We start from the raw sequence: 72,089 nt of genomic DNA on the forward strand, positions 1-72,089 counted from the left end.
CTAATAGTTACATGTGCCTCAAGTAAGGTTATTTTATGGTTGTTTAGGATTCTAGCAGAAGTTCATTTAAATGTGATGAAAGAATTAACAATGAGAATGTATGAGGAAATAGAAAGACTGTCTAGAGTACAAGCAGGGGTGGGGTGGGGAGGAGGGAGATTCGGGACACTGGTGATGGGAATATTGCACTGATGATGGGTGGTGTTCTTTACATGACTGAAACCCAAACACAATCATGTTTGTAATCAAGGTGTTTAAATAAAATATTTTTTAAAAAAGAAAGAATTAATATGGATTTTTATGATTTTCCCTTTTCTTGAGTTGCTTGATGAATGGTAACACTTTGAATTTGACATCAGAACTTTTCTTTTTGTAATTATACATAAACATTAAAAGAACAATTATTTTCTGATTGAAATTTTTTTTCAAATATTGTTTTCAGAGAAATGCTAGGAGAGAACCCTGATAATAAATTACAGATTTAGGAGTAATTTCTGAGTCCCACCTGGTATAGTTTCCTCACACAAATAGAAGGCAATTTGAGAAAATATATAAAGATAAGAATCAGGATGCATAGAACTTAATATCATCTTTCCTGGCGATATGCATTCCTTGGCTCAAATATTGATTCTACCATAAATAAATCTAAGCTTGATTAATTTGTTAAAAATATTTTCCTTTGTATTATTAATTGAAATTTATAGATAATAGTATTAATACCTTATGAAATGCTATAAATTGAGTACATGACATATCATTCAGTACATATTATTACTGTTCTTTATTATAATTTTAAAAATTATTACTTTTGGAGGCCGAAGTGATAGCACAGTGGTAAGGCATTTGCCTTGCATGTGGCCAACACAGGACAGACCTCTGTTTGAATCTTGGCATCCTATATGGTTCCCTGAGCCTGCCAGGAGTGACTTCTTAGTGCAGAGTTAGGAGTAATTCCTGAGCATGTGACCCAAAAAAAACAAAACAAACAAACAAACAAAAATATTACATTATTATTTACTATTTGTTTTTATGCACTAAGAATAGCTTAAGAAAATGACTTTAAAATAGTAGAAGTTATAGATAATAGGGAGAAATAGAAAACATTTTTGAAAGTGTATCAGATAAAAAAGTAATTATTGGTTTCTTTCTTTTCCATAGGACTATTTCATATAGAAGATTTCCTTGGAAAAACATTTCTTTTTTTTTTTTTTTTTTTTTTTAGGTTTTTGGGCCACACCCTGTGACGCTCAGGGGTTACTCTTGGCTATGCACTCAGAAGTTGCTCCTGGCTTCTTGGGGGACCATATGGGATGCCGGGGGATCGAACCGAGGTCCGTCCTAGGCTAGCGCAGGCAAGGCAGGCACCTTACCTCCAGCGCCACCGCCCGGCCCCGGAAAAACATTTCTTAAGAGTGTTGGTTGGGAGGCTATAGGGAGCTCATGGATATTACAGCTTGTCTGTGGAATTGTTTTTTAACTAAAGAGTTCCTGGGGCATTTATAATATATTTTTTCTTGTGTCCTGTATATAGATTATTTTTCATTTCATTGGTAGTGGTGATTAGAATCCCCAGAAAAATAAATACTTAACCTAGGCATACTAAGGGGCTATTTTGGAACTCTTTACTTTGAAAAAACAAATTTAAAAGAATGTTATAGGATTGCTCTAAGGACATAAAAGTGACTCACAAGATCTGCCGAGATTGTCTTCCATACGATCCAGCTATACCACTCCTAGGAATATACCCAAGGAACACAAAAATACAATACAAAAATCCCTTCCTTACTCCTATATTCATTGCAGCGCTATTTACAATAGCCAGACTCTGGAAACAACCAAGATGCCCTTCAACAGATGAGTGGCTGAAGAAACTGTGGTACATATACACAATGGAATACTATGCAGCCATCAGGAGAGATGAAGTCATGAAATTTTCCTATACATGGATATACATGGAATCTATTATGCTGAGTGAAGTAAGTCAGAGGGAGAGAGAAAGACGCAGAATGGTTTCACTCATCTATGGGCTTTAAGAAAAATGAAGGACATTTTTAACAGTATCTCAGAGACAAGAGAGATGAGGGCTGGTAGGTGCAGCTCAGGACATGCAGCTCATCACATAGAGTGATGAGTGCAGTTGGAGAGATGACTACACTGAAAAGTATCATCACAATGTGAATGAATGAGGGAAGTAGAAAGCCTGTCTCGAGTACAGGTGTGGGGGGGTGGGGAGTTGGGAGATCTGGGAAATTGATGGTGGGAATGTTGCACTGGTGAATGGGGGTGTTCTTTACATGACTGTAATCATACAACTATAATCATGTTTGTAATCACGGTGTTTAAATAAAGATAAAAAAAAGAAAAGTGAAAAACTGAGGACAAGATGAGGAAGGGAAGTAAATATTATATGCCTTTTTTAAATTCTGTTTGGGAGGTCACATTGGGTTTACTCATGCTTCTGTGCTCAGAAGTTATTACTGCAGATTTGGAGGAATATGTGGGATGCCAGGGATTGAGCCAAGGTCGCTTTGCTTTTGCTCCAGGCCCAATGTGATATTTTTTGGGCTGGAAATCTTTTTTCTTAGAGATCTTCAAAGTCTGGGTGCCTTATTTTTAAAAATTGAAATAAACATAGTTTTTTTTTTATCACTTTTAGATTTACAAACAATATATTTGTAAAGGCACTCCTATTATGATTCAATGGTCTTATCTTTATGCCAATCATAAAACATTTTTCTTGCTCTTACTATTTTATGTGACTGTTATGGTGTAACATTTGTCACAGTTTAGAAACAAGTGCTTGTTTATTATTAGTAACTATAGTTTCAGATATCCCTAGTTCTTTTCAAGGAAAGATTTCTTTCATTCCAGAATTTAAAATAGGATATCACATTGTAATTAATTGTCATGTCTCAACCTTTTCTAAATGAGTTTCTTAGAACTATTTGTTTTTCATTACCTTCATATTTTTGTTTTGTTGTTGTTTGAAGAGGCTACATTTGGTAATGCTCAGGGGTTACTCCTGGATCTGCATTCAGGAATTACTCCTGATAGTGCTCAGGAACCATATAGAATTCCAGGGATGAAAACTAGGTTGGCCTTATGCAAGTCAAGCATCCTACCTGCTATACGTAGGACCTATCATTACCTATACATTTGAGGAGGAATATTGGTCAGATTCTTTGTAGAAAGCTCCTTCAATAGAATCTATCTGAACATTTTCTCATCATTAAATGAGTTATAGGCTTTTGGGAAGACAATTAAATGTGCCTTTCCTATCACATCATCTGTAGGGGACATACAGTCTATCCTATTTACTATGACTGATAATGATGTTTACTTTACCAAGGACCCTTTAATTTCAAACTCACTTAAAATGGTGGGAGCTTATATAAATTACTTAATATAGTTTGTCATATCAGATTTATCTATCATTTATTTAATCATTTAATCAATGAGGTCTTCTGGGTATTTATTATGTGCTTTAGATTTCTATTCAATTTTTGTCATTTTTGTTTTATGCCCCAAATTTTCCAGCTTTGCCTTTCATAGCTTTTCATTTAGATCTTTTAATATCCTTCCATTTTTCTGTTGGCAGTCTCGGGGGACCATAGGGGATGCTGGGATTCGAACCATCATCCTTCTGCATGCAAAGCAAATGCCCTACTTCCATGCTATCTCTTTGGCCCCCTGTTTGTTTGGTTTTGAGTGTTTTCTTTTATCACAAACAGATGCTTCAGGCTTATCATTTATATTTTATGCTCAGTAGTAGAATCAGTCATTTCTCCAAAGAATCTTAACTTCAATTTTTATGAGTAATTGTTTAAGAAAGCACTGATGTACTCATGATTATGGTGTTATTGCTTCTAGGCTCTAAGCAAACAGTTAGATCTTATATGTGTTGATATTAAAAACATTACTTATGTATATATTTCTATATTTCTCTTCTATGTCTCTATTACTTAGTATTACTATGTAAACATATCACTTGTATCTATATTAAACTTAATTGAAGTCTTACTGATTCCTTCAACTCTAATCTATCCCTACTTAATTCAGTCTGAATTTTCTTTTTTCCTCATGTGTGCTATCTCACTCTACTAAGAATTTCTCCAAGTCTTCCGCTCTCTGCAATATTTTTGGCACAGAGATGGGTTAGGCCACACAATGCTATGTTCAGGGCTTACTCCTAGCTCTGTGCTCAAGGATAATTCCTGACAATACTGGGGATTATATATCATGCTGGGGATCTAAACAGAGTTGGCCACATGCAGGGCAATTTTTTATACCCTTGTATTATCTCTCGAGCCCTATGTACTATAATTTTACTTATTTACTTAATGAATTGGGAGATAATATAAGTTGGGAGAATGGAACTGAAAATGGACTCTGAGACAGGTATTTTTGAGCAAGAAGCAGCCTCCAGCAGATGTCTATTAGAGATAAAAGCTATACCAGTCAGAAAGACACAGTAGAATGCAACAATGCAGTTAAAAACAAAAGTCTCGTGCATTTCCACAAGGGAGCTCCAAAATTGGGTTGGTTCTTCAGCATTTCTCTGATTTTAAGTAAAGATAGCAGGCCTTTTTTTTTTTTTTATCAAGAATCTGTGTGTGTGGGGCCGGGTAGGTGGCGCTGGAGGTAAGGTGTCTGCCTTGCAAGCGCTAGCCAAGGAAGGACTGCGGTTCGATCCCCCGGCGTCCCATATTGTCCCCCCAAGCCAGGGGCGATTTCTGAGCACATAGCCAGGAGTAACCCCTGAGCGTCAAAGGGGTGGGGCCCAAAAACCAAAAAAAAAAAAAAAAAAAAAAAAGAATCTGTGTACAAGTTGAATTCCAGGAAGAAGTTCTTAACTTAAGTGAATTGGTAACTTTTAGGAGCCAGAGCAATAGCACAGAGGTAGGGTGTTTGCCTTGCATGCTGCTGAACTGGGATGGACCCAGGTTTGATCCCTGGTATCCCATATGGTCCTCTGAATGTGCCAGGAGTGATTTATGAGTGCAGAGCCTGGAGAAATCCCTGAGCACCACTGGGTGTGGCCCAAACCCCCCAAAACTGGTAGCTTTTAACTGAGGGCAGTTTCTAGAGATGACAATGTAATACTTTTTCTAAAATCTTTTATCAATTATGAAGATAAATTCTGCTAAAGGAGACATGATGTCAACTTTTATCTAGAAATTAGATAAGGAAATTTAAAATAAAGACTAGAAAATAAACAGAAATGCTATGTTTTGGCATAGGAGAAGAGTTACTAGTTCATTGATGTGCTGTAATATCATTGGTTGAGCTATAATGAGGTCCACTGTAAAATTAAAAATGTTATTACTAAATACTGATAATGTTAGATCTTACTATAAAAAGTTAACCATAATTACCATATTAGTAAAAAGTGATTTAACATTCCTGTAACTGGATTGTTAATTTCTACATGTTCAGTTGCTACTAGTTTATGTATGCACCCTACCAGAAAAGACATGAACAAGATGAGTAGTAGACTTCATCCTTCATCAACTCCATATCATGTTTGGAGGAGACAATTATATATTTCTATTAGTGTTATCAAATACCACAAAATATGTTTTGAGCTTTTGCTTTAACTCCCCAATACACTGTCAATCTACAGTCTTGTTTTAACTTTCCTAGAAATGGCAATTTTTAATTGAAGCAAGGGGAAAGATAAAAAAACAGTAGGAAAGTTGCCACTGTTCAAATATGGCCATAAAAAGAAATAAAACTGGACAGGATAATTAATTGGCAGTTTGTAGTCTAACTGCCAGAGTAATTGGGTTGGGAAAAGGGGGCTCTGAATTGAAATCAAATTGTTTTTTTAATCCACTAGGAAAGACTTTGAAAGAAGATAAAAATCTGCTTCTCCCATGGTCTAAATTTTGATAATCTGTGGGCTTCTTCATTCTCAAAACTGAAGAGATCAAATTTTCTTTTAAGTCTGACATCCTGCAACTTTCGTTCTTATAAGTGGTACCAAAGTGTTTATCATGTTATTACTAGATTAACCACTAAGTCAGAAATAATGTTTTTCTTTTATTTTCTTTTTTTCCTTTTTTTTTTTGTATTTGGGCCACACCTGGTGATGCTCAGGAGTTACTCCTGATTATGCACTCAGAAATCGCTCCTGGCTTGGGGGACCATATGGGACATCGGGGGATCTAACTGCGGTCTGTCCTAGGCCAGCACATGCAAAGCAAATACCCTACTGCTTTCGCCACTGCTCCCCAAGAAATTATGCTTTTTCTGATGTTGAAGAATCTGCTGCTTTGGGTTCCCCTACCACAGATTCCACATTTGATCTTCAATTTGTGCCAGTAGATTTGGTATGAGATCTACATACTACAGGAGTTTAAATGTCAAGAATATATACTTAATATATTAAAATAACTTCACCCCAAATTGCTTTCCATCAAGTCTTCTTGTTTAGTCAACTTATATCTAATTGAATAAAATATCTCTCAAAATAATGTTCATGCTTGATACATTAGCAGTATATGGCTTGTTTTATAAAAAGAGAAAGATCAGCGATTTCCACAATGCCCTCACTGATTTTATCTAGATTGTCTCAGTCATGCTCCTATTTGAATTCAAGTGGCAAGGGTTTGCTTTGGTGTTTTCATTGTCTGATCTATATCACTGCTACAACCTTTATCCCCGGAGTTGTAGTTTTTATGTCACAAAAGCTTTTATACAATGTTGGTATTTGTTTGAGATTGTTTTCTCTGTAGTAATCAACTAACAGTCCTTAGAAGTTTTCCATTTGATTTCTTTTCTGAAAAGGTTCGGTATGTTTCCACCTTAAAAATGCCAGTTGGGACTCAAAAGACATTTCTTTGAACATAAAGATACCTTTGCTCCAAAGTCTTTTCCAGAAAAAATATTGCCAATAGCTCTAAAACATTAATACGTGCATCCTGCTTCACCATATCCTTGCACTACAGTTTTAGTGATATGTTCATAAATATTTGTAGGATTATGTTTTGCAAAAGGGAAATTACAAATAACTTTGATATAAAAGCCTTTGACATGACATATTGAGCCACTAAAAAAGACTTTGTCAAATTATCCTAATGAAAATTGGGAGGAATAAAAAAAAAACAGCAAAGTCTGTTTACTATGGGGTATATGTTGATTCTAAGTTTATGCCTGATGGCTAATATATAACATTTACATAATTAAACATTTTAAGTTTTAAAAATTGAGGTAATGTTAGTTTTAAAGATTTAATACATTTTAGGCACACAGTTACATATATCTTCAATATATGTCACAACCACAGTTCACTGGGAAATAAAGTTAAAAGTTAATGTATTTTATAGTCTCAGTAACCTAAATCCATAGGATTTTGTCAATTCTAATTTTGAGCGTAGTTCTGAATTCTATAGGGCAAGTTATAGCTTCATTAACTCCATATCCAGACACATTATAGTTCATTATGTGTGTGTATTTATTGTATAGGAGAGTGCCCTCCTTTATAAGTAACTGCAGTGTTTTGCATATAAAATTAAAAATTAAATTTTTCTGATTCTAATTTTAAATGAAGAAACAATCATATTTTTCTAAGCAGTAGTGTGCAGTTTGAAATATTTGAGGGTTTTTTTGGATACCATTAGATTTCTCATAATTATTCTTGTTCATGTATGTCTTAATGCTAAATAATACTGTGTTTAAGTTTTGTGCTGAAAGAACAAATAGAATAAACTTCAATTGTGCTATAAAAGTTATGTATATATAGAGGCCAGAGAGATAGCATGGAGGTAGGGCATTTGCCTTGGATGCAAAAGGACGGTGGTTCGAATCCTGGCATCCCATATGATCCCCCAAGCCTGCCAGGAGCGATTTCTGAGCATAGAGTCAGTAGTAACCCCTGAGCGCTGTTGGGTGTGACCCTCCCAAAAGTTATATATATAATAATATTTAAAAGATATATATTTTTAAATTAATACTATATGTTCTTTGGGTTGATACTTATGAGTGGAACTGGGAGCACCTTGTAATTTTATTTTTGATTTCTTGAGTAATCTTCACATTGTTGTGCTGATTTTTGTTTTGACCAACAATTTATGAAGTTTCCTATTCTCGTATTTTTTATGAACATTTCTTGTTTTTGAACTTTTTTTTTAAACTTTATTTAAACACCTTGATTACATACATGATTGTGTTTGGGTTTCAGTCATGTAAAGAACACCACCCATCACCAGTGCAGCATTCCCATCACCAATGGGTTTAAGGCAGTTTGGATTTGCATTACTCTATTGATAAATAATAATGTGAAGTATTTCATTTATTGGCCATCTGTATGCCTTTTTGATCATGCCAATTCAGCATTCTTGTTCATTTTTTTCTATTTATTTTTACTATACTTTTATAATTGTACTTATTTTTACTCTTTATCCTTAAGTACATCACAGAAATAAATATTATGAAGTATCTTGACTTTTTTCATCATTGTTTCAAATATAACTCTAAAGCAGGAGTCTCAAACTCAATTTACCGGGGGCTGCAGGAGGCAAAGTCAGGGTGAGACAGGGCTGCATAAGGGATTTCACAAAAAAAAAAGGTCCTCAAACATCATTATTAACAGTTTTAATTATTTCTTCTGAAGATGAATAGAACATTGAGTGAAGATCATGAACAGTTCTTCTGAACATGGCATATTTTGCCTATTCTTTGCTGCCAGAGACTTAACAATGCTTGTTCTCACAAATCTGAACCACATTTGGCTTTAGAGAGGAAGCAGTTGAGACCCTCAGTATGGCTTGAAGATGACCATCATTAAGTCTAGACCTGTACTTTGACTTATTGAAGTTCAATGTAGAGAATAACTTTTCACACAAATATGTGCTCCCAAAAAGGCACATGAACATTCGGGAAAGCTCAAGGAAGCTGGGAAACAATTCTCTCAAAAATTACCCATGCATGTCTGCTTTTCCACTAATCTCCCTGAACTTTGCTTTGAAATCAGAGTTGCATTGCAGGTCAAAGAGCTCCATTTGAAGCACAGGTGGGGCATCTTGCACATCAAAGGAAAAGGGGTCCACAAAAATTTGGAAAGTGGCTTTATGCTTTTTGGAAGTCTGCAAATCTGTGATCAAATTCCTTCTCTAGCTTAAAAATAGCATCAAGATATTTCTCACCACTGAATGGTATGCCTGCATCCATAAGTTCCTTGCATTCTGGGAAATGGCAAAGGTTTGTCTGAGAGAGCTGGGATTTCCATAACACAAGTTTTGTGGAGAATGCTCTCACGTTGTCATAAGCAGCACTGATAAGCTGCCCCAGGCCTTGTAACATCTTGTTTAGTACATTCAGCTTATGTGTGATGTCAACAAGAAAAGCTAAGTCCATGAGCCATTTGTGATCACTCAACTCAGAAACAGCATTCCCATCCTTCTCCATGAAGGCTTTCACTTCTTCTCTCAACTCAAAAAATCTTTTCAGGACATTTCCCCCGCTGAGCCAATGTACCTTGGTGAAATAGAGCATGTCTCCATATTCTGACTCCATTTCCTCTAAAAAAAAAAAAAAAAAAAAAAGGCATGGAAACTCCTGTGCTTTAAGCCCCTGGATCTGATTTGGTTGATGCATTTCACAACAACAGACATCACATTGTCACAAGGCAGGCATTTACTGCAAAGGGCCTGCTGATGGATAATGCAGTGAAGAGCAATGGCCTTTTCTACACCCTCCTCTTCAAGTTTTTTTGAACAAGTACCACCTGTCCATTTTTCCTCCCTGTCTTCGATAGCGCTCCATTGGTTATTATTCCAACAAACCTCTTCCATGGCAAACCTGCATTCTCAATGGCATCATACAGATGCCGAAATATCTCATTAGCGGTGGTCTGGCCATGCATTGGTATTATTGTGAGCAGCTCCTCTGTCAATTTAAAATTGCAATCAACACCACGGACATAAGTTGTGAGCTGCACAGTGTCTGTTATAGCTGTGCCCTCGTCAAGAGCATCAAAACATTTGGCTTTCTCACACAGTTGATGATAAATGTCACTTGACATTTCAGAAATGTGCTCTGCTACAGTGTTGGCAGAAAGGCTGATTTTGCTAAACTGACCTTACTTTTCCAGACAGATAATACTTGCAGCCTGTAATATGCATTTTTAAACAAACTCTCTTTCTGTGAATGGTTTCCCTGCCTTAGCAGTCATCTCACTAACCATGTAACTAGCTTCGACTGATGCAGCATTCTCTTTGGTTGCTTTCTTGAAGAAATCTTGTTGCCTCATTAGACATGCTTTAAGACTGGCAACCCGCTTGGCTCTCTCATTTTCTTGATATTTGCACAATCCTCTGCATGTTTAGTTGAGTTATGGTGTTTCAAGTTGTATTCCTTGTGCACTGCAACTTTCTCTGAGCAAATAAGACATGTGGGGATGCCCCTGTGCTCAACAAAAAAATACTGCGTCTCCCACTTTTCCTGAAATTGTCTGTTCTCATCATCAATCTTTCTCTTCACTGCAGGCTTTGATGAAGTCATGATGAAGGTATGACAAAATCTAATTATGTAATAAATGTCTCTCCCTTCTCTCCCTTAGGCCGCCGATAATGCAAGGGACAACAGTCAGGAGCAGCAGAAATGACGTCTGTGCTAGGCACAACGTATTCGCGATTATTTGCTTACTGAATATTACCTGAACGGAACTGCTTGGGGTATGCGAATGTTTAATGTGATTTTTATTGTGATTATTCGGTAAGTGAATAATCGTAAATACTGCTATATTTGAAAGCTGGCCGCAGGCCACAAAATGTTGTACAGAGGGCCGCAAACAGCCTGTGGGGCCGCGACTTGAGAACCCTGCTCTAAAGTCTTCAATCAATTATTTTAAATTTATATTTATAAATAAAATAATACATTTTGAGGGCCAGAGCAATGGCACAGTGGTAGGACTACTTGCACGTGGCTGATCAAGGACAAGGACCTTGGTTAGATCCCAGGTGTCCAGGAGTGATTTCTGAGCACATAGCCAGGAGTACCATTGAGCGTCACTGGGTGTGACCCAAAAACCAAAAAAAAAAAAAGAATAAAAATAAATTATTATTTATAAAATAACATTTTTGTTAAAATGTTGTTCATATTTGAGTTTCAGTCAGATATTGTACAGCAACCTCTACCAGTGCACATTTCTCACCACCGATGTTTCCCTTCCACCCTCAGTTTTCCTTCACCCTCCCCCTGCCTTCTCAGCTTGCCTCTGTGGGAGACATTTTTCTACTCTCTCTCTCTCTCTCTCTCTCTCTCTCTCTCTCTACTCTCTACTCTCTCACTCTGTTTTCCCTATTTTTCTTTTAAAGCTTATTGTTACTGAATAGGTATCATGCATATACTTTGTCTCCTTTCAGAACCTAGTTTTTGTCTAGAGTAATCATTTCCAGCTATCATTGTCATAGTGGTCCCCTCTCTGTCCTAACTGCACTCCCCTGCTCTTTGTGACAAGCTTCCTACCGTGGATTGATACTCCTGACCCATGTCTCTATTGTCTTTACATGGAATTACAATGCTATTTTCTTTTTATAAACCACAATTGAGTGTGATCCCTGTAGGTCTATCTCTTCCCTTTGACTCATTTTATTCAATATAATATTCTCCATATCCATCCAGGTATAAGCAAATTTTGTGACTTCATTTTTCCAAAATAGCTGCATTTTTGTCTGATGTGTAGATACACCAATGTTTTGTTATTTACTCATCTGTTCTCAGGCACTTGGGTTATTTCCAGATTCTGACTATTGTGAATAGTGCCACAATGAACATAGCAGCTGTAGAGAGTTTTTCTGCATTGTTTTTGGACCTCTAGGTTATATTCCTAGGAGTGGTAATGCTGGGTTATATGAAAGCTCAATTTCTAGTTTTTTGAGAAATATCCATATTGTTTTCCTAAAAGGCTGAACTCTCTCCATGACATTGAAGCTTATATCATCTTCAAGGATAAAACACCTCTGACCAAGCAAGAGTAAGCATAAGATAAAAAATAAAATAAATATTTTATGTATTAATATTAATAATATTACATTAATAATTAATAAAATATTTATTTATTAAAATAAATGGGACTATATTAAGTTAAGAAATTTCTGCACCTCAAAGTAAATGGAGACTAGGAAAGACTTTCCCAAAGAATAGAAGAAACTATTTACCTAATTTATATAAGGCACTATGGAGCTTAACAAGAAAAAAAAGATCTAACCCTGTCTGAAAATGTAAAGAAGAGATGAACAGACACTTCCTTTTTTTTGGGGGGGGGTGGAAGTTTACAAACATTTCCTTTTTGGTGAGGGATGTTGGTTTTGTTCACACACAGCAGCACTCAGGGGTTACTCCTGGCTCTCTGGTTACTGTGGCAGGCTCAGGGGACCATATGCGATGCCGGAATTTGAATCCGGCATTGTATTGTAATCTCACTCAACTGTCACATTTCCATAAATGAGTTTTTCTACATTTGTGAGAAAAAGCCTTACAAACTTTGACCCAACATCTGATGAGTGTATGTTGTTTCCCAGAAGCTTGGGAAAGAAGACAGTAGCACACTTAAGGGCTCTGGGATCCCAAGTTGGTAGGCTAGAACATTCAGTTTCCAGTTTTATTCATTTTCATCTGTTTATCTAGTTTTCCTAAGATAATTTCTTGAAAAGACTTTCCTTTCTTCTTTTAAATGTAAATGTGCAGTGTGGGTAGTTCTTTTGTTAGCCAATTGACATTGAAATCTGAGTGAAGGACAGTTGTTTTTAGGGCTTACCCCTTGCTCTGTATTCCAGTCATCATTCCTGGCTTTATTTGGAGGATCATATAGAACATCAGCTATTGCACTATGTGCAAGGTAAACATTTTATCTAATGTACTATTTCTCCAGGCCGTGGAATTTTTTGAAAGTTGATTTAAATAATGTTAGGTGTTTCTTGGGTTAAAAAATAAAATTAGATGACCCCACATACCAAATTTTCACTTCTACAGTACAGTTTTTATACTAAACTACAAATTATTATTAAAATTACATTTTTTAAAATCAGTTTTTCATAATGGCCTTGAATTTGATCCATTTCAAAATTCATTCCATGTTTAGGTAAATGTATGTTTAGCTAAATGTATATTGAGTGCACAAATTAGCTTTTTAGTGCCATGAATATATATAAATTAGCATTTCATTAGTAGATATAAATAATTAAACTTTCCCCTGATGTTCAAAATGAGCTGATATGACAGTTAAACAAAAGTAATTTGATCCCTATGTCTGCTACATTAGAAAGCCTCATTGGAAAATGCTATTATAGGCTCATTGATTACTACTGACTCTGAAACACTGGCAATTATTAAAATTGGAACATAAGAATTATGCTTAGTCTGTCAGTTAATTTGGGACATGTATGTACTTTATTTTTAGCACGTGTCACTTTAGTATAAAATATTTATGATAATTCTTTATACCTCACTAGGAGGCATGTTCTATACGTTTTAAGGACAGTTCAGTAGTGAGAAAGCCCTGTTAGATGGTTATATATGTTTACTGATAACTGGAAGGAGACTGCTTTTAGCATAATTGTTAGGCTTTAGATTAACTCACTAGCAGTTGATGTAAATAATGCAGTACATGATTTAAATGGAAGTTGTCAGGTTGCTCTTAAAATATTTTTATAAGTAAAGTTTTAGTATTGTAGGTAATTGCAAAATAACTTAAAATATTGTGGCATAATGAAAGAAATGTTCATTTTGAAAAGTATGTGTGACTGATAGGAAACTATGTATAATACTTTTATAAGTTATCCATCACTAGTGTATACACCTATTTTTGTAATAATTACCATTGTAGGGTATAGCATTTTGACTAGTTTATTTATGTTTTTATTTATTTATTGGCCATATTGGTGGCACTAGGAGTTACTCCTGATTCTGCACTCAGAAATCACTTCTGTCAGGTCAACAGATTTATACGGGGTGAACAAACTTGAGTCAAGCCATGTGCAAGAGAAATGCCCTACCTGCTGTGCTAACACTCTGACCCTAATTTGGCTAATTTTGTTTGTTTGTTTTTTGGGTCACACCCGGCAGCGCTCAGGGGTTACTCCTGGCAGGCTCAGGGGACCATATGGAATGCAGAGATTCGAACCACCGTCCTCCTTACCGCTGTGCTATCACTCTAGCCTCAAGCTGCCTTAGATGTTTTCCATCTGGGTCTCTCTCTTTTTTTCTTTTTTTCTGATTTGCCACGCCTATGTATGCCTTCAGGTACTTATGAGTTTAGCATGTACCATGAACAATACCAGATATGGAAAGAATATACAGGGCAGAAACTTCATGAATAAAAAAATCAGGAAAAGGACTTCAATTGGGTTCAGTTCCTGGCATCCTAAAACTTTAATAGAGGCACTGCATCCCAGTATCTTCAATACACGAAAACAACTCACTAGTCACTTTACAAAGTAACCAGTATAAGGCTTCCTTCTCCACATCTACTATAATAATATACCAAAACACTCCTCCCAATGCATTCTGAACTCATTTTGGTGAATAAGTGTATAATGAATGTAGATTTTTTATTTTATTCCATTCTTATTTATTTATTTTTATTTTTAACATAATTTTTATTTTAATTGTAGTGGCTTACATATCGTTTACAGTAATATTCCAGGTACATATTTACATTGAATCAGGGGAATTCCCACCACCAAATTGTCCTCCCACAACCGCTCCCATCCTGCCTCCCATATCCTCCACTCTTCCCCCCAGGGACTGCTAGAATGTGTGGTCCCCTCTGTGTCTGGTTAATTACTTAGTGGGCTTATAACTGTTTGGTCTTGGTGCCTCCATTATTGCCCCCTCTAGTTGGGAGGCGAGACTAGAAAGATCAAGTTATGTAGATTTGTTTGAGGAAGAGAAAGGTAATATAATGGGGTAAAAATCGACTACGCCGACTATGAGCGGAGTCATTCTAGAGACTCTCGTCCTTGGTTTGAGAGACGATGGGGAAAAGAAGAAGGTGAAACACCACAGCAGTTCAAAAAGAGGAATCAAATAAGATATTCAGTGAGCACTGCAGCCATAAAAATATGCACCACATAGTTGCCATGGTCTTGAGCTAGGAAATAGACAAGGCGCAAGGAGGAAGAAGAGAAAAGAAGAAAGAAAAAGTATATATATATAAAATTAAAAAATGGACAACTACTTCAATATTTACCCCAAAATAAAGAATTCGATCAAAACTAGATAAAAAATTAAAAATTAAAAAATAAGGATTATTTAGTGTTTTTTGTCTCTCCCCCCGGCCCCGCATAGGCACAGTAAATGTTGGGGTCATCCGAAATGGGAATCCCCTTGTCCTAAGAGATACAGGGTTTCCCTACCCTTGGAATATATTGTCATGGGATTATCTATAGACTCCTTTCACATTCATTTACTCTACCTTTGGTGTTTTTGTGCCATATGGAAGACTTCTGCTCAGATCTGGATAATAAAGACAGACCTCTAAATCTAGGGGTCTCAGTCAGTGCACAGGTCAAGGAGTGAAACTTATGGTGATGACTTTCTTTGTGATTTTAGAAGTTCTGTTTCCTCGATGTCATTTTAATCTGTCTTCTGTGGTTAGTGGTCTTGGCCCTTGCGCTGAAGCTCAGATGGAGTCTGGGATATCGTCTTTCATTATGATTTCGGAAGACCCATTCAGTTGCAATTGCCTCAGTCAGGACTCTGGCGTTGTAGGTCATGTTTGTTATGTAGGACGTAGACCAGACCCTAGACTAGGGCTTTCTTGTTGGTCCCAGAATACATACTGCCTGGTCATGGTTCTATCAGCCAGTCATCTGTAGATCACGTTCTTGGCTTTTGCACAGCCCATAGTGTAGTAAGTCTTCCAATTTGGTTTATCATTAGTGGTAAGGTAGGATAACCTGTTCTTATGTCCGTTTGTTCCCAAGTTCCTCGTTGTCAGGATCTCATATTAGAACTGGCACATGTTGGAGATTGAGTAGTATTCAGGATGTCCCAGGTGGGCTTTGGTTCCTGTGACTGTTGTGAAGAACTGTGTCGATTCTATGTCTAAGGTTCAGGATTGAAGTCTGGATGGTCGGTGTATAATCTTCTGGCGTCTAAAATGGATCCACATAACATATTTTCAAGGTGGGAGATTCCCCTGTATTGTAAATAAGTATGAGTTCTTATCTCTAGTAGATAAGAGCTTGTTTATATACGTGGGGTTTCCCCTTTTTTAGTGTGCCTTTGCAGGAAGAAATGGTGCTTCATTATATTGCCAGTGCATTTGGGGGTGAAAAGAACAGAGAAACAAGTCACACACCCAAAAATCATAAAAATAGAAATAAAAAAAATATATTTGCTCACATATGTATAGTGAAAAATGATTTTAAGTCAAATGAAATAAAAAATAAAGAGCTAGTGTTATACAGGTCTTATACTTATGATGGAAGTAAATGTTTCACCATTGCCTTTTGAGATTTTCTTGGAGGTGTGGGTTCCCAGGCACCTTTTCATCGCACACCCTGCCCTTCCTGAGATTGGTAAAAGATTTGAGGTGGGGGTTCTTGTGTAAAGTTCTTGCAATGGGAGTCCTTTTAGGGCTAAGTCTGGTATCCAGCAAGAGTCCATGATAGGATAAGTTGGTAGGGAGAGTCACACAGCATGAGTCAGTTAGAGGTGTTGGTTGTCTTTTCCTGCTGGGGACGAGGTGTGGGTTTGAGCGGATGTCCCTTCGCTCGGGTGCTGGGTACCGGTTCGTTGGGGTAGGAGGTCAGTCTTGATGCCTAATAGATTAAGAACTGAGGGTGAAGAGTTTTAATAAATTGGAAAATCTGGATGGGATTTGAGGGGTGAAGGGGAAGTCGGATTCCTGGAGGGGGTATAGGGGAGAGTATCTGGCAGGGGTAGAAAGGAAGAAAGAGAAAAATAAGATTAGATTGGGAATTAAAAAAAAGGAAGAGGGAGTAGTGAGAAGAGAGGTGAAAAGAGTGGGGGCATGTCATTTTGCTTTAATATGTACGATGAGTGGGCCCCTTAGTATAAGTCTGCAGATCACTGTTGCTGCTTCGGTGGTCTGGCTGGTCACATGCTTCAGGTCCTAAAAGATGGTATGCCCTAGAGATAAAGGGTGTGTTAAAAAGTTTTGTCCGGACAATTTTGTAACGCAACCTGGGTATGGTATCTCGTGTGGCTTAGCTCTGAGATGCCATCTTAGGTTGTCCATCCTTTGTATCCAGGAACACCTGAGACAGACAGGAAAAACCCGGCGGGGAGAAGCTAGGGCCATTCGTGCAGTCGGCGTGGTTGGGCCGAATGTAGTTTTTTTTTTAAAGAGCAGTTCATTGGTCATATTTTGTATTTGAGGAGATTTTCCTACTTTAACAATCAGTAAAGATTGGTTATTAAAAATGCTTTTATTTTAAAGTTTTTATTTTCTTTTTTCATTTTTACCTTACAGGTAAGAGCATTTGAAGAATTATAGAACATAAAGTAGCTAGATATTTGATTTCAATTTGCTCTGGTCGACTGGTGTTTAGTGGGGCTGAAAATTTGGACTTTCATACATCATTAATTGACCAAAAAGCTCTATATCTCTCAAAAAGATATTACATGATAAGGCTTCTCAGAATCACCTTCATTGAAATGTTTTATTATTATGACTTTAAGTTTATTGAAAAGTAGCTAGACAATTAAAGTAATGGCTAGAATTTATGGAGGCTTTATGTTTTAAGTACATTATTATGTTTGTTAAATTGAATTCTAGCAAGTCTCGTTGCATAAATTGCTCTCAATATACTTATTACCACAGGGATGTTATAAGAATTAAAGAAGCTGATGCATAGTAATTACATAGCACAGTTAACGCTAAGAAAGAAATCAAAGTATGGCAGTGGTGGTAGTTATGTCATTTATTATTTTTCATAATAAATACCTGTAGATATAACCGCTTAAAAATCATAGTTAGAAACCCAAAATCTCTAAGTTCAAGGATATGGACTATTTTTAATAAATAGAAATAAGATTTATCCAAATAATTTATCCAAAGGCAAGATATTTTGGGGGGATAAAGGTAGAAGTGTACTTGACTAAAGATACTTGAATTTGTTTTTCTAAGTAGATAAGATTTTTTAAGAGGAAAAACATTTTTCTGATTTGTTTCTTTACTATGATCGGTCATTTTTAAGGTGGCAATAAGTTTAAATGTTTTATTATATTTGCTTTCATATTTATGAATTGGCTATAATAAGAAGAGAAGGAGAAAATAGCAATGACAATTACTTTCTGGCTATTTACATTGTTAAACATTAATATCTAATTTAGAGGTAAAGGAAGTAAAGGAAAATAACTAAATGTTTCTTATCAAAATATTTTCTTCCCTTTAAATAAGCACACTTATTTTTCTTTTTCTTCCAGGAATAGTAAATGAAGTTAGCAAATTGATTTCTCAGTGCAGAATGGGTAAGAGAAAAGATATTCTTTAAAAGTTACAACTAATGGAGCCGGAGACATAGCATGAAGTTTAGGCGTTTAACTTGCATGCAGAAGAATGGTGGTTCGAATCCTGGTAATCCATATGGTCCCCCGAGCCTGCCAGAAGCAATTTTTGAGCCTAGAGCTAGGAGTAACTCCTGAGCGCTGCGGGTGTGACCCCCCCCCAATAAAAGTTACAACTAGTAGAATAGATGTTTTCTTTATCTTTTGTAGGTTATTTTAGCTCATATCACTCTGCCCTTACATTTAATAATTTGCTTCAATTTCTAATGATATAAGTGTATTTATTTATGTGTTTCATATGCATTCTCTTTACAAATCAGAAGTTCCATATAGTTCCATATAGGAATACATTTATTTTATTTAATAGTAAATATTCAGTGCTGAATAAGGTTTGAATGTAAGTAGAGTGCTAAGAGCCAGTCAAGAACAGACTTTAATGCAGATAGAGGAGGCATTTGAACTTTCTCCATGAAGCTAAGAAGAGTTTTATTGAGGATTTAAAATAAGATGCTAGCATAATAATTCTGAATGTAAAGATTATGTTATTGAGAAAGTAATTTATTTAAAAAAAGGCCCAACTAAACTTAGAAAAACTCAATTTGAGGCTACTGTAATTTCCAAGTAAGAAGGGATAAAAGTTTAGACGAAGGATTTGTCTGATTTTCATTTCTCACTATTTTTCAAAAAAAAAAACATCATTATAAAACAACTGTGTGAAGAAGCATAACATACTAATTTTTAATTAATTTTTAATATTTATTTGATGAGGCTAATGTGTTGATAATTATAAACTGTAATATATGAACAAGAGCTGACAAATAGTATAAAAGTAAGAAAAGGAAAAATGATGTCAGAATATATTACAGGCTTGGTTACGATTGTAGACCTCATATAATGTTGGCGTATATCTGCTCTCATAATAGTGACATATCTGAAGTTAAAAGCAACAATCCTATAATTATTAAATGGGAAGTAGATGTGAAGTTTAATATAAATCCTTTCCTGAATTCAATTTCACTTAAAATTATTGCAGATTGATAAAGCAGTGTTAAGATGAAACATAAATCAATCATATTTTCAGCAAGTTATTGGTGAAACAGAAGAGGAAGATAATTTGCCTTATAATCAGGGCAATAGTGATAATTTCTATTGTTTATAAGATTTAAATATTTTTTAAAATATGGAACACTTCACGAATTTGCGTGTCATCCTTGCGCAGGGGCCATTTGTATCATTCCAATTTTAGTATATGTGCTGCTGAAGCAAGCACAAGATTTAAATAATAAAGCACTCCCTGCAAACCTTTTTAACAAGAGCAATTATTTGCTAACAAAAGGAATTTTGGCCTAAGCTACTCTCTAAAAGTACCCACATCCAGTTACCGGGAAGAAATTAATCTCATCAATTATAAATATTAATAGAAGGAATTAGTGCAGAATGTATATAAATATGCTTTGAAACAAAAGAATGAAACATGAGGAAAAATGAGTGAAACATAAGTAAAAATAATAAAGACACCAGAAAATAATTTTCTTAGATCAGAGGAAATATGTGGTAGATATATCAGGACAAATTTAAAAAATCATTAGAAATAATCTAATCTTCTTAAAATCAAGACAAAAGCAAAGATGTAAAAGGTTTGAATACAGGAAGGCCTTCATAAATATTAAATTCCTCTTCCTTGCCATGTGTAAATTATAATTGTTTGCTTTGGTTTTCAGATTTTGACATTAGCCCCCTGCTGACTGGTAGTTTTGTTGTTCTTTCCAAAAGTCACAAGGAATCAACACGGGACCATGTTGTTCTAAGTGCTTATCTAAGCAACTTAAAGAAGATATAACTATTGATAGATCAAGCCATCCTTTCCTTTAATTCATGTGAGGCTGAGAAATATGTGGCTAGGTATGATTTGATACTTAGCCTTTAGAAAAACTATGGTGCTAGTTCTGGAAATGGTTGTTATAATTCTTAGAATGATAGGGCTTTTTTGCCACTATTATCTTGAAGTTGTTTTTATTATCTTTTTTATTTTGGGGACACACTGACAGTTGAGGCCTTACCTCCTGCCACTGCACTCAAGGATCATTCCAGGTGGGTTTTAAAGGACTATATAGGATGCTGGGTATTGAAGCCATGTTGGCTGCATCAAGACAAGAATCCTATCAACTGTATTTTAGCCTCTCATTCTCTTTCTTCTCTCTCTTTCTCTCTCTCTTTCTCTCACTCCCTCTCTCTCTTTCTCTTTTCTCTGAGAGAAGTAAGATACTGTAGTTTCTATTGAATAAAATTTACATTTACTTAAAAAGTCATGAATGGAGAAAAAGAGAAGAATACGTATTCAAGAGAGAACACTTCTGAAAAGAGGGAGAAAAACTACTATTTTATTTTTCAGTGAAACAACTCAGATGATCTAAGTGCAGATCCCTGGAAATAATTTTATACTTTCTCTGTTTCTATCACTTTCTACCTTTTTTGTTCATTGTGCTTAGCATAGAGCTTTTGAAGTGAAAATAGTTGCCAGAGAAAAGGGTAGAAGGAAGGCAATGACAGGCAGAAGGAAATAGAAGATTATCAGAGGAGAAAAGATCCAAGACAGTTAATGGGAGACTTGAGGGCAAAGACCGGGAGAAGAGAACAGCTGGTGGGAGGATCAACGAGGGAGAAGTCAAAGGCAATGGACCAAAAACCAGGCAGTCAGCTTTTGCAGAGAGCTGAAGCTCGCTGACTCTGCTTCTCTCAGTCACTGCCACTGCTTCTGGTGGCAATCATAGTCAGTTTATAGGGAAATACAGTCAGCGCGGAAAACTGCTAATGTAGCAGAGGAGGGAACATTCTGACAAGCTGGAACCCTAAACTCTACACCGGGCAGCTCCAATCTGACTTTAGTAACTTCAGGTTAGATAATTTTGACCAAGGTTAGCTCCCATGTGGACAGAAAAAAAAGCACGTCATTATGCTCTAAACAATTAACTAAGTCATATCATATTTATAATCTCAGTTCTTTTCACTGAATCAAAACTTTTATTTCCAAAAAAGGTACATGGCAACTTAAAATACATTATTTTAGAGAGAGTTTATTAGTGTATATATGGAGTAATGCTGTATTAGCCACTGCTAATTTTTCAAAGCAAACTGGGTTATTTGGGGCCAGAGGCAAAACTTGGCATTATTTAAATATATGAAAAGTTAATCAACAAAATTGCCATAGTTTATAAGTAAATGATATAGTCTTCCTTTGCCACTTTTATTTATTTAATATATATTGGCTGTGTATTCTGCTAAAACATCATGATTTGGGGGAAAACATTATTATGAATATTATAATACTATGAATATTGAATATTGTATATAGGATATAAAATAGTTAAAATTAAAAATTAAAAAATTAAAAAATTAAAAATAAAAGTTAAAAATTAAAAATATAATTACCATGTGTGATAAGTACACTAAGAAAGAAAGTGAAGAAGCTAAGGAGGGAAGAAACTGCATATATGGGCAACTAGCACAGACAAGGGAATGTAGAGCTTCTTGGAAGTAGTTCATTAAAGTGAGCGTGAGCTAAGTAATGTGGGCAGTAGAAAGTGATACTGGTAGAGGTAACAATATAGGAAAAAAATCCTAATGATGTAAAGGTGCTTAAAGAAAAATGAAAAGGATACTTCATAATAAAATATGAACTAAGAGGAAAGAAATAAATTAAGCATAATGGAGCCTCTAAGTGGCATAACTGGATCATGAACTCGGTATTCCAAGATCAATAATTTCAGTTTCAACCAATATCTACAAACGTCCTACTTCATCAGGTTACTGTGGAAAATTTATAGCACAAACTTGGTGCAAGGAATAAAAAAGGACCTTTGGGGTGAATATTGAGAAATAAAATAATGTAGCTAATTCCAGAGATATCCATACAAGACAGACAGTGGGAGGGTTGAATATTGTACTAGGTGGACTATAACACAATGATATTTAGTATAGAATGAAAGTAGTCTCATGAAAAGAAAAGATAAATTAGGAGCTAAAAGGAAAATTTCCAAATTTCAAGTTCACATGGTAGATACTATTATTAGTTGCTAGTAGGGTTATTTGCTCTTAAAGAATTGGATGGTAACTAAATCCTGCTATTTTTTTTTAAATAATCATTACATTACATTCCAATCTATTCATACCCAAGAGACATTTAAGATGGTAGCTGGGAGCTGTTCTTCTCTCCAGTCAAGCAGTAGAAAGGTCCAGGTATGAGGAGACACATAGTAAGTCTACAGAACTGAAGGAAGGCTAGGATATAAAAAAGAATTAAGAAAGATAAAGAAGTATGTGCCAACTGTTAAAAGGAAGTGTGGGTTCATGTTAAGCTGGTAAGCAAATAAAAATGGAAATTTACACAGAGAGTAATAGGATGCAATTGAAAAGCAGAAAGTAAGCGAGATTATGATCAGTCCTTTAAGAAGATCGCTATTGATATGGCTAAAATCTAATGGAGGAGAGTAAGAATGAATGAGTATAGACAATGTAGGAGAATATTGGCCATCTCCGCAAGGGATGATAGTAGGATACTTGATAACAGAATGGAAGAATCAGGTTCATCTAATATTAGAGATACCCTGGACATATGAATAAGAAGGTGAGGAAGAAAAGGTAAACATAAGATATATCTATTAAAGATGGATTTAATAATGGATTGCTTAAAGCTAATACTGTGATTATGAATGCTGCTTTAGAGAAAGACCATGAATAATACTCATTATCAGAAAATTTTAAGTATGAAGAACTTCCTCAAATCTAGGGAATCTAAATTATATTTTTCTGTTTTTTTTTTTTTTTTTGTTTTTACATGGTGATGGTGGTGCAGTGGTGCTCAAGAGTTCCAGGACCGGAGAGATAGCACAGTGGTGTTTGCCTTGCAAGCAGCCGACCCAGGACCAAAGGTGGTTGGTTCGAATCCCGGTGGTCCCCCGTGCCTGCCAGGAGCTATTTCTGAGCAGACAGCCAGGAGTAACCCCTGAGCACCACCGGGTGTGGCCCAAAAACAAAACAACAAAAAAGAGTTCCAGGACCACTGTCAACGGTATTTAGCCAATCAGACTAGCAACGAATCAGCTGGGCCATGAGGATGTAGTCAGGCCTGGGATACTTGGAAGGCACTGGATCATCTTGACAGTGTTTAGCAGCATCCCAGGCGTCATTCAGTGCTGCTCAGGAAGTTATGTTTTGTTTTGTTTTGTTTTTTTAAATCCTAGTCCTGTTTTCTTAGCTGTGCATAATACTGCAATAATGTGCGTTAAGAAGACAATCTTGATAGCTCTTCTCATGGCAAACGCCTAATTTGTATTTATGGGAAGATTTGCAGGGTCTTGTATTAGGTTTATCTGTGTTTTATTTTATGCGCTAATATTTGATAGTGAATTAATGATGAGTGATTTTATAAATTTAACAAATTAAAAAATTAATAAATGTAATACATTTAAATACATTTAATAAATAAATTTCTTACAAGAACTCAAACTTGGAACCATTAAAGGATAGGTTGAAACATGTTTAATGTGACCAGATTAACCATGTAGAATATTGCATTGGTTGTTTTGAAGAAAAATATAAACATCTGAATATAATAAAGTCACTTTCCTTTACCGAATCTCTAATTTTAATATATCAAGAAAATGTAGCTGTAATAAAATTTCCCTAGATATAGATTAGAAAGATTTTTGCATTCCCTAATAGTCTATACCTACTGCAAACATCGATGTAAATTAGACAACTGCTTTTTACAAAGGTAAAATAATCATTCTTGTTTATGCAGTTTGCAGTAAACATTCTGCCTTCTAATGGGACACTAACTATGTACCACTTTATTTGATGTGCTGATTTCTTTTCTATTTTCAATCCTTAATTTTTTCTGCAGTGAAATTAAGTTTCTGAGTTGCTAATAAAGGTCAGGACCTAAATTTTGGCACTTTTCTTCATGTCTTCATTTTGAAAGACTGTCATTTTTTTATTTATCTCTCTTCTCTGTGACAAGAAAAGAGTAGGAGTAACATCAGTCAGTGGACTATTTGAAAGCCAGACAATTAGTGTATATGTCACTTGCAATATTACTTTTTAAATTTAGATTCAATATTTTAAAATTTTATTTCATTGGAAGGAGATACAAATATTTAAGATGACAATTCTTTCACTTATCGTAGATTACTGGTTTCCCTGACAACCCATCACTTCTGCAGTAAGTGGGCAAGATGCTACTTTGAAATCGTTTTCCAAATCATTCATGAGATCTCTAATTCTGCAAGAAAAATAAACAAATATCTCACTAAATTTGTTGTCTTAAAAGATGAAAATTAGTGCTAGGTATTGATGACCCATTAGTTTCTGGAAAGCCTTTTAATCTCTTAAGAGGGAAGAAGACTTTGTAAACTCTAATTTTTCCCCAACATACTGCTGCAATTTGATTTATACTTATTCTTATTGGTGACAGCTTAAGTGCTTCTATTTATTCATACAAAATCAACTACAATGAGCACCATAATGTGTTTGAATGATTATTATCATTTTCCAATAAATCTTTTGTACATATTATCTACTCTTATACCAACAGTCTATGTGAGATATATATATATATATATATATATATATATATATATATATGTATATATATGGAAAATAACCATTCTCCTTAAAAATACAGTACAAAATAAAATACTTTGTCATTTGAAAATGTTTATGCCATCAGAAAAAAAGCCAGGCTTATATGCTTTATTAAAAATATTGTTGTCTTTCTTCATAAACTCCATTCTCTGAGCTGCACAGCCACAAAGATCTCTAGAAACAGAGGTCTGATTTTACCATCCAAGACAAAGCAGAAGTCTTCCGCACACCACGAAAGCAGCAAGGGGAGAGTAAATGATCATGCAAGGAGTCTAGAGTTAACCCCATGACAGTATACGTCAGGGGTGGAGAAACCCTGCGTCTCCTAGGTCAAGGTATTTTCCTCTACAATAACCCCAATAGTTACTGTGCCCGGGGGGTGATGGTGGGGTATATGGGTTGTAGAAAGGGAACTGGAATGGGGGGAGGACATAGTTAGTGATGAGTATTTCCCTGACTCAATGTTAATATGTACCTAAAATACTACTGTGAAAGATATGTAAGCCATTTTGGAAAAAATATGTTTTTAATCAGAAACTTTCTTTGACTTACATGTATTATTATTATATCAATTATATTATATGTTATGTTATGTCACTATATTAAGTTATGTTAGTTTACCTCATTATGTTAATCAATTTTGTCTCTTGAATAAATTCTTACAATAAAAAAGAATATTACATGGATGATTTTTAGCAGATTTTTCTAAATCTGTAAGTTTTTAAAAAGCATTAAATTTGATTAATAATCAAAAAGTTTGTCTTCTCAGAATGGTTATGGAAGTTACGTCTGAAGTGTACTAAGAAGAGACTACCAATAATGACAATCCAGCCCAGAAATAACCAAGCATTATTTGTCTCAGGGTGGGCCTCAGAACATTTTAAATTGATGAACTGCAAAGAAATCACATAGTAGTTTTCTGATAGATTATCTAGAACAACCTCATACTACCTGGACAACTTGTTAGAATACAAATTTCATCACAGTTCCTGACCACTAGAAGCTTTTCTAGTTTCTAATTTGTGGTTTCTAATTCTACTATTAAAATTCTACATTCTAGTTTTCTACAATTCTAGCTTCTAATTCTACAAAAATTTTCATTTTGTTTTGTTTTGTTTGGGGGGGTCACACCTGGTAATGCTCAAAGGTTATTCCTGACTCTGCATTTAGAAATTAGTCTTGGTAGACCATATGGTAACTTGGGGATCAAATTCAGGTTGTTCATATGCAAAGCAAGTGCCCTACCCAATGCATTATTGTTCTGGCCCCAAGTCTTTGCATTTCTAACATGGTTCTAGTTGCTGATGCTACTGGTCTCATAACTATACTCTGCTACTGTGATTATATCTTTATTTGCTCACACACACTACAACTATAATGTTTCTATAATGCTTAATTATTATTTCTCTCATTAACTATGAGAAAGCAAGTGAGAAGCTGAGTAACTTAGTGCATGCTTAGGAATAACCAGCTTGAGTGGTTACAAATGGGTAGGCTGGTATCAAAGATGTACTTTTTGAGGGAAAAACACTAGTTAGAGATATTTTTCTTTATGGATATTTCAAAATATTATTTTCCAAAATGACAAATGATCAGAGCAAAGTCCTTAATACTTTTTCTTTTATAAAAACCCATTTTTTACCCAGTCTGTCTAAATAACTGAGAACAGAATGTACCATCAATCTAATTAGGTTGCAATTTAAGTAAGAAAGACACATTGTGTCAAGATCCTTAAGTTTAGAATTAGTTTTTAAGACAACGATATGAATATTACAGTCTATTCTATAATCTTAGAGAGAAAATGACCTTATTTTCTAACTCTAACAACTGTGGAAATAAACCAACTAATTTTTTTTGATATTTATTTATTTATAGTATATTTACTTAAGTACCATAATTACAAACATGTTTGTTGAATTCCATATGATTTTTTTCTGTCTTTCCCATTCTGCAAATAAAATTTGGAATCAGTTTTTAATTATCTCAAAGTCTACGCTTTTTTCCTAAAATAGAAACATGCAGATATAGACATATATAATATAAATATATACAATAATGTAATGTAAATGCAAATATAGCGATATCTCCTCCAAGAGATATTTTTTCTATCTCCTCAGGCAAGCTAATGTGTCAATGGGAAACTCTAATGACTTGACAAGATATTGTTCATCATTATGAGAAAAATCATGATAACTAGTCTAGGGCATATGGAAAAAATGTTGATTTCCATATACCCAAATGGGAACATTAGAGTTTGGTAACACAGCCATAGCGGCATCATCTATACGTTTCTAAGATAAAAAAGAAACCAGCAGCAAATTTTATATCATTTCAGGTGTAGGTCAGGAGGTGGGTCTCAATTTAGCACCTTGCTCTTAGATTAGGTTTATTAGAACTAGCCGATATATGAGAAAATTGAAGTAGCAATTATAGTTTGAAAATCTTCACTGGTGTCTAGATGATTGATACAAGTCAGCAAAGTATGCTGAGTGGAAGGGTTATGGTTATTTTTCTCACCCATTTATCATTTTCATCCCTGGGCTTCTAGTGAATTCTGACTTGAAGTTCCTGAGTTGGGTAAAAAGAACATACTGGTGAAGTACATAGCTATAAATCAAAATATTAGTCTTTGGCTAAAGCCAAAGTTTCCAGCACAATTGTGCCCCATATGTAAACTAAAAATAACTTACACTTATCACACATAAAAATCTGCACATAGATGTTTGTACTTAAATCTCAATCAACAAGCTTGGATGCCACCAAAAAGTCTTATAGCAGGTAAATAAACAAACTCTGAGACACAAGGACAAGAAAAATTACTTGATGCTAAACAGATAAGATCTATCACAGAACTGGAAAAAATCATGCTGAGTAAAGTCAGTCAGAATTAAAGAAAATACACAGATTGATCCTTCTCAGATGTGGGACTTAACGGTACACAGAGAGGAAGCAACAACAATACAAGGGCAACAAACTGGGGGAACTGACATTCACAACTGAGTTAGAGGGCAAATGAAAGAAAGGGTTTATGAGAAGAAATGAAGGATAAATTGGTGGGGTTTTGTGTCAGAATAATGTTCATAATGTTTATAATGTTTTCATCCAAAAAAAAAAAAAAGCTAAATAAAGAGACTTGTAATGGGACAGAGAGAGGGCAGCATATAGGACATTTGCCTGCATGCCTTCAATCAGGATTTGATCCTTGTACCTTGTCAGGGGTGAACACTAACACCACTGTGTGTTACCTTAAAACCAAAAGGAAAGACTTATTGTATTTATGTATCTGATGTTTATATTTGAAAATGTCTATTTCTTTGATATATGCATAAAATGACTGGGTATACTTCTTTATTAAGTTTTCCACCATCACCTTCCAATTTGGCAGTTACATTGTGCTTACCTCTAGAAAGAATACCAAGCAAATATATAATGTACATGGCCCTGCTGTATTTTATTCCAAATTTAAACTTTAGGAAAATAAATACCTTTTTATTAAAAATTGAATCAAATGACTGAGTGCTGAAACCTGCTGAAAGAATAGACAACAAGTAGAGAATATTTCAATTTGACATTGAGAACACTTGATATGGGTTTCTTCATAGTTAGACATATAAGCCTTTTGTTGACTACATTTTAGAATATGTATGATAGAAAGAACAAGAGAAAGCTTAAGTACTCTATTTTTTACTTGTTTACATTGCAGAAATACAATAATATAGTTTAGAGCATTCTGACCTTTATGTCTAGGATATGTACTATAATAGATTAGTAATAAAACATCAATAAAATAATATGGTGATGAATGAACTTCACTTACCAATAGAATAAAGAGTTGTCAATTAATGAACCGTGGTCCTGGCTATGGATATCCTAATGGGTTTAAAAAAACACAAGCAACAAGGGACTTGAATTGGAATTTTTCCCATCTTTAATTACCCTTATCTGGAGTTGTCAGCACTGTTTCAAAGTCTCTAGAAAATTATTAAACATCCGCAACATCACGCAGATGACAAATTTTTAATTTTCTTTTAAAACTCTTAGCTGATGTTCAATTATGTTTAGGTGTTAAAATAATTTTTTCCTAACTATTTTAAATTAAGGTTAACATTTTAAAATGGTATCATAGAGTAGTTATGTACAAACTCAAAGTAATTCTGACTCAAAGTATATCCTGTGTATATGAATAATAGTAAATTTTTTCAGACAGAAATTTTTTAATATTATTTCAACAAGAATTGAGGGTTTTTTTGCATTCACTTAAAATGAAATGGACACTTGGGATATTGGTCATGGGAATGTTGCACTGGTGAAGGATTTTATATATATATATATATATATATATATATAATTTATTTTCATATATATATAAATCAAAAAAAAAGAAAAGAAAAGATAAGGCCTCCCAAATCTTACCACAGGCTGTGTTCTTTACACTGACTGTATAGAAAGAGGAGGTACAGTAAATGCACCCCATATACACCTCAACACAGGCCCTTTGCCTGGTCTGTATTGTGAATTGGGGGACAAAAAAATAAAATAAAAGGAAATGGAAAGAGAGGGAGTAGAGTGTATATCTTACATGTTCTAGGCCAGTGTCTTTTTAAATAAACTTTGGATTTGTACCTGTCCTATATACAGGTCTATTGACTAGCATTTATAACAAGGGTAGAAATCCAGTTGTTTTTAGTATTTCTATATTTATGGATGGGCACTGGTTCATGCCATCCACAAATAGTTAAAGACTTCTGTTCTAGTCCTGGAATTAACTCCCCAGCATTGAAAGTTCCACTAATATCACCAGCTGGAGCATCACTGCAACACCAGGTCTGAGCACTAAATTGTAAGACTCCCACTATTATGCTGAGCATCATCAGGAGTGATCCCTAGGTTTCCAGAACTTCTGGGAGTGCCTTATTCCATGGATAAATAAAAATTAAGTAAACCTATCATTTGTCTCTGCTATTTTGGTTTTAACTTAGTGTATATACCTACTGCTTTGTTAGAAAATGCACAATGTGTTAATTCAATATTCACTTTGATTTTTTCCACAAATGCTAATCAGGGTCAATCTGCAAGACTTAAGAAATGCTGTGTGAAAATCCATAAAGGATATACAACATTTCCCCAGCTAATAAATCTTTTTATTTACTCATCACTGTCAAAAAAGAAAGAGCACATATTGTTAATAGTGAGTACTGCATAGTGATCCCAAATGTGGCTTTTTAAATATGCTGACAAAGATTCTAAAAGATAAAAAGATACTATAATTAACAGGTGGCAGAAATTTCAACAGGTATTGTAATGAAATTTTTTTTTCATAAAGAATCATTCACTTCATTGTCACTGATAGATGCTCTATCTGAGGCGGATATGCCAGATTAATCCAACAGACTTTTCATCACCTTTTATGTTCATATTTTATGATATATGAGACAAGAAGACGAAAGCTTTTCTTGGATTTTCATGTGGAAATACTGCTGGAGTTTGGTACATATATAAATAGTTGCTTTTTTCTATTGAATAATTTACTGGTATTCAAGAAATAGAAAATTTCTATTTACCAAATATCCTATCTCTTAAGCACAAGGCAAACACACAGTTAGTCTAAGTTTGAGTAAAATATATGATTTATGGCCATTGGAGAGTTATGAAAACAGACTATTTTGTGATAAAAATGTCTTACATGCACATAATGCAGTAATTTATGTTTCTAAGTAATTTGTTCTATTAAATTCCTTGAGGTAAGATTCTATACCTCTATACATCTGTTGAAAAAATATATTTTGCAATATAAATAAAAGTCACTATTTATTAAATCCTCACCAGAGGAGCCTTGCCTAAACGGACTGTGATTTAATCCTCTGGCATCCCAGATGGTCCCCCATACCAGGAGCAATTTTTGAGCACATAGCCAGGAGTAACCTCTGAGCATCATCAGGAGTGCCCTCCAAAAAATGATTCTTAAATCCTCACCAGACACCAAGTACTAGGTTTTGCCGTTTTGCCTTAGTTGCTCAATCTTATTGACCATGACAACTTCATGAGTGAAAAAATAGTTCCTTTTCATAAATAAAAAGTCAACCTTTAACAATAACCAATCTTACCTCACCAGTGAAGTAGTAAAGTTAATTATTTAATTAGTTTATTAAACTAAAAATATTGAAAATTTTAGGTGATTTTATAGAATCATAAAGTTGAAGATTGATTAAATATTTAGATGTCATTAATAGCTCAGCTGTATGAGGAAATTTTCTCCTTTTTAAGTTCCTCTAGGAGATTGAAGAAACAGAAACATTCACAGTTTCTACAAAGATAACATTATCTTACTATCAAAAGCAGAGAGAGGCACCACCAAATAAAAGAATTAAAGGTCCATATTCTTGATTAACAGAGATATAAAGATCTTCAACTAACTACTAGCAAATAGAATTCAACAATTTATCAAGAAAGGCATACACTATGACCAACAAGGATTAATTCCAGAGATGCAAAGGTGATATAACACATGCAAGTCAATATCAATATGACATAAATATAAAGAAAAGTAAAAATAGTATGATCATAGAAATAGATGCAGAGAGCATTTGACAAATTTCAGCACCTGTTCATGATAAAAAAAAAAAAACCCTCAACAAATGGGAATTGAAGGAACATTTCTCAATATAGTCAAAGCCATTACACATATCCAGGGCAAACATACTCAATGGGGAAAGACTAAAAGCCTTTTCTCTAAAATCTGGCACAAGACCAGTTTACCCCTCTCACACTTCTGTTTAATATGGTACTGGAAGCAATTAGGCAAGAAAATATATCAAGGACATCTAGATAAGAAAGAAAGAAGTAGGTGAGTGAGTGAGAAATGGCTGCAGGTGGGGGTTTCCAGGCAGAGTGCTGACTGCTCTACCTGCAGAATCTCCACCGGGCTGTGCTTCTTCTGAGGAACTGAGCACTGGAAGGGAGCCCTGTCCTACCCTTCTCTGTCTTTCCTGAACTCTGGAAGCTCTCCTCAGAGCCCTGGGAAGCGAACCCCAAAGAAACTACATTCAGGAGCTACCCAGCGAGCCAGTGAGTGAGGGAGAAATGGCTGCAGGTGGGGGTTTCCAGGCAGAGTGCTGACTGCTCTACCTGCAGAATCTCCACCGGGCTGTGCTTCTTCTGAGGAACTGAGCACCAGAAGGGAGCCCTGTCCTACCCTTCTCTGTCTTTCCTGAACTCTGGAAGCTCTCCTCAGAGCCCTGGGAAGCGAACCCCAAAGAAACTACATTCGGGAGCTACCCAGCGAAACAGTGAGTGAGGGAGAAATGGCTGCAGGTTGGGGTTTCCAGGCAGAGTGCTGACTGCTCTACCTGCAGAATCTCCACCGGGCTGTGCTTCTTCTGAGGAACTGAGCACCGGAAGGGAGCCCTGTCCTACCCTTCTCTGTCTTTCCTGAACTCTGGAAGCTCTCCTCAGAGCCCTGGGAAGCGAACCCCAAAGAAACTACATTCGGGAGCTACCCAGCGAGCCAGTGAGTGAGGGAGAAATGGCTGCAGGTGGGGGTTTCCAGGCAGAGTGCTGACTGCTCTACCTGCAGAATCTCCACCGGGCTGTGCTTCTTCTGAGGAACTGAGCACCAGAAGGGAGCCCTGTCCTACCCTTCTCTGTCTTTCCTGAACTCTGGAAGCTCTCCTCAGAGCCCTGGGAAGCGAACCCCAAAGAAACTACATTCGGGAGCTACCCAGCGAAACAGTGAGTGAGGGAGAAATGGCTGCAGGTTGGGGTTTCCAGGCAGAGTGCTGACTGCTCTACCTGCAGAATCTCCACCGGGCTGTGCTTCTTCTGAGGAACTGAGCACTGAAAGGGAGCCCTGTCCTACCCTTCTCTGTGTTTCCTGAACTCTGGAAGCTCTCCTCAGAGCCCTGGGAAGCGAACCCCAAAGAAACTACATTTGGAAACTACCCAGCAAACCAGAAACTGAGCACCTGAAGGGAGCCCTGTCCTACTCTTCTCTGTCTTTCCTGAACTCTGGAAGCTCTCCTCAGAGCCCTGGGAAGTGAACCCCAAAGAAACTACATTCGGGAGCTACCCAGCGAGCCAGTGAGTGAGTAAGAAATGGCTGGATGTGGGGGTCTCCAGGCAGAGTGCTGATTGCTCTACCTGCAGAGTCTCCACCCGGCTGTGCTTCTTCTGAGGAAACTGAGCACCGGAAGGGAGCCCTGTCCTACCCTTCTCTGTCTTTCCTGAACTCTGGAAGCTCTCCTCAGAGCCCTGGGAAGCGAACCCCAAAGAAACTACATTCGGAAGCTACCCAGCGAGCCAGTGACTCTCCTCAGAGTCCTGGGAAGTGAACCCCAAAAATACAGCATTCTGAAGCTGCCCAGAGAGCGAGTGAAAACTACGCCTGACCAGTGGGGCCCGACTGTGAAAAACTGTGAGTGCTGCCTGTGTGTGTCTCTCTGCTATCCTGTTGCGTAAACCCCCTGAGAGTGGGCTGAAAAGAGGCTCCAGAAGGCACTTAGCTCCACTTCGCTACGCAGCCGTGCGCTCTTTCTAAAAAAAGAACACCATCACAAGAAGAAACAAACCACACTAAGAACTGTACTGGATCACAGAAGCAAGAATTTCTCTCCAGACTGTCTTCTCTGCTGCGTGCTTGGGCCTAAGATTTGATCCTGTGTGAGGCTTCATCCATGGAGGACTCCGCTACCTTGGAGGCAAGTCGGCCCATCCAGAAAGGGCGGAGCCAGAGAAGTGTGTTGCCTGCATCATATAACCAATGAATACCACCACAACACGTAGAAAAACCCACAATACAAGTGTGACAATGGGTAAACAACGCAGGCCAGCATCAGACATAGAGAATGAAGATGACAATTCTGATGACCAGTTAACGACCAACCAACTAATCAATCTCTCAGATAAGGACTTTAGAGTAGCAATATGGAATATACTCAAAGAACTCAAAGAAACCATGAATAGAATAGAACAGAACACTAAAAAGAATCAAGAAAATATGAAGACAGAAATCACAAAACTCCAAACTGAAATAACATGTCAAATAACAGGCCTGAAAAAATCAGTAAATGAAGTGAATGACAAAATGGATAAGCTCTGGGACAGGGTATCAGAAGCTGAGAATAGACTTGGTGCTGTGGAAGATGAGATACATAACAATTCCATACAACAGGAGAGATTGGAAAAAAAACTTAAAACAAATGAACAGACAATGGAAAAATTAGTCAAAGAACGGGAACAGATGAAAATAGAGGTCTATGATAAGATCAACAGAAACAACTTAAGAATCATTGGAGTCCCAGAGACCCAGGAAGAAAATTTCCAGGAAGAATCAACAGTCAAGAACATCATTAAAGAGAAACTCCCAGAGCTAAAGAATATATGTGATCAAATCCTGCATGCTCGAAGAGTACCAACCAAAAGAGACCCAAGAAAAACCACCCCAAGACACATCCTAGTCACAATGACAAATCCCACAGATAGAGACAGAATTCTGAAAACAGCAAGATCAAAAGGGGAAATTACATTCAAGCAAGCATCCTTGAGATTTACAGCAGACCTGTCACCAGAAACACTCAATGCCAGAAAGGAGTGGTGGGATATTGTGACAAGACTGAATGAAATGAATGCTTCACCTAGAATACTGTACCCAGCAAAACTCACTTTCCGGTTTGACGGAAGAATACATGGTTTCACAGACAAAAAACAGCTCAGAAACTTTACAGACTCAAAACCAGTCTTAAGAGAAAAACTGAAAGACCTAATCTAAGACAAGACTGACCAAAAGACACACCAAATTTCAATATAAAGATGGCATTAAATCCCAGGACAATTCTTTCTCTCAACGTCAATGGACTAAATGCACCAGTTAAGAGACACAGAGTGGCTAAATGGATCAAAAAACTCAATCCAACCTTCTGCTGCCTACAAGAAACGCACCTGAATAGTCAGAACAAACATAGACTCAAAATAAAAGGCTGGAGAAAAGTTATCCAAGCAAACAACACCCATAAAAAATCTGGAGTGGCCATACTAATATCAGATAATGCAAACTTTATACTCAGGAAGGTTGTAAGGGACAAAGATGGATATTTTATATTAATCAAGGGGTATGTAGAGCAGGAAGAAATAACTCTCCTAAACATATATGCACCAAATGAGGGGCCAGCAAAATATTTAAAACAACTGTTGACAAATCTGAAAAACAATATCAATAATAACACAATAATTGTGGGGGACCTCAACACTGCTTTGTCAACACTGGATAGGTCAACCAGACTGAAACCCAACAAGAATATACTAGACCTGAGGAGAGAAATGGAAGAAAGAGGCCTAGTGGATATATATAGGACACTCCATCCCCAGAAACCTGGATACACATTCTTCTCCAATGTACATGGGACATTCTCCAGGATAGACTACATGCTGGCACATAAAACATACCTCCATAAGATCAAGAGGATAGAAATTTTGCAGACTACCTTCGCTGACCACAAGGCTCTGAAATTATTTGTGAATTCCAAAGGGACTCAGAAGAAAAACTTTAACACCTGGAAGTTAAACAGCCTCATACTCAATAACCAGTGGGTCCGAGATGAAATCAAGAAGGAAATCAAAAGGTTCCTGGAAACAAATGACAATAAAGACACAAACTATCAGAACTTATGGGACACAGCAAAAGCAGTACTGAGAGGAAAATTTATAGCTTTGCAAGCACACATCAGGAAGGAAGAAGGAGCTTACCTGAGTAGCTTAATGACACAGCTAATAGAACTAGAAAGTACTCAACAAAAGGACCCAAAAATAGGAAGACAGAAGGAAATAACAAAGCTGAGAGCAGAAATCAACGAAGTGGAAACCCAAAAAACAATCTGAAAGATCAACGAAAACAGAAGTTGGTTCTTCGAAAAAATAAACAAGATTGATAGACCACTGGCAAACCTAACAAAGAAAGAGAGAAAGAGAAACTTGATAACTCGTATTAGGAATGAAAAAGGAGAGATCACTACTGATATGACAGAGATTCAAAGGGTAATCAGAAACTACTTTGAAAAACTCTATGACACTAAAAATGAGAACCTGGAAGAAATGGATAAATTCTTGGACTCTTATAATCTTCCACGGTTGAAAGAAGAGGATGTAGCATATCTAAACACCCCCATCACCATTGATGAAATAAAAATGGTAATCAAAAGTCTGCCCAAAAACAAAAGCCCAGGCCCAGATGGATTCACTAATGAATTCTATCAAACTTTCCAAGAGGAACTACTACCAATCCTGGCAAGACTCTTTCATGAAATTGAACAAGCAGAAACACTCCCAAATAGCTTTTATGAAGCCAACATCACCTTGATACCTAAACCAGACAGAGATGCTACGAAAAAAGAAAATTACAGACCAATATCGCTGATGAATGCAGATGCAAAGATCCTCAACAAAATCCTGGCAAATAGGATTCAATACCTCATTAAGAAGATCATCCACTACGATCAAGTAGGTTTCAGCCCGGGAATGCAAGGATGGTTTAACATCCGTAAATCTATCAACATAATACACAACATCAACAACAAGAAAAATAAAAACCACATGATTATATCAATAGATGCAGAGAAAGCATTTGACAAGGTCCAACACCCATTCTTGATCAAAACTCTCAGCAAGATGGGAATGGAAGGAACCTTTCTCAATATAGTTAAGGCCATCTACCACAAGCCAGTGGCAAATATTATCCTCAATGGAGAAAAACTAAAAGCCTTCCCTCTAAATTCTGGCACAAGACAAGGCTGTCCTCTCTTACCACTCCTATTCAACATAGCACTGGAAGTACTTGCTATAGCGATTAGGCAAGAAAAAGATATCAAGGGAATCCAGATAGGAAAGGAAGAAGTCAAGCTCTCACTGTTTGCAGATGACATGATGCTCTACTTAGAAAACCCTAAAGACTCTACCAAAAAGCTTCTAGAAACAATAGACTCATATAGCAAGGTGGCAGGCTACAAAATTAACACACAAAAATCAATGGCCTTTCTATACACCAATAGTAATAAGGAAGAAATAGACATTAAGAAAACAACCCCATTCACAATAGTGCCACACAAACTCAAATATCTTGGAATCAACTTGACTAAAAATGTGAAAGAACTATACAAAGAAAACTATAAAACTCTGCTCCAAGAAATAAGAGAGGACACGTGGAAATGGAAACACATACCCTGCTCATGGATTGGCAGGATTAACATCATCAAAATGGCAATACTCCCCAAGGCGTTATACAGATTCAACGCTATCCCTCTAAAGATACCTATGACATTCTTCAAAAAGGTAGATCAGGCACTTTTGAAATTTGTTTGGAACAATAAACACCCTAGAATATCTAAAGCAATCATTGAGAAAAAGAATATGGGAGGAATTACTTTCCCCAACTTTAAACTTTACTACAAAGCAATAGTTATCAAAACAGCATGGTATTGGAATAAGGACAGACCCTCAGATCAGTGGAATAGGCTTGAATACTCAGAGAATGTTCCCCAGACATACAATCACCTAATTTTTGATAAAGGAGCAGGAAATCCTAAATGGAGCAAGGAAAGCCTCTTCAACAAGTGGTGTTGGCACAACTGGCTAGCCACTTGCAAAAAATTGAACTTAGACCCCCAGCTAACATCATGTACGAAGGTAAAATCCAAATGGATTAAAGACCTCGATATCCGACCCCAAACCATAAGATATATAGAACAACACATAGGCAAAACTCTCCAGGACATTGAGACTTCAGGCATCTTCAAGGAGGAAACTGCACTCTCCAAGCAAGTGAAAACAGAGATTAACAGATGGGAATATATTAAGTTTAGAAGCTTCTGCACCTCAAAGGAAACAGTGCCCAGGATTCAAGAGCCACCCACTGAGTGGGAGAATCTATTCACCCAATACCCATCAGACAAAGGGCTAATCTCCAAAATATACAAGGCACTGACAGAAATTTACAAGAAAAAAACATCTAATCCCATCAAAAAATGGGGAGAAGAAATGAACAGACACTTTGACAAAGAAGAAATACAAATGGCCAAAAGACACATGAAGAAATGCTTCACATCACTAATCATCAGAGAGATGCAAATCAAAACAACAATGAGATACCACCTCACACCACAGAGAATGGCACACATCACAAAGAATGAGAACAAACAGTGCTGGCGGGGATGTGGAGAGAAAGGAACCCTTATCCACTGCTGGTGGGAATGCCGTCTAGTTCAACCTTTATGGAAAGCAATATGGAGATTCCTCCAAAAACTGGAAATCGAGCTCCCATACGATCCAGCTATACCACTCCTAGGAATATACCCTAAGAACACAAAAATACAATACAAAAACCCCTTCCTTACACCTATATTCATTGCAGCACTATTTACCATAGCAAGACTCTGGAAACAACCAAGATGCCCTTCAACAGACGAATGGCTAAAGAAACTGTGGTACATATACACAATGGAATATTATGCAGCTGTCAGGAGGGATGAAGTCATGAAATTTTCCTATACATGGATGTACACAGAATCTATTATGCTGAGTGAAATAAGTCAGAGAGAGAGAGAAAAACGCAGAATGGTCTCACTCATCTATGGGTTTTAAGAAAAATGAAAGACATTCTTGCAATAATAAATTTCAGACACAAAAGAGAAAAGAGCTGGAAGTTCCAGCTCACCTCAGGAAGCTCACCACAAAGAGTGATGAGTTTAGTTAGAGAAATAACTACATTTTGAACTGTCCTAATATTGAGAATGTATGAGGGAAATGTAGAGCCTGTTTAGGGTACAGGCGGGGGTTGGGTGGGGAGGAGGGAGATTTGGGACTTGGGTGATGGGAATGTTGCACTGGTGATGGGTGGTGTTCCTTTTATGACTGAAACCCAAACACAATCATGTATGTAATCAAGGTGTTTAAATAAAAAAAAAAAGAAAGAAGTAAAGCTTTCACTGTTTGCAGATATAAAATCCTAAAGACTGAAAAAAAGCATCTAGAAAAAAAGATTGGTAAAGGAACATGGTGTACTGCAAAAGTAATACACAAAAACCATGACTTTTCTATAATGAAGAGATATTTTAATAATAAATAATAAAACAAATAATGAAAGAGATATTTTTAAAAAATCCTATGCACAACTGTGCCTCAGAAAATCAAGTACCACATGAAGGTCACAACAGAGTGATGAGTGCAGTTATAGAAATAACTACACCGAGAATTATCATAACAAAGTGAATAAATGAGGGAAGTAGAAAGCCTATCCAGAGTACAGGTGGGGGAGGGGTGGGAGGAGAGAGATTTGGGACATTGGTGATGGGAATATTGCACAGGTGAGGGGGCTGTTCTTTACATGACTGAAACCCAAATAATATCATATTTGTAATCAAGGTGTTTAAATAAAGATATTAATTAAAAAAAAGAAAAATTGTAAAAAGTAAAAAAAGAAAATTAAGTACCTTATAGTCAGCTAAAAACATGAAGGACATATACAAATAAAACTATAAAACACTGCCTCAAGAAGTAAGCGGACACAAGGAAATGAAGTCATATAGGATATCATACTCGTGGTTTGGGAGGATTAACATTATTAAAATGGAAATATTGCTCAAAATATTGTACAGATTTAATGCAATTCCTGTAAGAATACTCATGCTATTTTTTTCCAAAGAAATAGGTTAAACACTATTTGTACAGTCTGAAGATTCTCAAGCACAACTGTGTTGATCCCAGTGATTCAGAGAGCACAGGACCCAAGCAGAAACAAATCCTCATATTCTCATTAGCCAAGTCTCAGCCACAGAGACCTGAGCACTGCTTACATGGATACCTTGTATATTTTATCTCAGAAAGATAAATTTGACTTTTAAATTTACATAAATTGTGATAAATTGATAATGTTATACTCAATTATGTTAAATGTATAAATTAAAAAAATTATATATGGGTTTGCTTTTCGATCCTATTTTCTCTCTTGTTTCTCATTTGCTTGTCTGTATGTCTTTTGGTATTTAATTCTGGAGAATCCCATTTCTCTTTAACATTTATTACTGTGCTTTGTCTCTCCTCTTAAAACTTCTTTTCAGTTTTGTTTTGTTTTAAGGCCACATTCAGCATAACTCACAGCTTACTCCTGGCTCTGTGTTTGGGATCACTTCTTGTTGGTTTTGGCCACTGTATGGAATCCATGAATCAAATTAGGTCCGCTGAGAGAAAGCATCCTACTTGCTGTGCTATTGGTTTGGCACCTTCCCTCATATATTTCTAAGTACATTTTAATAAAAACTATCTTGCTTCACAAACAAAAATAATAATATCATGACTGAACCTATAAAATGTAAATAACATAGCATTGAAGATTTGAACTATGTCATTATTTAATTGCCTATGTTACTTATGTGCCTGATGTGACAAAATTTTTATCAGATAAATCTATAAAGTCTTTGAGACCTCCAAGAACATTTGGCAAAGCTCATGCTGATAAAAAGATAAGAGTGTATTGTATTCTAGTAGTTAAAGAAAAAATGTTGAGATATATCAATTGCCAAAACTCCTCTCAACAAAATGATGTTAAATACATGCTTCTTACAAGGTTTTATATTTAATGAATAAACAGGGCATACTGCATATTATTGCTGAACTACCAAATCTATGGCTAAAGGTAAGATATTTTGCATTATGCTACATAAGCCAACATCTGATATTATCCAGAACATTTATTGAGAAATAACAGAGCACAAAGAATATTGGATGAATAGCTCAAGATGCTGAAGTCTCATTATATTTAAAAATATATTTAATCTATTTTCTGCTGAGCCTGCCTAGACACTCCAAAACCTCTCCAGGATCCACACCCGATAAGATGTCCCCACCCAAAGTATGTGGGGCCAATTCCTGCTGTGTGATTTGGTACCCAGAGACTTATAAAGCATGGTAGCCATGCTCTCTGCCTCTTTTCTGCTGAGCCTACCTAGACACTCCAAGGACTATAATCTCTCCAGGACCCACACCCAAAACGCAGCCGTGAAGAAAAGCTTATCTTGTAACCCCTGAATTCCATTTCTGCACATTTTAAGAAGCAATCTACAGCTTTGCCAATGGAGTAATTTTGCAGTACACCCCCATATTTACAGAAATTAAGATGGCTCCTCTAATAATCTAAAAAGTAGGAAACAAATAGGTATCCTCTCAAATAAGAAGTTTAGTGTAGAATTATGGAAAATGTTCAGGGAGCTCAAAAAAAGCATCAATAGACTTGACTGGAGCAAAATTAAGCATCAAGAAGATTTGTCAACTGAAATTAGAAATTTTCACACTGAACTAACAGATCAGAAAAACTGAGCTTATGCAAGTGTTGCCGGGCACAGGGTTTGGGGAGACCCCATGCCTGAGCCTTTCTCCCTAGATTTGGGAGTGCTGGGATGTTTTGGTAGGCCCCATAGCCTACCCTTTTTTTTTCCCCTTGGACTCCAGGCTTTACCTGGGTACCAGCTCAGGTGGCCAGAAGTAGGTTCAGGTGGACTCTTATGGTCCTCAAGCTTCCCCCCTCCCTCTGTACTCCAGTGGGGAGGTGCATGGGGTGGAGGACGGGCAGACATCTGGCTTCTGATTTCCTCCTTGATTCTGGAGACCAGCTCTTGCCAGGTATGGGGTTTGGACAGGCCCCATACCGGAGCCCTTCTCCCTGGCCTGGGGAGTGCTGGAAGTCTTGGCAGGCCCCTAGCCGTCCTTGTTTTTTTCCCCTGACTCCAGGCCTTCCCTGGGTGCCAGCTCAGATGGCCAGAAGTGGGTTCAGGTGGACTCTTAGTGGTCCTCAGGCTTCTCCCCTACCTCTCCCTACACTAATGAAAATGCGCTTTGGGAGGTGGGTGGGCCATTTTAGTACTGGTTTATGTTGGGACAGTCACTGGAATTTTTTTCTCCTTGTTTTCCTATTGATAGTATTATATGCATATATTTTATATATCCATAACATCCATCTTGTATTGTGACCTTGATACCGCCCTACAAATCTCATTTATAATATTTTACTGCCTCAGTCCCAACCCTTATTTCCCCCCATCTTCCCATGTAGGTGCAGCTCATGACATGAAGTTCACCACATAGAGTGATAAGTGCAGTTAGAGAAATAACTACACTGAAAACTATCATAACAATGTGAAAGAATGAGGGCAAAAGAAAGCCTGTCTTGAGTAAAGGTGTGGATGGGACAGGGAGTAGATAGATCTGGGAAATTGGTGGTGGGAATCCTGCACTAGTGAAGGGGGGTGTTCTTTACATGACTGTAATCATACAACTACAATTATATTTGTAATCACGGTGTTTAAATGAAGATAATTTATATAAATATATTAAAAAAGATATTGATGAAACTTTGCTAAGAAATGAAGAATATTTTACCATATTAAATAAGAAAATGGAGCTGGATAGATGTATAGTACAATTGTTAGGGCCCTAGTCTTATGCATGGCCAATCCAGGTTTGATCCCTGGTATACCATATGATCTCTTGGGCTCTGCTAGAAATGACTCCTAAATGCAGAGCCAGAAGCAAAACCTGAGCACTTCTGGGTATGGCCCAAAACCAAAGAGGTGGCTATTTCTTATATTATTTCATAGTTAGTGAGTCTACTCAACATAATAGCAATCATATATGTAGCTACATTTTAGAGAACAAAGTAGATTCAATAAGTTATTTTATGTAACTACCTCGAAAATGTCTAGAAAATAGTAAGCACCCACAAATTTATAGTTATTTTACTTAAAATGGTTATTGTCAGTTATCTAAGTATGTGCATGAGAGAGAGAGTATGGAAACTATAACCAAGTTTCTAAAGTCAAAGTATTTTAAGAGCTTAGTTCTCAATTCTGTTTGCCTTCCTCAGGAATAGAATTTCTGGCTCAACTCTTCTGAAATCCAATGAAATTCTGCAACTGTGAAAATTTCTCTTTCTTCATTAAAAAGTACACTGTTCTTCCACATTTCAAGGAAAATATATTTTTCTTTCTATGCCATTGCAATTATTACAAGGCCAGGCTTAACTTAGTTTACATCATTTCTCCTAAAGCTGCAATTTCACTGTTATAGCAATTAGATCTATAAAAATATTTCAATGAAAACTGTCATTAAATTTAAAAATTAGCTTCTAAGGCACATATTTGTTTTCTGATGATCTACATGTACCATATGAATATATTACACACATTTCATCTTTTAAGATTTGTACTTTTATATTTTGCTGCTTTAAAGTTGTAATGTTTACTGGGGCTTGCTCTGCCTTTGGAAAAATTACTCTCTTGCTCTTTTTCTTTTAAAAAATAGCTCTTCACAGACGAATGGCTAAAGAAACTGTGGTACATATATACAATGCAGCTGTCAGGAGAGATGAAGTCATGAAATTTTCCTATACATGGATGTACACGGAATCTATTATGCTGAGTGAAATAAGTCAGAGAGAGAGAGAAAAACACAAAATGGTCTCACTCATCTATGGGTTTTAAGAAAAATGAAAGACATTCTTGCAATAATAATTTTCAGACACAAAAGAGAAAAGAGCTGGAAGTTCCAGCTCACCTAAAAAAGCTCACCACAAAGAGTGATGAGTTTAGTTAGAGAAATAACTACATTTTGAACTGTCCTAATAATGAGAATGTATGAGGGAAATGGAGAGCCTGTTTAGAGTACAGGTGGGGGTCGGGTGGGGAGGAGGGAGACTTTGGACATTGGTGATGGGAATGTTGCACTGGTGATGGGTGGGTTCTTTACTGAAACCCAAACACAATCATGTATGTAATCAAGGTGTTTAAATAAAAATAAATAAATAAATAAAAGAAAAAAAAAGAGTGATAATTCAGTGCCAAAGGTGATTGCTTTGAACCGGCTGACCTGCCTTTAATCCCCAACAGCCCATTCCTTCTCCTGAGTACAGCCAGGAGTGATCCCTGAGCATGAACAGTTGGGTGTAGCCCTAAAGTCAAAACAAACAAACAAAAAAACTTGCCAACTAGCTTTTTCTATTTGGATGTGCAGTTTAACATGTCAAAATTGACTTCCAAGCAGTCAGTATGTCATGTTCTACCTACTATCATCTGTCATTTTGGAATCAAATCTTTAAGGTTTCTTTGGCCATATCTGATTAGCAATTATTCCTGACAATCTTTCTTCCCAAGGCAGATTTGACCCTCTATTTCCTTTTCCTTGGCAACTTCCTTATGCAGGTACTTATTACCTCAATCAAATCTAGGAAAAAGCCTTTCAAATTTGTCTCCTAGCTACAACAGACAAAGATATACCATTTCCGGAACAATAATGGACCACAGCCAATTTATTGTTTTTATTCTCTTCTCCAACAAAAATGACCCCATGAATTTGTGGAGTAAACATTTAATCACTCATATGGTGCTTTTCCATAAATGGTTTCATCTTCACAAGAAGCTCATGAGGTGGGGAGAATTCTATTCACATTTCCCTTTTGGAGGTAAGAGACTAAAACATGGAGAAGTGAAGCTCATCACATAGAGTGATGAGTGCAGTTGGAGAGATGACTACACTGAAAACTATCATAACAATGTGAATGAATGAGGGAAGTAGAAAGCCTGTCTCGAGTACAGGTGTGGGGGGGTGGGGAGTTGGGAGATCTGGGAAATTGGTGGTGGGAATGTTGCACTGGTGAAGGGGGTGTTCTTTACATGACGGTAATCATACAACTATAAATATGTTTGTAATCACGGTGTTTAAATAAAGATAATTATTAAAAAATAGCTCTTCAGTTTACTAGTGCTCATTAGCTATCTGTGGCTGAGACTACCTTAACAAATAGTACAAAAGAATGTTTGTGATATGCTGAATTCTATTGATAGTACTACCCAAAAGGACATCAAATCCATAAAAAAAAAAATGAAAGCCTTATAGGATGAAGTTGCAAAATAAGTTCTCTATGACATTAACTTAGTGCCAGACATCTACTAAATATGTAACAATGATCAATTTTGATTTAACAAAATTAAAGAAAATATTTGGGACATTGGTGATGGGAATGTTACACTGATGAAGGGGGTGTTCTTTACATGACTGAAACCCAACTACATTCATTTTTGTAATCAAGGTGTTTAAATAAAGATATAAATTTTTTCAATAAAATCTATTTTGCTTCTCTAAAAAACAAAGAAAATATGTTAATAAAGATAATGATCCATAAATATTTCTCATTGATTAAGAGTTTTAACTAGCTATAGTAGACTATTTCAGTGTCATCTATGCTGTGTCTTCCACAATCACCCAGAGCATATAGACTGATAAAAATGTGAGAAAGCATACTTAATTAATTTATATGTTGTATTAGGCATAGAAGCTATGGAGAGAAGCAAGCCTCACAAAAAATGCTGACATCACTTTAAACTTTGAGAGCAAGGACCAATCTCAGTTCCGTGATGTTTCATGAGCTGAAAGACTTGTATATTGTCCTATTAGGAATCTCCGTTGCTTTTGTGATAATAAAGAATGATTATGATTGGCTATCTAAAGGATAAAGTAAATTTATGGATACAAAGCACTTAACATAATTTCTGGAATGTAATATTTTCCCACAAATGCCTGTAGTACTGCCTTAAGATAAAAAGTATAGGAAATGATTATCATCTAAGATTGTGAACAAATTGTTTATTTCATCTGTTAATTTTTTGTTGTTGTTGTTATTGGTATTTGGGTCACACCAGGTGGCACTCGGGTTATTCCTGGCTCTGTGTTCAAAAATCGCCCCTGGCAGGCTTGGGGACCATATGGGATGTCTGAATTTGAATCACTGTCTGTCCTTGATTGGCTGCGTACAAGGCAGACGCCCTACCACTGTGCTATCTTTCTGTCCCTTCATCTGTTAATATTTTTGAGACATTTTCTTTTTATTTTTACCACAGTGGATTAAAAATCTTTCACAGTAGGGGCTGGCGAGGTGGAGCTAGAGGTAAGGTGTCTGCCTTGCAAGCGCTAGCCAAGGAAGGACTGCGATTCGGTCCCCTGGTGTCCCATATGGTCCCCCAAGCCATGGGCAATTTCTGAGTGCTTAGCCAGGAGTAATCCCTGTGCATCAAACGAAAAAACAAACAAAACAAAAATATTTCACAGTAATATTTTAGGTACATAGTGACATTGAATCAGGGGTATTTCCACCACCAACTTTGTCTTCCCTCCACCCCTGTTCCCAGCATGCATCCCTCCTTTGCCCCCCGGAATGCTTGTATAAATGGTTCCCTTTGTGTCTAGGTTTTAGATTGGGTATTGATTCTGTTGTTTTGCTTTTAAGTCTGATCTTATTTTATTTCTACTTGATGTTCATACAACTGTTTGGTCTTAGTACCGTCCCTTATTTCTCCTCCAATTTGTGAGGTAGAACAGGTGGTTCTGTTAGAAGGAAAGCACCACAGCAATAAGCACCACAGCAATAAAGACAACAATAATTTTTTATTGTAAGAATTTATTTAAGAGACAAAATTGATTAACATAATGACATAACTTAATATAGTGGCATAACATAACATATAATATAATTGATATAATAATACATGTAATTCAAAGAAAGTTTCTGATTAAAACATATTTTTTTCCATAATGGCTTACATATCTTTCACAGTAGTATTTTAGATACATATTAACATTGAGTCAGGGAAATACTCATCACTAACTATGTCCTCCCCCCATTCCAGTTCTCTTTCTACAACCCATATACCCCACCATCACCCCCCGGGCTGCTAGAGTAGGTGGACCCCTCTTTGTCTGGCTTACTATTGGTGATAACCTATCTGCTTGGTCCTGGAACCCTCGTTTCCCCTTCTATTTAAGAGGCAGAGCTAGAAAAATCGAGGTATGTGGTTTTGTTTGAAGGCAAGAAAAGCAATAGAATGGGGTACAAAATAAGAGGGAAAAAAAAGTCAAAAGTCAAATACGCTGAAAATGGGCTGAGTCTCTCTAGAGGCTTCCAACCTCAGTTTGAGAGAGGATGTGAAAAAGGTAATTGAAATACCACAACAATACAGAAAAAATTATCGAATTAAATAACCGGTGAGCACTACAGCAATAAAGCAATAGTCTCGGTTCTGAAATCAACTCATGCTCGAGTGCAAAAAGAAAGAGAAAGACAAGACAAAATAAAATAAAATAATATTGGAGACATCAACCGTAATCTCCACACCAAAACAAAGACGTCAAAAAAATCGATCAATCAATAAATAAACATGTGGAAAAATGATTGTTTTTGCTTTTTTTTTTTCTTCTCCTTTTCTTTATCCCCCTGCATAGGCACAGTAACTATTGGGGTTATTGTAGAGGAAAATACCTTGACCTAGGAGACGCAGGGTTTCTCCACCCCTGACGTATACTGTCATGGGGTTAACTCTAGACTCCTTGCATGATCATTTACTCTCCCCTTGCTGCTTTTGTGGTGTGCGGAAGACTTCTGCTTTGTCTTGGATGGTAAAATCAGACCTCTGTTTCTAGAGATCTTTGTGGCTGTGCAGCTCACGGAATGGAGTTTATGAAGTCTTTCCTTGTGGTTCTAGCAGTTATGGTTCTTCAGTGTCGTTTTAATCCATCTTCTGTAGTTGGTGTTCTTGGTTGTTATGTTGCTCCTAGATGGAGCCTGGGATAAAGTCTTTCGTTGTTATGTTTCCGGAAGACGCGTTCAGTTGCGGTTGTCTCAGTCAACCTTCTGGAATTGGAGCTCTTGTTTGTTTGTTGAACAGATCGTATTCCAAAAGCTAGGCTAGAGCTTTTTGTTGCTGTTGTTGTTGTTGTTGGTCCCTGGATGTGTACTGTCCAGTCTTGGTTGCAACAACAACCAGTATATAGCGATCTTGGCTTTTGCACATATGGAAGGGTGACCTGTTTTCTAATTTTGTTTATCGATAGCTGATGAGGGAGGACAACTTGCTCTTAGATCAAGTTGTTCCCATTTCCTCCTTGTCAGGTTATCAAGTTAGGACTGGCTCATGTTGGTGTCAGAGCAGCGTTGTAAATGCCCTGGAGGGGATTTAGTTCCTTGAGCTGTTGCGGAGAATTCTGTTGTATCTATGTCTGGGATCCAGGAGTTAAGGCTGAACGGTCAGTGTCTAGTTCCCTGGAGCCTAAGTTGTTTCCACATGACATACATTCAGGGTGGGAGATGTCCCTGTGTTGTAAACAAATATGAGTTCTTATCCCTAGTAGATAAGAACTTGTTTTTATAAGTACAATTTCCCCTTTGTTTAATATGTCTTTGCAGGAGGAAGTGGTGCTACATTATATTGCTGGTGGATGTGGGGGGTGGAGAGAAAAGAAACCAAACTCCCGACAAAAACTAAGAATATATATGCTCACACATATCTAAAGGAAAAAGTTTCTTTAAAAAAAAAAGAAGATTAAATAAAAGATGTAATTAAAGGGATAAAGTGGGGCCAGGAGAGATAGCATGGAGATCAGGCATCTGTCCTTTCTGTAGAAGGGCAGTGGCTCAGAACCTGGCATCGCAAATGGTCCCCCGTGCCCTCCTTGGATGTTCTCCAAGCATAGAACCAGGAGCACCCTCCGAGCGCCGCCAGGAGTGACCCAAAAGAAGCAAAAACAAATAAAATCCAATAAAAAATACTAAAACAAAGCAAAACAAACAAAAGAATCTAACAAGAAGAAAAAAGAAAAAACAAATAAAACAGAGAAAAGGGGGGGGGGAAGTGATACAGGAGATCACTTTACATTTGGGGAGAAACAGGATAAGAGGTAGTGTTATATAGGTCTATACTTATGATGAAAGAATAGGGTTCCCCCTTGTCTTTTGAGATTTCCTTGTGAGGTGTGGGGTCTAGGCAGGGAGGTCTTGGGTAGAGTTCTTGCAGTGGGGGTCCTTTGGAGCTAGTTCCAGTATCAAGCCACAGTCCACATTAGGGAGAGGTGATTAGGAGGGCCACACTTCATGAGTCTGTCAGGGTGTTGGTTTTAAAAAATCATCCATGTAATATTCTAAATAAAATATAAAAACTCTGAAATACTCATATTTAACTATTATCTCTACTAAGTTTCTTTCACATTTGAACTAGTAATTGATGCTTGAAAATCACTTAGATTCCAAATTCTGGCTAGTTAAGATATCGTGCCTCTGGCACCCCATAGAAGAAAGGTTTGTGTCTGGGCCGAGACAGAGAAGCACTGGTCCCTCTCATCAGCCCTCCTTTTCCCAAACTATGCATCCTGCATGAAGATATTTCAATTTATATCATATAGTTACAGGCAGATTGGATCTAGCACTTTTTTCTCTTAGAAAATATATAGCTCAAAACTCAGCTAACCAAACCAATGAACTAGTTTGCAATATTTTTATCATGCTTAGTTAACGTCACTTGTTTTAGGAAAATAACCTCTAAAGCAGATATACATCTAGCCATTTTTCATACAAACAGTTCAATTGATCATTTTCTTTAACAACCTGAAACTCCAATTTTTCAACCCATAAAATACAATAAATGATGGGGAAACTAAGTAATCCACCTACAGTTGGGAATATAGAGAAAAATCCTAGCAAATTCCCAAGTATATTAAAATGCCTAAGTCTTACAGATGAGTATGTAAAGCCAACACTTAATGTTTAACAACAGAAATTAATGAGTTACTATTCTGCAAAATTAAGAAATTTATAGATGAAAAATTTAACCAACGCAAAGAAGAATTCTTTCAGAAGATGAGAGAATTCATACAAATGGAACTGAAGTAATTAAAACACATGTTAGCAAGCCATAAAAGCAGAATTATACAGCTGGAGAATCACAGAGACATACTGGAAGCCAGCAGTGATTTAAAAAAAGTCAAAAAGAAAAGAGAAACAAAACATTGGAATAAAATGTATAGTCCTTAATGAGAAAAAGACAAAAGATATAATCTTCAAATTATAGGAATTCTAGAAGGGGAGGAAAAAGGGAAAGGGGAGGAACAAGTAGTGAGGAAGATAATAGCAAAGAACTTTCTACTCTGGAAATAGGCTTCTAGACGAATTCAAGAGGCAAAAAGAGTACCAAAGAAAATAGACTCTAACAGAACAACACCCTAATAGAACAAAACACATAGTAATCCAAATGGCAGAGAGAGAGAGAGAGAGAGAGAGAGAGAGAGAAATGGGTTCTTTCAAGCATTAAGGGGAATAAAATCCTCAAGTATAAAGAAAAGACCATAAGAATCAAACCATACCTTCCATTTGAAACAATCCATGCAAAAAAAGAGTGAAATAATATATTCAAACTATTGAATGAAACATTCAAATTAGTTTTTATTATCCAGAAAACTCTTCATTTACATAGAAGGAGAATTAAAAACATAATCAGACAAAGTAACAGGCAAGATTTGCACTAACTAAACTGACTAAATAAATTGTTCAAAGTTGAATTATATAAATGAAATAAAAATTATAACAACAACCCTACTCAATATAATGGCACAATAGCTCTTTCTGTCAATAATTTTCTTAAATATCACACTTTCCCATCAAAAGGCACAGAGAAACAAGTTATAACAGGAAGCAAAAACCCGACATTCTTTGCCTCCAGGAGAAACACTTAAAAGTTCAGGACAGACACATGCTCAGAGTAAATGATGAAATACAATTATACAAGCAACTGTAAATAAAAAAAGCTGGTACAACCATACTTAAATAAGACTAAATTGCATTCAACCTTAAGAAAATATTTACAGATGAAGATAGATACTTATTGATCAGATGTACTAACTTGGATCAACTTTTATGTAGCATATGTAGAGCCAGAAAACTACGTAATTATTTTGCTCACAAACAGTGAAATGTATGGATGGAAATATGATAGTAGTGGTAGATTTCAACATGCCATTATCTACACTATACAGAACTATTTGGCAGAATACTAGCAAAGTATATAAGAGCCCTAAATGAGAAACCAGAAGAATTCGGACTAATGATTGTGTACAGGACCTTTCATCCTCAAAAAAGCTGAATACAGTCTTCTCAAGTGCACATGCAACCTTTTCCAGGATAAACCACATTTTAGGACTCAAGTCTAACCTACATAAAGTCACAAATATAAAAATTATACTAAACAACCTATCAGACCATGATGCTACAGAGATCCAGATTCACTGTAAAGAGATATGAAGAAAATCCAATACCTGGACACTAAATAATATGCTGCTCAACAACAGCTGGATTAAAGAGAAAATCAAGGAAGAAATAAAGAGATTCCTTGAAACTAATGATAATGAAAAAAAAATCTATGGGACATAGCAGAAGCAGTAATTAGGGGGGATTCAGAGCAATACAAACCTATATTAGGGAAGAAAAAAAAGACAAAATTGACAACCTAATAGAAATCTTAAATATCTGGGTAACAAAGAGCAAAGAAACCAGAACACAGGCAGAAAAAAAAATTAAAACCAGAGTAGAAATCAACAATAAAGAAGCAAAGAAAACAATACAAAGAATTGATGACAAACTGCTGGCAAGACTCACAAAGAAAAAAAGTAAAAATACTCAAATAAATTGGGTCAAAAATTAAAAGGGAGAAATTACAACAGAATTAAAGACATTATAACAGCTTATTATGAACAACTTAATTAAGCTAGTGAACCTAGAAGAAATAGACAGATTTCTGAAAAAAATATCACCTCCCCAATACCCAATGTAGTGGAAGCATAAACTCAAAACAGACCAATCACAAGTAAGGAAATTAAAAAAGTAATTAATAAATTCCCTAAGGAAAATTGTCCAGGAGAAGAGAAAAAAAAAGAATAAAAGTCCAGGACCAGGTGGGTTTACAGGTGAATTTTATCAAGCATTCAGAAAAGAGTTACTACCATTGATCCTTAGACTCTTTAAAAACCACAAGAAGACAGAAATCCTCCCTAACACTTTCTATAAAACTAATATTACCCTTATTCTATAAGCTGACAAAGATACACCAAGAAAGAAAACTCAGACCCCACCTCACTTATGAATATAGATGCAAAAATTCTTAACGGAATCTTAGCAAACCAAATCCAACGACACGTCAAAAATATTATACATTTGGGACATTGGTGGTGGGAAAGTTGCACTGGTGAAGGGGGGTGTTCTTTACATGACTGAAACCAAATCACAATCATATTTGTAGTCAAAATGTTTAAATAAAGAAAAAAAAGTAAAAAAAACCTTAAAAAATATTATACATCATGACCAAGTGGATTTCATCCAGGGATGCAAGAATGCAAGCATTAGTAAAAGGATGGATAAAAACCACATGATCACTTGATCAATAAATAAGAGAAAACATTTGACAAAATACAACACCCATTCATGATGAGAACTCTCAGCAAAAAGATGTGGAAGTAACTTTCCTCAAGATAGTAATAGTTATCTACAAAAATCCCACAGCCAATAGTATTCTTAATGGCTACAAACTGAAAGCTTTTTCGCTAAGTTCAGGCACTAGGCAAGAATGTCTACTTCTCCACACTAATTTAGCATAGTATTAAAAGTTCTAGCAATAGTAATTAGACAAGAGAAGGAAATCAAATGAATCCAAATTAGATGATATATTTATAGATGAAACATTAAGTTCACCTCCTTCTTTTGATAGCAATATAGAACTTAATATATAGTGAAATAAAAGGTGGATACAAAAAGGTAAAGTTGTAATTGAATTATGCACCTGTAATTAACAAATTAATTTTCTTCCATCATTCCTAATAAAAATTTTAAAAATATATTTATTTGTTTTGGGGGGGTATGGAGCAAACTTGGTGGTATTCAGGAGACCTTGGAGGAAACTCTCAGATATTCTCAGTTAATGGGCCAGTTAATGTTTTAATGCAAAGTTCCAAGGACATGTTGCTGGGGACAACCTGGCCACCTCACTGGTCCTCAGGGCTCTCTAGGGTTATATATAAGAATAATCTGGGCAAAATTTGGTGTTGGGCATCAGACCAGAGTTAGTATCAAAGGCATATGTATAGAAGGCATGCCTTAATCCCTGTAATGGTCCTTGTATTTAGCAGATTATTACATGCTTCATTATGTCTGCACACAGGTCCAACATGTAAAGGCCAGAATCTGAGAGTGAGTGAGGCCTGAATGCTTCCTTTTTTTTAAGCCTTGCTTTACCCATGACTGAGGAAAGGGGAGATTGTGTGAAATGAGCATTTCCTCCTACACAATAACTCATTCAATATTAAAGGGAGTATATCAATATCTCTGCTTCTTCTTTTCGTAGATAAATAATTCTACTGTACCTGTGACACATTTGCTTCTAAAATTATTAAGAAAGAACTTAGTTATTACCATTTACCCACTTTGCTATTTTAATAATGGATAGTCAGTATTTTCTTATATTTTCTTTCTTTTTTGAATTTGGAGCCACCCCAAGTGGTGTTCAGAGTTACTTCTGGCTCAGAACTCAATTCTGGCAGGTTCTGGCTCAGAGGGCCATATGAGTTGTGGAGGATCAAACCCAAGTCAGTCATGTGCAAGGCAAGTGCCCTACCCATTGTAACATTGCTCTGACCTTTTTATTTTGCCTTTCTTCTTCACTAGTATTCCCATTTAGTATAATCTCCCAAGAGAACTCTTAGTTCTCATTTGTCTTCTAGGAGCAACTTCACTGTAAAACGGTAGTTTTAAATTTAGTTCTTTTACCATCAAGACTACTTTTCTAACATAAAATTTCATAAATTTATATAGCATTTATATTAGTTCTTAAGTACTTAAACCTCTAAGTGCATATATGACTTATCAAATCTACCTTCAAAATTCTAGTGCCATTGTTTCATTGGTATATCAAACTAACCCCTGCTACCCTTCTATTCTTTTTCTCAAGCCTTGACCCCTCCTCATCAGGAAACGAGCAAATGTTTATGGATTTTAAACACTTTTTGTGTGTTTGCATATGTGTCTGTGTGGGAGAGAGATTGCTATGATTCATTTTTCTTGGTTATTTATATTATATGTGATTAATACCATAATTCCATTATTCATTTTTATTTTCTGGCCAGAAATAACTTCAAGGTGATTTAGCATTAAAAGTGGATTTACCCTGTCTTTCAGGCTTGGGAGGGTCTCTCTCCCTTCCTGGAACAGGATTTTTAGCCCGCACGGGCGGGCAGCTGGCAGGCCTCCGCATGTGCCAGCGGCCTCTTGGCCCGGCCTAGGGTAGGGGGGCCCGGACCTGGGTCACCCGACCCCATTCTCCCCCATTCCTCCGGATCTCCAGGTGGGTTCCTGGAAGGAGCTGATGGGGCACCCTGGGTTTACCCCACTCCCAGGCCGGGTCGGGAGACTGGCCTAGGGTGGGGCTGAGGGGGTGGAGTTTGATCTGGTGGGTGGTAGATAGCTGCTCAGCTATACTCAGGCTGTCACTGGCAATTTCATACCAGTCTACATTTTGCAAACCACACGGGGGCTAGTGCCCCCGCGTGAACATATACTCCTCCCAACCATCAGTACCCCAGATTTACCCTTCTTAACTTCAGTAACACACATTTCTAATCTCTGACCTAAGACATACAGTAGATCTAACAAATCCTAGAACTATTTAGAAGGACACAAATTGAACACATATATCTTTTGAATATTTTATGGGTATTTTCTTTAACTGATATAACTCTCTATATATTCTTCTACCATGATGTTTCTATCCACTTTTCATCTTTTCTTTGTAAGCTGTTCAGTAAGGATTGTTGGCGGAACTGTCCCTCAGTTTGATGCCTATGATTGAACTATGTCATGGAAATTGTTGGTCTTGTTCCTATTGCCTCCAGATGCACCAATAACGCTTCATGGCATTGATCCTTGTTTGCATAGACACATTAAAATGGGAAAACACCATACATACAGATAAGTTCTTATCTAATAAATCTCAGTACAATGTACCTTACACCCTGAACATTGATATAATGACCTGGCACAGGCCTCAGAAGAATAGGCATCCTCCATTCACACCAGAACCAGGCAAGCTATCTACGAAACATCCAAGGTCTTATATAGCAACAGCTGGAAGCAGTCCTCTACCAGGAAAGACACTACCAAGGGTCTGACATCGACCTCCTAAAAAGAGACTTCCGTTTACACTGAGAAGACTTGACAACAACAATGACCTGCTCTACAGGACATGATTTTCTCTATTGCCCCTTAAGTGTGAGGTGAAATGAGAGGATGCTCTGCACCATCCTGACTGCAATATGGGATATGCAGACTCCAGGATCTTTAATACAGAAGCATGATACCAACAACAGAAACTATGTGAGGAATGGAGGTGTATTGCCACTACAGAGGATGACTTGAATAGGACAAACTAGTTTGCCTGGAGCCTAGAGTCAGTCCTGTGCCAGGAAACTTCAGGGGTAGGGTCTCCTTGTATTTAGACCATAATTTGCCTTTCCATATCCCTTATGTTTTGGTGGGCCTATGCAAACAAATGCCACTTTAATACCATTTTTTACTATGTTCCCTTGACTCCAATCCTTAAGAAAAACAACCCACTAAAACTTTTGAGGTTAAGTTAAACTAGTAAGCATGTGCATGGAACTAGAGAAATGTACTTTGCCCTCAATGTTTAAAGAGTTACATAAGTCTAATGTCTTTAGATTATATTGTGTGCTGCTAAGAAATAGTATGTACTACAACTGGGGATTTGAGGGACAAAGTAATTGTATTGTACATGGGTTCAGTTTTGTTTTTCTTAATGTTCTTTGGCTGAAAGTTCAAGGCTGGGATATCATCGATGGGACTACCGAGAATTCTGTTTATGGGTGATTGGGCTTCCACTGTAACTTTACCCTGTCCTCTTTCTTTGCATCTTTGTTGTCATAATTAAAATAAAAAAAAATTAAAAAAAGTGGATTTATTCTTGAGGTCATTGATTTTTGTATGAATTGTATGAATAATGGGAATATAAAACTCAGATGCTTAAGAATTTAAAATTTACAATATAGTTTAAGTAGGTGGATCTAGGTCCTGCTCCTTTTACTAGGTCTCTCCTTTGACCCATGGACATGAAATCTCTCCTCCATCTCTTGATGCCTAGTCTAGATTATGATATTTTTGTCCTGTCACTTGCCATATACTTCCATTTCTCACCACCAGCCATACCATTACCTATTTTAACTTGGTTATCACTTTGGCAAGCAAAGTAAAATGATGAATTAAATTAAATAGTTTTATTGGTGCTCTACCTTTCCACTCCCTCCATAATTCTTCTATCTTTGTTGTTGAAAAAGACCAGGTTTTATCTTTTTAAGTTGCTGACATATTTTTCATGGATAAAAATAATATAGCTTTCTTATCTACTCATCAACAGGCAGTCTTATCAATAGGCATTTGGGTTTTTATGGTGGCTTAGCTTTTGTGAATAACATTTTTATACACATTTGTATGTATATATCTTTTCAAATTAATGTTTTCTTTGGGAGATACTAATAGTGCTCTGAAGGTTTAGAAGTCCAACTGGTGATTATGAGATAATTGGGGTGTTGGTGTAGGGCAAGGGCCCAAGGACATGATGTCATTTGAGCCTGCAGTGCCACAGATACATGAACCACTCCAGTGGTGCTAAGGACCTCCACGTCCAACTCAGCAATGTTTTGGGGACTCATATGGTGCCAGTTATGGAGCCTAGCTTAGGTTCATGCCAGAGATAATAATTAACTTCTACTTCTTAGCTTCAAAATGATGTTTTCTTTTTCTTTTGGTAAATGGGAATCACATTGATGCCATTTATGCCATCAATCATATGACATTAATAAACCAGTTCCCATAGAGCTATATCAATTAACATAAAACACCTTGTATGTAATCAAGGTGTTTAAATAATATATAAAAGAAATATTAAACGTACAAAAGAAAAAATCTATATAGTTAAAACATGTTATTTAACTTTTCAAAGTATTAACTATTGGTTTTATTGATCTTACATATTTTTGATTTATACTCTATTCCACAAACATAGGATCTTTAACATGTGTCTAAAATGTTATAAAGGGTTTGAGTCTTTTCAATCAGTGGGCATAAATATTTATTTATTTTTATTTATTTTATTTTTTATTTTTGTATTTTGGGCCATGTCCGGCGCCACTCAGGGGTTACTCTTGGCTCTGCACTCAGAAATTGCTCTTGGTGGGTTCTGGGAACTATATGGGTTGTCGAGGATAGAATCCAAGCCTGCCCTGAGTGGCCATGTGCAAGGCAAATGCCTTACTGTTGTGCTATCACTCCAGCCCTGGTATGAATATTTAAATGTTTATATAATTAAGTTATTGTCTTGAGTTTTTTAATAGTTATTTTAATTAACATTTTATCATAAACAAATTTAATGCTTCCTATAATACATAAAATTTCTGGATAATACAGAAACTGACTTAGAAATTACTTATCAGGAAAAAATATCTAGTTAACATAAATATTACCTCAGGACTATGCCCTGTGTGAATGTCATATAAAACTTTTTTAGAGTTGATAGGATCTGTGACTTAGTTTCAGAAGGCTTTCGTCTCAGTGTGACCTTTGGCTTGGTCAATAGTTTAGGAGAAGTTATTAAAAATAACTTCTATTTTTAATAGAAATTAGGTGGATAGAGAACGTAAATATCTCAAGCCAAAATTGATGTGAAAACAATTTCCTGAAAAAGTGTCTTGTTTTTATATTTAATAGAATCAGTTGGCAATTGCCACTCAAACCTTTAAAATCTCGCAGAAAGAAAATTAACAGTGTTTAAGTTCTTTGTACTATATCTGAAACAATGGTAGCATAGCCAAATGGGATTAATACTAACAATGGGTAAAGGAACAGAGCCCAATTTGGCAGTTGATTCAGAATTCTAAGCATTCATCATTTTTTTTTTCCTCTAGAGAAGAACAATTGAGATAGTGTAGTGTGGAGCAAGCAGAACAAATATCTCCCACTTCTTTGTTTTACTAAATTAAACCTCTTTGTGAAGAATGAGGTGGATCCTTTAGTTGTTAATGGGATGCAGCACATTTCCTTTCTGTGTCCCTGGCTGAGAGCAAATCTCTTCAACAGTGACCAAAAGTCATCCTGTTGATTGATTTTACTAATTGAAGAATTTCTCTGCTTCTTTAGCTTCTTTGGACTCAAAGATAAACTATTAATATGTATGCTAATTGCAAAAATAGTTTCCAGTTAAGGTAAATGACATTTCCACTTTTTTTTTTCCTTTTCAATCCTTGCCATTTGCTTCTTTTTCAAAAATCACTGAATTCCTTTCAGTTCATGCGTGAGCCCCTATTTGCAAATATGAACAATAAAATAATTGAGATCTTAGAATATTTGAAACCTAGGGAATTCAGAAATGAGCACTGATATATTGGCTCTTTCTTGGAAGGCAGAAAGTTCAGTTTATTACTTCTATTTGAATTTATCACAAGTTGTTGTGAAATATCTTATTTTATCTAACCAACTTTATTACATACATGATTGTGTTTGGGTTTCAGTCATGTAAAGAACACCACCCATCACCAGTGCAACATTCCCATCACCAATATCCCAAATCTCCCTCCTCCCCACCCAAATCCTGTCTGTACTCTAGACAGGCTTTCTATTTCCCTCGTACATTCTCATTATTAGGATAGTTCAAAACGTAGTTATTTCTCTAACTAAACTCATCCCTGTTTGTGGTGAGCTTCATGAGGTGAGCTGTTACTTCCAGTTCTTTTCTCTTTTGTGTCTGAAAGTTATTATTGCAAGAATGTCTTTCATGTTTCTTAAAACTCACAGATGAGTGAGACCATTCTGCATCTTTCTCTCTCTCTCTCTCTCTGACTTATTTCACTCAACATAATAGATTCCATGTACATCCATGTATAGGAAAATTTCATGACTTCATTTCTCCTGACAACTGCATAATATTCCATTGTGTATATGTACCACACTTTATTAGCCATTCATCTGTTGAAGAGTATCTTGGCTGTTTCCAGAGTCTTGCTATGGTAAATAGTGCTGCAATGAATATAGGTGTAAGGAAGGGATTTTTGTATTGTATTTTTTTATTCCTAGGGTATATTCCTAGGAGTGGTATAGCTGGATCATATGCGAGCTTGATTTCCAGTTTTTGGAGGAATCTCTATATCGCTTTTCATAAAGGTTGAACTAGATGGCATTCCCACAAGCAGTGGATAAGAGTTCCTTTCTCTCCACATCCCCACCAACACTGTTTATTCTCATTCTTTGTGATTTGTGCCAATCTCTGGGGTGTGAGGTGGTACCTCATAATTGTTTTGATTTGCATCTCCCTGATGATTAGTGATGTAGAGCATTTATTCATGTGTCTTTTGGCCATTTGTATTTCTTCTTTGTCAAAGTGTCTGTTCATTTCTTCTCCCCATTTTTTGATGGGATTAGATGTTTTTTTCTTGTAAAGTTCTGTCAGTGCCTTGTATATTTTGGAGATTATCCCCTTGTCTGATGGATATTGGGTGAATAGTTTCTCCCACTCAGTGGGGGGCTCTTGTATCCTGGGCGCTATTTCTTTTCAGGTGCAGAAGCTTCTCAGTTTAATATATTCCCATCTGTTAATCTCTGCTTTCACTTGCTTGGAGAGTGCAGTTTCCTCTTTGAAGATGCCTTTAGTCTCGATGTCCTGGAGTGTTTTACCTACGTGTTGTTCTATGTATCTTATGGTTTCGGGTCTGATATCGAGGTCTTTCATCCATTTGGATTTAACCTTCGTACATGATGTTAGCTGGGGGTCTAAGTTCAATTTTTTGCAAGTGGCTAGCCAGTTGTGCCAACACCACTTGTTGAAGAGGCTTTCTTTGCTCCATTTAGGCTTTCTTGCTCCTTTATCAAAAATTGGGTGATTGTATGTATGTCTGGGGAACATTCTCTGAGTATTCAAGCCTATTCCACTGATCTGAGAGCCTGTCCTTATTCCAATACCATGCTGTTTTGATAACTATTGCTTTGTAGTACAGTTTAAAGTTGGGGAAAGTAATTCCTCCCCTATTCTTTTTCCCAATGATTGCTTTAGCTATTCTAGGGTGTTTATTGTTCCAAATGAATTTCAAAAGTACCTGATCCACTTCTGTGAAGAATGTCACGGGTATCTTTAGAGGGATCACATTAAATCTGTACAATGCTTTGGGGAGTATTGCCATTTTGATTATGTTAATCCTGCCAATCCATGAGCAGGGAATGTGCTTCCATTTTCGTGTGTCCTCTCTTATTTTTTGGAGCAGAGTTTTATAGTTTTCTTTGTATAGGTCCTTCACATTTTTAGTCAAGTTGATTCCAAGATATTTGAGCTTGTGTGGCACTATTGTGAATGGGGTTGTTTTCTTAATGTCCATTTCTTTTTTATTACTATTGGTGTATAGAAAGGCAATTGATTTTTGTGTATTAATTTTGTAGCCTGCCACCTTGCTATATGAGTCTATTGTTACTAGAAGCTTTTTGTAGAGACTTTAGGGTTTTCTAGGTCATCTGCAAACAGTGAGACTTGACTTCTTCCTTTCCTATCTGGATTCCCTTGATATCTTTTTCTTGCCTAATCCCTATAGCAAGTACTTCCAATGCTATGTTGAATAGGAGTGGTGAGAGAGGACAGCCTTGTCTTGTGCCAGAATTTAGAGTAAAGGCTTTCAGTTTTTCTCCATTGAGGACAATATTTGCCTCTGGCTTGTGGTAGATCTTAAGAATGACTTTCTGTCCCCCTCTAATAATGAACTCATATGTTAGAAATATTGCAAATCCAGGGCCCGGAGAGATAGCACAACGGCGTTTGCCTTGCAAGCAGCTCATCCAGAACTAAAGGTGGTTGGTTCGAATCCCCGTGACCCATATGGTCCCCCGTGCGTGCCAGGAGCTATTTCTGAGCAGACAGCCAGGAGTAACCCCTGAGCAATGCCGTGTGGCCCAAAAACCAAAAAAAAAAAAAAAAAAAAAAAAAGAAATATTGCAAATCCAAATCCAAATTTATATGGCACCTAAGCTATTTGTATGAAAAATGCTATTTGTAACTAACTGTCTGGGATATCAACTCTTTAGAAAATTTTAAACTTATTTTAATAATCCTCACAGGATCAAATTCATTTCCAGAAAATTGAACTTTGCTTACCCTTCACCAGATTGTCAAGTGTCTATTTTACGCTTATTTTGCATAAGAAATGACAACTAGCGGGGCCATAGTGATAGATAGCACAGTGGTAGGGTGTTTCCCTTGCACAACGCCAACCCAGGAGAGACCTGGCTTTGATTCCTGCATCCTATGTGGTCCCCCGAGCCTTCCCGGAGCAATTTCAGAGCACAGAGCACAGAGCCACCCCTGAGTGCTGCCAGGTGTGACTCAAAAGCTGAAAGCCTCTCCTCCAGAAATGTCAACTAGTTATATATAAAAATATAAAAGTCAGGACCAACGATAAAGCTCCACGAACTGTGTACAAGCTTTGCAAGCAGGCTATCTGAGTTTAGTTCTGGATACAACATGCGCTCCCAAACATGTTACTTTCTAACACAGCGAAGGGATCAGCCCTTAAACATTGCTTAGTGTGCCCTCCCATCATCTCTGACCCTTAAAGAGAATGGAAATCAGAACATAACTATAATTCAAAACTAAAGTGGATATTTAGAATGAATTTCTTTACCTTTAATGACTATGACCACTTTTAGTTTATCTTGTAATTTATTTAGAATAAACAGTTCAAAACATGGTAAAGAATGATTTCTCTTTTAAAATATTTTATTTTATTTATTTATAGCAATGATTGTGATTTAGAAAGTCCTTTATGGTTGGTGTTCAGACATACAATCAGTTAGGGCCAAAATCACCACCAGTGTTGAACTTGCTCCATCAAATGTTCCCGAAGTGGATCCCACTCCACACCCTCAAGAATGCCAGTATAAATTATTCATTTTAAGTTTAGATTGTTAAAATCTGGATCTTTTGATCCTATTGTTGTTGCCTTTGGCTTGGCTATTTAGTTCTATCATTTTTTAACACCTGAGACCACTTGGCCCCTGTTTATAGTTGTATTTTCTGTTCCTCCACTCAATTTCTTGACCAAGGATGTTCAAGATAACTTTTATTTAAACCATTGCATTTCTTCATGCAGTTATTCTAAATACCATATATAAGTGATATCATTCTGTATTTCTTTTTTTAAGTTTTTTTAAATTATCTTTATTTAAACACCATGATTACAAATATAATTGTAGTTGTATAATTACAGTCATGTAAAGAACACCCCCCTTCACCACTGCAGGATTCCCACCACCAATTTTCCAGATTTACTTACTCCCCACCCCACCCACACCTGTACTCGAGACAGGCTTTCTTTTTCCCTCATTCATTCACATTGTTATGATAGTTTTCGGTGTAGTTATTTCTCTAACTGCATTTATCATTCAATGTGGTGAGCTTCATGTCATTATGTAGCTGCACCTACATAGGAGGATGGGGAAAGTAAGGGTTGGGACTGAGGCAGTAAAATATTAGAAATGAGCTTTGTAGGGCAGTACCAAGGTCCCAATACAAGATGGATATTATGAATATATAGAATATATGCACACAATACTATCAATATGAAAACAAAGAGAAAAAATTTCCACTGACTGTCCCAATATAAACCAGTGTTAGAACAGCCTGCCCTCTTCCCAGAGCGCATTACCATTAGTGTAGGGAGAGATAGGGGGAAAGCCTGTTGACCCCTATAGAGTCCACCTAGACCAGTGCCCAGGGAAAAACTATAGTCCAGGGAAGAAAAACCCTATACATGGCAAGAACTGGTCTCCAGAATCAAGGACGAAATAGGAAGCCAGATGTCTGCCCGCCCTCCTCCCCATGCACTCCCCCCTAGAGTACGGAGGGAGGGGGGAACCTGAGGACCACTAAGAGTCCAACTGAACCCACTTCTGGCCATCTGAGCTGGCACCCAGGGAAGGCCTGGAGTCAGGGGAAAAAGACAAGGACGGCTGGGGGCCTGCCAAGCCTCCCAGCACTCCCCAGGCTAGGGAGAAAGGTTCTGGTATGGGGTCTCGCCAAACGCCATACCTGGCAAGAGCTGGTCTCCAGAATCAAAGAGGAAACCGGAAGCCAGATGTCTGCCTGCCCTCCTCCCCATGCACCTCCCCGCTGGAGTACAGAGGGAGGGGGAAACCTGAAGACCACTAAGAGTCCACCTGATCATTCTGTATTTCTACTTCTTCTGGCTTACTTTCATTTAATGTAATATCTTCTAGTTCTATCCTTGTTGCAGCAAATTGCATGATTGCATCATTCCTTACACTATGTAGTATTCCATTGTTTATATGTACCACATCTTCACAATCCTCTCATCTGTTATTGAATATCTAGATTGATTCCAAGTCTTAGTTGTTTGTACTGAGCGCTGCAATAAGTAGTTGTGGTATGCATACATTCTTCTGGATGGATATTTTTCTGTCCTGAGGATAGACATCCAAAGTGGGATTGTTGGGTTGTATGGCAGCTAAATTTTGAATTTACTGATAACCCTCTAAAGAATTTTTCCTTTGGCATTGGTTCAGGCAACATTCCCACCAGCAGTAGATGAAAATTCCTTTCTCATCACAGTCCCACCAACACAGATTTTTTCCCCAGTATTTTTGATATTTCATCTTTCCTGGTATAAGAGGATATATCATTGTTGTCTTGATTTGGATTTCTATAGTGATAAGTGATGATGAGCATTTGTTTTATGTGCCTGTTGGCCATCTGTTGGTCTTCCTCAGAGAAGTGTCTATTAATTTCCTCTCTCCATTTTTGGATGGGATTTTTAAGCTTTGTGAAAATAAGCTTAATGAGTACTTTGTTTATCCTAGGTATCAAATCTTTATCTGATATGTTGCGTACAAAATTTTTCTATTACTCAGTTGACTGTCTTCTGGTTTGCTTTTTGCCATACAGAAACTTTTTAATTTGATGTAGTTCCTTGGGGGGGGGGGCACACCTAGGAATGCTCAGGGGTTACTCCTGGCTATGCGCTAAGAAATCGCCCCTGCCTTGGGGGACCATATGGGATGCCGGGAGATAGAACTGCAGTTCTTTCTAGGCTAGCACATTGCAAGGCAAACACCCTACCACCTGCACCACCACTCTGACTCCTTAGTCTTATTTATTTGGATTTGATGCTATAGTGCTTGCTTTTGGCTTCCTATCATTGAAAGCTTCTTTGAGGCTTAAGTTTTGGAGTGTTCTGCCTATGTTTTCCTCAAAAAATGATTTCTTTTTAATCTGCCATTTGGTACTCAATTGCTCTAAGTACTATTCATTGCCTCATGAATAGCTAAGCCACCTCCATTAAATATCAAGTGTTTCTACCCATATTCATTTATTTTGGGGTTTCGTGTTTTCCCCATTAAATTATTACATTTATCTTCATTCTGATTCCACCGCATTAAATTCCTTTAGTATTATAATAAGTCTTGATGCATGATAAGTTAATGGAACTTTTCTCCCTTAGTAATTATTTTTATTCTGCATATTTGCACTTACAAATAAAACTAAAGAACATGTCAAATTTCATTTAAAATTCTTTTGGGATTTGACAGGAATTAATTTAGATTTTTGAAATGTATCTAGAGAAAATGAACAACTTACAATGTTCTCTTTCAATTAATTGACATATTATGTCTCTTTAAAAATTTATGTCCTTTGTAAAGTCAGTCATCAGCTTTATAATTTTCTCTGTAAAGAATTTATATGTATTAGATTTTGTCATACATTATTTTTAGCTAGTTTAAATAATTATTTTTATATTTTAGTTTATTCCTGATATTTTAAATAAAACTGATGATAAACTTATAAATTATCCTGAGTTTACTAATATAACTAGTTATATATGGTATACAGTCATATAATAACTGTTATATTATTAATAAATTATATGTAATATTTATTATATTTAATACTCATTATATATTTTTTCTAAATCTTTCCTGTAACAGAAAAATTCAAATACATTAAGTAGTAAATAATAAATACTGTTGTTTGCATACTTTTGCATATTTTTATCCAGTACATCTTTAAATACATATTAAGAACATTTCCTATTTGTAAATTAATTGAAAACAATGGCTTAGATTAATGTTGATTATTTTCAGCCAACTAGCTTATTCACAAAATATTTAAAAGATTATTTGATTTTCTTTGCTTAAGTTTATGTGATGTTGGATAAATTTTGAATTGGTAGAATCAATTCAATTTGGTTATGGTAAATTGTCTTTTTTGTTAGCATTGTTTAAATTTTGCTTTGCTTTTTTGTTACTGTATATTGAAACCACAAAGAAAAATATTTAGCCTAGTAGCAAAGACTATGAGTGTATGATCCAAATGCCATTTAATTGTAATAAAAAATCTAAATCCATCTTCTACTGTTTCTTGCTTCTTTTGTCACAACACGTAATCTTTGGACAAGCTCAGAGTTATTCAAACTTTGACAAATGTTTGACAAACTTTCTGGGGTTCCTTCTTTTGGAGAAAACCAAGAAAATATCTGCTTCTGCATGGAAAAATTCTTCTACCTCAGACTAGTCTCTTGTTTTTGTTCTTGGGCCATTTTTTTGATCAGTAGCCTGTCAGTCCTCCTTACATTGCATCATTCATTATGTGAGCAAAACCCACTACCTTTTTAATGCGTGTGGTATCATAAATTTTTACTTTTGAAACATTGTGATTTGGACACCTTCTGTGCCTATAGTTTAGCTACAGTTGAGCTGATAATTAATATTGTCTAAAGTCCTATGATGTCAATGGAGTCAATAGAGAGAAAGCAGCTAACAGATTGAAAGTAAACAAATGAGCTTATGAAAAATGATGAAATAAAACATTAGTTACACAATTCTGTTATTTTATTGTGTAATTCAGAGTTCTCACTTATATTTAAAATTAAAAATGTGAACATCCAGGGCAATATTTTTTGCTTCACAAGTTAAAATTTGAGTCTATATATAAACTCTACTTATCTTGGTTACTGTAGTTAAATTAAAATTTAGTATATTTAAATTTTGGGGGGTGGTGATTTGGATTGCTCCTAAGAATTGCTTAGTTGGGCTGATAATTTTCTGTCAACCAGGCTAAGGATTAAAGGGCCCAAGAATGATGTTGTGCTATCTAGTGTTTGTGTGTGTGTGTGTGTGTGTGTGTGTGTGTTAGAAATTAACTGCACAACTATGGAAGTGCTTGGGTTACACTGGGAATTCCTTAGAGCTTCCCTGTTATATATCTAGTGATGCTTAGGTGTCTTTTAGTACTTCGGATTGAACTAGGTCAGACACATGCACTCCTTACAACTGTACTGTGTCCTGACTCCTTTGTAAACTATTATTTCTAAGCTAAGAAACAATTGAAATTTTATTGCATATTATTTTATGGCTATCAATTAATTTATTAAAAATGATGTTAAAAACTTAATATACAGTGGTTAACAGATATACTATAACTGTCAAAAGTTGTAACTCCAATTGAAACACTTAATTTGGAGATATTCAAAGCTATTATAATATGACCTCCCAATGGATATTCATTATTTGAAATTTTATAGTTAATAAAAATATAATTTAAAGCAATGATGTAATAAGTATGTGATATAAATATAAATGTATTTCTGACACAGTAATATTAATTTACTGATGCTGAAGCTATTTTAACTTTACCAGTTTCCAAGATACATTCTTATAAAGTTAGCTGAAGATCAAATTTGCCCATAAACAGCAGAAAATATGACATTTACCTTTTACTCAGATGTGTGTATATAAATAACATTTATAACTTGAAGAAGCATGGTAATAAAAGTCCAAGTAAAAGCACAATGTTCCTATGGAAAGTTGTAGAGAGTAATAATTAACTTCAACTAGAATGGCAAAAGAAGACCTCAAAGGGCAGATTAATTTCAATTATGACTTGCTAAGTAATCGTGAAACATTTTCAAGAGATAAAAAGATAATTCTTGCAGGTAACTACATTCTAAGCAGAGCAGGGTATACCATGGTAACTAGATAGACATCAATTTCTTTTGAAAGATGTTTTAACTCTCTTTTAAAACAAATTTTTTTTTATTGTGACCAATGTGAATTACAAGTCTTTCACAGTTGTATTAGGCACATAGTGACAGTGAATTAGGGCCATTCCCACCACCAGTGTTGACCTCCATCTACCATAGTCCCAGCATGCATCTATACCTTCACTCTTTTAAAATTTACTTGACTTCTTTTCTGAGACTGGGATAGTAAAAATAAAGAGTAAAGATGCATTTACAATCTTACTAGCCAATGCTAACCAAATGAATTAAAATATATATTTAAAAAGAAAGCATTATCAGGAATCACTGTTGGTGGTGCTCAGGGACCATTATGTGATGCCAAGGATTTGATCCTGGTTAGGTGTGTGTAAGGCAAGTGCCTTTTCTGCTATACTTTCAAGAACTTTTCTGCTATACTTTTCTGCTATATCTTCCAAGAACCAAGGAACTAAAATTATCTTATAAAGTTATAATGTATGTCTATATTTCATGAGATTTAAAAGAATAAAAATAAACTTCCACTTTTGGGGATATTTTTCAATTCATCAGCTATATGAGCAGAAATTTTGAGGCATTCTTTCAGTAGATTCAGGACCCACTTCAATTTTGAGTAATTTCTACATTTCTAGAGAGCATAGAATAAACAGAATCCTCTTTCCTAGTAAATGTTCAATGGGATGACAACAAAAATTCTCTTTGCTTTTGTTCCGAGAAGTGTAAAACTTTTACAGATTTTTTTTCTCTACCCCACCCCTTAATGGAAGTCTTCAATCACACAAGAGAATATGATGGCTTTTAGGAATCTAACACCATGAAATTAAATGTAATTACTTTGTTCCTTTTTAGTTTTAAAGCCATTTGTGTTGAAATGTTAGGAATTAAATTACTACAAATTAAAAGGCATGATTTTGGCATTTTGCAAGAAGAACAGAAATTCTTATAAAAATAAATGTTATTTGTGTGGACAGTGCAGAAGGGAAAACTAGCAGTATTCACTGTCAGTGTCTATTTTCATCACTGTTTCTTCAGGTTTTGAAAAACCAAAAGCTGAAAAATACAAAGCTGAAACTAAACTAGTGACCTGCTGACCTTTATTAACAGGAACACATCATTTGTACAAAATTTGAGAGAATACTACTTTTCTACTTAAAAATGGGTTCACTTAGTGAAGAAAAAATCGAATAAATTTTTACATTAAAAAAGAAATTTTCATGTATTTTTAAGAGACATAAATGTCTTTGATAGGTATTTATAAGTATCAGTCTCAGGAAGAAAACAGAGGAACTGTGAAAATGGTATGCATTAAAAAATGCCTTTCATGCAGGAGGTCATCGGTTCGAATCCCGGCATCCCATATGGTCCCCCGTGCCTGCCAGGAGCAATTTCTGAGTCTGGAGCCAGGAATAACCCCTGAGCACTGCCGGGTGTGACCCAAAAACCAAAAAAAAAAAAAAAAAAAATTAAATTCTTTTTAGAAGAAAAAAAATCTCTATCAGGCTCCCACAATAAAAGCTTTAATCATTGTACTTAACATTCTGCTTCTTGTTATTAAAGACAAAAGAAAAATTTCCCCTTGGAATCTCTTGCTTCAATAGTTATTGTGAATACAGCATAATTGTAGTATTACATAACGATAATATACGTATGACAATTGAATAGAAATTAAGTGACATAGGATGCAGGCCTAGTTGATTGGTATGGAAAGTCTACTAAAAAGTCAGGACCCTTAAAAACATGTTATAAATGCTTTTATTTCATAAATCTATGCATTTGTAGGTTACTTATCAGTTTCTTCATTTTTTTTTTGGTTTTTGGGTCACACCCGGCAGCATTCAGGGGTTCCTCCTGGCTCTACACTCAGAAATCGCTCCTGGCAGGCTCGGGGGACCATATGGGATGTCGGGATTTGAACCACTGATCTTCTGCATACGAGGCAAACATATTACCTCCATGCTATCTCTACGGCCCCAGTTTCGTCATGTTTTAATAGGTGATCATTCTTTTCCGTTTTTATCATATTGTTTCCCCTAGAAAATGCTATGCTATTGTTCTCTTTATAATAATTTAGGAATGTCTAACAACTTAGAAAAAATAAACTATTCTCTGGTTTTAGGTTTCTTAAGAATAGGTGTTTAAAGGTTGGAGTGATACCAGAATTGGTAAGGCATTTGCCTTGTATGCAGCCAAACAGATTTCAATTTCTGGCATCCCATATGGTTTTTGAAGCACCATCAGGAGTGACTCATGGGTGCATAGCCAGGAATGACCTATGAGCATCACTGTGATCCCCAAAACAATAAATAAATAAATAAAAATGAAGAATTGATGTTTACATCCACAAGTATAAGAGTTCTTTGAAAGGGCAAGAGAAACTTTTCAGAGGAAATATTTTAGCTGATAATGGATAATTGTGGGATATTTGCCAGCTTTGAAGGAGTTAGGAAATTTCTTTGTAGAATAAAACAAATGCACACAAAACATCTAAGAAAAGAGTTTGTAAATAGAAAGGATTTGTGTTTACTTTTCAAAAAGGACTCTGGTTGAAATTATTCAGTGCTTTTTTGAAAAATGAGTGATTCATATATGGTAAAGATGTTACAACAAATGTCTGAATTAATACAATGTTTGAGTAAAAGAACTTTACACACACACACACACACACACCAAGGGGTTTTATTTGTTTGATTTGAAGCAACAAATTACTATGCTTATTTTGTATTTCAAAAAGTCAATACTATGTAGTTTGATAATTTGGAGATTAATTAATTGGCTACTAATTAAAAAAAGTGAATTGCACCATGCCCAGGGAAAAAGTGATGACAGCTCAGATGAAGAAAGATGCTATTTGTTGAGAAGCAAAACATGGATGAACTAAAAATACAATTCCATAGTAAGATAATTAGTGCGTGACTGTACACTGTTTTAAGGATGTAGACAATAACAAGGATTTTAAGATGGCTCCTGATTTTTTGAATGACATAATATTTAAAGTTAAAAATAATAAGAGAGAAAACAACTCTTAAAGGAAAACCACTAATGTCTTGTGAGTCAATCTCAGTTTGAAGTACATTGGAAGCAGTAAGTTAAAAAAAGGTCATATTGAATAAATGGAGCAGAAACTCATAACAAGATAATAGCTGCAAATCTGATGCCAATGGCAAAGAGCCTAGGATTTAGAAGTTTGCTGAGAACAGAATTTCTCAACTGAAGTTTATTGACATTAGGATTGGATCATTTTTGCCATGGGACTTTGTCCTGTGAGCTGTAGGATATTTACTTGGACACCGGTCTCTACCTTCTAAATTTCAGACACCACTCTTTTCACAGTTGTAACAAGCTAAACAGCATTCAGATATTGCAAAGGTCTTTGGGTGGAAGAAGAAGAGATACAAGGATAGAACATTACCCTACTGAAAATTTTACCTGGAAAAATATGGTAACACAACTGGAAATCTCATATTTGTGAGCAAATGAACAAAATTATCAGAACAATAGTACAACTATAAGAAAATTGCTTTGCACATGACTAAACCATGTTTGATGCCTTGTACACTATATGGTTGTCTAACTCTAGCCAGGAGTTATTTCAGAGTGCAGAGCTAAGTCCTGAGCACTGCTGTGTGTGACACCAAAAATGCCCCCCAATAAAAAATAAATAGAAAACCAGGAAGCAGACAGATTACTGTGTATTGTTAGCTATTAGTATCATAAAATGTCAAAATATTTTTATGAATTGAATATCACTTCAAATGCATATGGAAAAACTCTTGACTCAGCATCTCAGAAAAGTATATTCTTTGGTGTTAAAGTCATAAAGAAGTGATTAAGATGAGTGTTGATTGGTGCTCCCATAAGGAAAGGAAGTTCAAACATACAGATTTTAGGATGTTTGTGCACAGGAAATATTGCATGGAAATACAGAGTAGAAGGTACAGTGTGTAGGCCAAGGAGAAAGGAAAAACTGATCCAGAAATATGATTTCTAGTCTCCAGAATGATAGAAAATATTCAGTCTGTGGAATTTTGTTATGGCAGTTCTAGCATATCAATTTTCATGACATTTAAACTAAGAGGCTTTGAATAACAATTATATATACTCATTATCTAGAATACATAGTCCATAGCTTGATAGCAGTGCCTTTGATTTTATTGACTAGAAGGATCTTTTTATTTTATTCTGTGTCCACAGTTAAAGATGCTCATAATTTACTTTTTCTCTGTACTTATTAGAGGGTTTTGGGACACCAAATGGGATATCAGGGATTAAAATACAGGCTAGCCATGTGCAAGACAAGAACCCTACCTGCAGTATTGACCCCAGGAGTATTTTTTTTTAATTTTTATTTTGATCATAGTGGTTTACATAGTGTTGACAATAATATTTTAGGTACATATTTACATAAAATAGGGGGGATTCCCATCACCAAATTGTCCTCCCTACACCTCAGTTTCTGTCCTACCTCCCATTTCCTCTTCCCTCACCCCAGGGCGGCTAGAATATGTGGTCCCCTCTGTATCTAACCCACAACTTAGTAGTCTTGCACCTGTTTGGTCTTGATGCCTCCCTTAGTTCCCCCTCTAACTGGAGGCAGGACTAGCTAGTTCAAGTTGCGTGGTTTTGTTTGAAAAAGAGAAAAGTAATAAACTGGGGTAAGGGTCTAATACACCAAAACTGGGCGGAATCCTTCTAGAGGCTCTCATCATTGATTTGAGAGATGGAGAAAAAGAAGGTGAAACACTCCACCAGTACCAAAAGAAGTGTCAAATATCCAGTGAGGGCTCGAGCTATATCGATAAGCACCACCAAAAAAAAAAAAAAACAGACAAACAAACAAACAAAAAAAGCAAAACAAACAAAAAACAAACAAACAAAAAAACACGCCATGGTCTTGAAATGAGAAACATGGCATAGCACATAACGAAAGAAAAGAAAGGAAAAGAAAATATAAGTATGATTGGGGA

The 72,089-nt window shown here is 36.2% G+C and overlaps 1 non-coding gene and 1 pseudogene across 1 annotated transcript; one reads left to right on the forward strand and one right to left on the reverse strand.

Annotated features, from left to right (window-relative positions):
- Positions 1 to 19,654: 19,654 nt before the first annotated feature.
- LOC125998384 (uncharacterized) lies at positions 19,655 to 19,750 on the reverse strand (annotated as a pseudogene).
- Positions 19,751 to 29,518: 9,768 nt separating this feature from the next.
- Positions 29,519 to 29,651, forward strand: LOC125998448 (small nucleolar RNA SNORA51). Its single transcript, XR_007492016.1, has one exon. It is a non-coding gene; the product is annotated as a small nucleolar RNA SNORA51 (small nucleolar RNA).
- Positions 29,652 to 72,089: the final 42,438 nt, after the last annotated feature.

This window comes from Suncus etruscus, chromosome 20 (assembly GCF_024139225.1).
Source record: "Suncus etruscus isolate mSunEtr1 chromosome 20, mSunEtr1.pri.cur, whole genome shotgun sequence".
Lineage (NCBI taxonomy): Eukaryota > Metazoa > Chordata > Mammalia > Eulipotyphla > Soricidae > Suncus > Suncus etruscus.